Below are 72,089 nucleotides of genomic sequence, written 5' to 3' on the forward strand. Positions count from 1 at the left end.
CCATTATTATTGTATGAGGTATTATTGGTTGGGTTACCCCTGTGCTGTGACGTGTTTAATATGGCATCTTATCCTTTCTCTCCACTGGCTACCTAGCAAACAGGCTACCCTCTCTTCTGCTGATGTTTTTCCTGGTGTGGTACTCTCTCATACTCTTTTCCTTTCGGCAGGTATAATACCTGCCTGGCACCAAATGAACATCTTTACCTCTAACCAATACGTTTATCGGCGAACAACAATGAAAGGAAAGGTAAAAAGTAATTTAAAAAGAGCTTCCTGGTGCAAAAATTATACAGAAAATATTTGTTAAAGTGCCAGCGTCTATAAAATGAGGAAGTCAATGAGCTAATGGTCTTCCAATCTTGTCAACCACTAATCACATTTAATGACTGCACAATAATCCAAATGACAAAAGCAATGCACCCCCCAACAACAAAAAAATGACACATTTTATTTATGGGGTAGAAAAATAGTCATCTACTGCAGTGCATTTATCATGACATTGATCACCATTTAAACCAATGCAAATAGTCCCAACGTATAGTTCCAGAAATGTTGAATTTATACAAATACTTCTTTACCAATTAAATTATGTCTACAAAAGGAAAGCATTGGGGTCATCAACTGTTCACGTTAGGGTTGCGTTGGGGTCAGCATCAACTGTCCACGTTGGGGTTGCGTTGGGGTCAGCATCAACTGTCCATGTTAGGGTTGTGTTGGGGTCAGCATCAACTGTCCACGTTAGGGTTGCGTTGGGGTCAGCAGCGACTGTCTACTGGGTCCAGAGAGAAGATGGTGCCCTCCAGGGTTAGTCCCATATTGAACCCCTCCTTCAGAGAGAGACACACACAGGTCAGTGATCCAACCAGAGACTACAGAAGTCTAGAGCAGTGTGTCCTATATAACAATGAGCAATGCTGTAATTACAGGGCAGTATCCTAGACATAATCTCAATTGAGATTCTCAGGAAACCTTGCTTTCTAATTCAGGTCTACACTTAATCTGTTTTGACAAAAGCAAAATGATGGCTAATTGATAGGAAATGAGCAGGACTAGCACCAGCAGCCTGGGAGCAAACATGGTATGCTACAATCATAATGTACTTTGACAGTTGGCCTCTATGTACATAATTGATTTATGAGTGATGCAAACATTCAAATAGAGGCAGACCTCAGTGAAAATGTGAAAGCATGTTTAATGGAAAAAAAAGATGTGATGGATATTGTGAAGCATACACATAGGTGAGAGTAAACTAACCGTCGCTGACGCTGCACAGTGAAGAGAGAGAATACGATTATATACTGTAGGTTACAATCTATAGTTAGATGAACTAACTGTAGGTCATAATCTTGTTAGATTATAAACTCAGCAAAAAAATAAACGTCCTCACGGTCAACTGCATTTATTTTCAGCAAACTTAACGTGTAAAATATTTGTTTGAACATAAGATTCAACAACAGACAAACTGAACGAGTTCCACAGACATATGACTAACAGAAATGGAATAATGTGTCCCTGAACGGGTCAAAATCAAGTCAGTCAGTATCTGGTGTGGCCACCAGCTGCATTAAGTACTGCAGTGCATCTCCTCCTCTTGGACTGCACCAGATTTGCCAGTTCTTGCTGTGAGATGTTACCCCACTCTTCCACCAAGGCACCTGCAAGTTTCCGGACATTTCTGTGGGGGGGGGGGGCTCACCCTCCAATCCAACAGGTCCCAGACGTGCTCAATGGGATTGAGATCTGGGCTCTTCGCTGGCCATGGCAGAACACTGACATTACTGTCTTGCAGGAAATCAGCCATACTGCTCGTTCTGTGCGTGGTGGCATTGTCATGCTGGAGGGTCATGTCAGGATGAGCCTGCAGGAAGGGTACCACATGAGGGAGGAGGATGTCTTCTCTAACGCACAGCGTTGAGATTGCCTGCAATGACAGGCTCAGTCCGATGATGCTGTGACACACAGCCCCAGACCATGACAGACCCTCCACCTCCAAATTGATCCCGTGCCAGAGTACAGGCCTCGGTGTAATGCTCATTCCTTCGACGATAAACGCAAATCCGACCATCACCCCTGGTGAGACAAAACCGCGACTCGTCAGTGAAGAGCACTTTTTTCCAGTACTGTCATGTCCAGTGACGGTGGGTTTGTGCCGGTGATGTCTGGTGAGGACCTGCCTTACAACAGGCCTACAAGCCCTGTCCAGCCTCTCTCAGCCTATTGCGGACAGTCTGAGCACTGATGGAGGGATTGTGCATTCCTGGTGTAACTCGGGCAGTTGTTGCCATCCTGTAGCTGTCCCGCAGGTGTGATGTTCGGATGTACCGCTCCTGTGCAGGTGTTGTAACATGTGGTCTGCCAATGCGAGGACGATCAGCTGTCTGTACTGTCTCCCTGTAGCGCTGTCTTAAGCGTCTCACAGTAATGACATTGCAATTTATTGCCCTGGCCACATCTGCAGTCCTCATGCCTCCTTGCAGCATTCCTAAGGCACGTTCACACAGATGAGCAGGGACCCTGGGCATCTTTATTTTGGTGTTTTCAGAGTCAGTAGAAAGGTCTCTTTAGTGTCCTAAGTTTTCATAACTGACCTTAATTGCCTACCGCCTGTAAGCAGTTAGTGTCTTAACGACCGTCCCACAGGTGCATGTTCATTAATTGTTTATGATTCATTGAACAAGCATGGGAAACACTTTACAATGAAGATCTGTGAAGTTATTTGTATTTTTACAAATGATCTTTGAAAGACAAGGTCTTGAAAAAAGGACGTTTCTTTTTTTGCTGAGTTTATACTTAATATATGTAAAATATTTACTCAGACCATGTAAACAATATACGGCATTACAATAATGACAAGATTAACATTCAACTCTTATAAGACGGGTCCAGTATAAACTCCTGAAAGGCTGTGTCCCATTCTAAAAGGCAGAATCCATGTCGATTGGAACGCAGCCAAAGCATACAGTATTTTACCCTTGATAAACATCTAATCAGCATAATGGTAGAGCGTTGCTATATTTGTGTAGAGGCAATGCTATTACTTACACCAATGACTGAGCACATAATGCCTGTGTAATATGCCCCGTATTAACGTAAATATATGAGCATTACAAAGACTCGCTCTAGAAACACTGCTGTTCCTACAGTTGAATGTACACACCTGCATTTCATCCAGTTTAGATTGGACGTCAGGAGGAAAGGATGTGTTGCAGAGGAACGGGTCAAAAGGCTCCGCCCCCAAAATATCTGTTCCTGTTGGAGGGGTGAGATGGAAGGATGAGGGACCGAGGGAAAATACACAGCAGAGAGAGGGAAGACAGGAGTTGAATCAGCATACTGTATGTGTGCAATTGTTAATTTAACAACTTGTATTAGTCTTTATGCAATTGCATACAACAGTTTATCAATCAATTTCATTACGACAATGTAAAAAGGAGCATAGTGCGGCAGAGTAGTCACCTCTCTCTTTCAGGAAAACATGTGGAGGAGGTGGAGGAGGGGAAAAGGAGGGAGGAGGAGGGGAGGACCCATTGATGGCAGGTTTCCTTGCCATAGAAGACCCTGAGGAGAAAGGAACCATGTCGAAAACGTCCGTCGGGGTACGCCTGGATATGGTGCTCCATGCCTGAGGGGGGAAAACAACCAAATACAAAGCTGTTGAATGGCAGCTGGATGTCATACTAAGGCTACAGTCATAAAACCAAACACACACACCCTCATAATACACTATCTAAAATAAGGGCGCTTCTGTGATTCTATATGAAGTGAACCATAGAACCCTTTTGCTTCTCTTCTAGCAGTGTATTAAGGAAAAGCGAGAGAGAGGTAGCTATTTACTCGCGGTCGAGGTAAGCAGCACCCATAATGCTGCGGTAGCCTGGGCTGGGCAGGTTTACTGGGTGGAGGGGTTAGTAGACCAGCGGAGATACTGGAGTCTGGAGAGCTGGCTGGGGTTAGAGCCACAGAGGACATCTCTAGAAAGGAAAGGGCGTTCAGGCTGACACTGTCATCCCAGAACATAGACGAGGGACTCGGCAGCATGTGGGCCTCGTTAGAAGAGTTCAAGTGTAGAAGCTGAGGAGAAATCAGCCAGAGAAAGAAGAAACAGGTAGCGATTTGTTATCACTGATGTCAGGAAGTAAGATAAGGTGTTGTTACGGCAGACATTTCTAGGGATTAGTGTGAGACAAACTGTTAGATTAGTAGCTAGTTTACCGGTGAGCCTTGACAATCTGCCATGTGATCCTCTAGATCTTGAAGTCGTTCTTTCAACTTGGAATTTTCAGTTTCCAGTTCCAGAATCTAAAGTCAACAAACACAAGCCAAGATCATAATCTAAGAGGTCCCATTTTGTTAGGCCTTTTTCATGCTCTAGTCATGTCAGGATGTGGCACTACATTCCCCATGATTAAATAGTGCACCAGAGAGTTCTGATCAACATTAGTCCACTGTAGAAGGAACGCAGACTTACTCTTTTCTGCAGACTGCCGATCTGTTTCCTCATCTCCACGTCTTTTCCGCCAGACTCCAGAAACTTCCTGTACGCCAGGTCAAATGCTCGACCAATGCTGACGGTGATCTCCTCTGCCTGCAATCCAGGGCATCATGGGTATCCTCAAACATCTAGTGAAAGTACCCTTTGACATGTTGCACATATATGATGTTGTACACATTTTTCAGGGACCTTTTCTGCTCTTGACCGCTATTTTCAGAACTACTTGCTTAAAAATAAAACCTCTAACACCTCTTTAAACCTGAAACAACTAGTTAGGATGAATTCCATAATGCTACTAAACCACCGTGACCTCATACTATGGACTAACGTCTGGTAAATTGACATCTAAGATTCATATAAGGTTATTATAACCTCTAAAGAATCCATATAAAAACACATGAAATACACAAACACTAAATTAAACTTTTTTCCCCTTACACATTTTTCACTGTCGAACACATAACAGATGTGTTTTTTGGTCTCTGGCTCTGTGCAGATGAAGGTGAATATCCTCTTGTCCGTTTTGTCGTCCGCGCAGAAGGATATCCTATGAAGCTGACAGTTGTGCTGTACATCCTATAATGAATGAAGATAAATGAGCTTCATCTAATTCTACTCATAAAAAAGAATATTAAGACAGACCGCTTTAGTAAGGACTGACTGCTTGGTGAGTTTATTCTTCACAAAAGACCCAATGAATCTGGTCTATTATGAGGCCCTCACAGTGAACTTACTCTGGTCTTGGGGTCTAATAATTTCACTCCGTAGATGGATACCTGCAGCTCCACCTTCGGTGTTTTGTGTCCCTCTGATTTCTTGATATGCCTTTGGAACTGCAGGATTGAAACGTCAAATCCAAATCTAATTTTATTGGTCACATACACGTGTTTAGCAGATGTTATTGGTCACATACACGTGTTTAGCAGATGTTATTGGTCACATACACGTGTTTAGCAGATGTTATTGGTCACATACACGTGTTTAGCAGATGTTATTGCGAGTGTAGCGCTGTAGTGCCTCTAGTTCCGACATTTACTGCACTATCTAACAATTTCACAACATATACCCAATACACACAAATCTAAGTAAAGGAATGGAATCAAGAATATTTAAATATATGGACGAGCAATGTCAGAGCGGCATCGGCTAAGATACAGTAGAATAGTATAGAATGCAGTACATACATATAGGATGAGTAATGCAAGATATGTAAACCATTATTAAAGTGACTAGTGTTCCATTTATTAAAGTGGCCAATGATTTCAAGTCTGGATGTAGGCAGCAGCCTCTGTGCTAGTGATGGCTATTTAACAGTCTGATGGCCTTGAGATACAGTAGAAGCTGTTTTTTAATCTCTCGGTGCCCGCTTTGATGCACCTGTACTGACTTCGCCTTCTGGATGATAGCGGGGTGAACAGGTAGTGGCTCGGATGGTACGTTATGAAATTGACAAATCTAAGGTCCTATAAAATCAATTGTTTGAGTACTGGGGGAAATTCTTAAGAGCATACCTTCAGCTTTCTCACTGCTACCCTTATGACATCTGTGCCTTTAGGTTGGTCAACCTCTGTTACGCCAAGGAACTGCAACAGGATAAAACAGCACATCATTTTCAGTCCAGTAGATGGTGCTATTCACCTCTGTGAGCTCAACGCAGGCGGAAGTGGAATTAGAAGATCCTACCTTGACATTGTACGCCATGTGATTCTTGGCCAAAGCCTCAGGGGATGTCATTCCTCCAGATTTATCTGAAACAAACAAATGAATGAAGGTTAACACCGTACATACATGTATTGAAATTTGATACAGAAAAAAAATCTATTTGTGTTTTAAAACATGTATACAATTCTTTGCCATCCAAGCCTTAAACAGATACAGGATTAGAACTGGTCTGACCCGGGTTCTTCTTCCCCAGGAAGTGTATATAAGCATCTATAAGCTAAGCTACATAATTAGATAAAGTGATGGTACAAAAAAACAAATTATATAAAAAAAGGTAACATTGACAATTAAACGTTTGCTGTGATTCTGTTCATCTTGATTAATGCGACAACAAGAACTAGTGTCTTGTATCAGGAGTCATCTACATTCCATCAACAATTCGGCCTGTGTCCATGTTAAACTTCACATAACAGGTAAGCATAACCACAGCCATTTTTAGCATTGGCATTAGACCAGTGGCCCCACTGAGTTGAGTTCCCACATCAAAGGCTACTGCTCCACATGTGCTCAAGCCTTCCTTCCACATCCCATACAGAACCATGGGGATTACTGAAAGGTCAAAGAGAGAGAATACAGATTTTACCTCTATAGACGGATACATCAGGTAGTATTAGTGTAACCTCCATAGACGGATACATCAGGTAGTATTAGTGTAACCTCCATATAGAGGGATACATCAGGTAGTATTAGTGTAACCTCCATAGACGGATACATCAGGTAGTATTAGTGTAACCTCCATGTAGAGGGATACATCAGGTAGTATTAGTGTAACCTCCATATAGACGGATACATCAGGTAGTATTAGTGTAACCTCCATGTAGAGGGATACATCAGGTAGTATTAGTGTAACCTCCATGTAGAGGGATACATCAGGTAGTATTAGTGTAACCTCCATATAGACGGATACATCAGGTAGTATTAGTGTAACCTCCATGTAGAGGGATACATCAGGTAGTATTAGTGTAACCTCCATGTAGAGGGATACATCAGGTAGTATTAGTGTAACCTCCATAGACAGATACATCAGGTAGTATTAGTGTAACCTCCATAGACGGATACATCAGGTAGTATTAGTGTACCCTCCATAGACGGATACATCAGGTAGTATTAGTGTAACCTCCATAGACGGATACATCAGGTAGTATTAGTGTACCGTCCACAGACGGATACATCAGGTAGTATTAGTGTAACCGCCATATAGAGGTCAGGTAATATTAGTGTAACCTCCATATAGACGGATACATCAGGTAGTATTAGTGTAACCTCCATATAGACGGATACATCAGGTAGTATTGGTGTGACCTCCATATAGATGTCAGGTAGTATTGGTGTGACCTCCATATAGACGGATACATCAGGTAGTATTAGTGTAACCTCCATAGACGGATACATCAGGTAGTATTAGTGTAACCTCCATATAGACAGATACATCAGGTAGTATTAGTGTAACCTCCATAGACGGACACATCAGGTAATATTAGGGTAACCTCAATATAGAGGTCAGGTAGTATTACTGTACCCCCCATAGACGGATACATCAGGTAGTATTAGTGTAACCTCCATATAGAGGGATACATCAGGTAGTATTAGTGTAACCTCCATATAGAGGGATACATCAGGTAGTATTAGTGTAACCTCCATATAGACGGACACATCAGGTAGTATTAGTGTAACCTCCATATAGAGGTCAGGTAGTATTAGTGTAACCTCCATATAGAGGTCAGGTAGTATTAGTGTAACCTCCATATAGAGGTCAGGTAGTATTAGTGTAACCTCCATATAGAGGTCAGGTAGTATTAGTGTAACCTCCATATAGAGGTCAGGTAGTATTAGTGTAACCTCCATATAGAGGTCAGGTAGTATTTGTGTAACCTCCATATAGAGGTCAGGTAGTATTAGTGTAACCTCCATATAGAGGTCAGGTAGTATTAGTGTAACCTCCATATAGAGGTCAGGTAGTATTAGTGTAACCTCCATATAGAGGTCAGGTAGTATTAGTGTAACCTCCATATAGAGGTCAGGTAGTATTCGTGTAACCTCCATATAGAGGTCAGGTAGTATTAGTGTAACCTCCATATAGAGGTCAGGTAGTATTAGTGTACCCTCCATAGACGGATACATCAGGTAGTATTAGTGTACCCTCCATAGACGGATACATCAGGTAGTATTAGTGTAACCTCCATATAGACGGATACATCAGGTAGTATTAGTGTAACCTCCATAGACGGACACATCAGGTAATATTAGGGTAACCTCAATATAGAGGTCAGGTAGTATTACTGTACCCCCCATAGACGGATACATCAGGTAGTATTAGTGTAACCTCCATATAGAGGTCAGGTAGTAATTACTGTACCCCCCATAGACGGACACATCAGGTAGTATTAGTGTAACCTCCATATAGATGTCAGGTAGTATTGGTGTGACCTCCATATAGACGGATACATCAGGTAGTATTAGTGTAACCTCCATAGACGGATACATCAGGTAGTATTAGTGTACCGTCCACAGACGGATACATCAGGTAGTATTAGTGTAACCGCCCTATAGAGGTCAGGTAATATTAGGGTAACCTCCATATAGACGGATACATCAGGTAGTATTAGTGTAACCTCCATATAGACGGATACATCAGGTAGTATTGGTGTGACCTCCATATAGATGTCAGGTAGTATTGGTGTGACCTCCATATAGACGGATACATCAGGTAGTATTAGTGTAACCTCCATATAGACGGATACATCAGGTAGTATTAGTGTAACCTCCATATAGACAGATACATCAGGTAGTATTAGTGTAACCTCCATAGACGGACACATCAGGTAATATTAGGGTAACCTCAATATAGAGGTCAGGTAGTATTACTGTACCCCCCATAGACGGATACATCAGGTAGTATTAGTGTAACCTCCATATAGACGGATACATCAGGTAGTATTAGTGTAACCTCCATATAGAGGTCAGGTAGTATTAGTGTAACCTCCATATAGACGGATACATCAGGTAGTATTAGTGTAACCTCCATATAGAGGTCAGGTAGTATTAGTGTAACCTCCATATAGAGGTCAGGTAGTATTAGTGTAACCTCCATATAGAGGTCAGGTAGTATTAGTGTAACCTCCATATAGAGGTCAGGTAGTATTAGTGTAACCTCCATATAGAGGTCAGGTAGTATTAGTGTAACCTCCATATAGAGGTCAGGTAGTATTTGTGTAACCTCCATATAGAGGTCAGGTAGTATTAGTGTAACCTCCATATAGAGGTCAGGTAGTATTAGTGTAACCTCCATATAGAGGTCAGGTAGTATTAGTGTAACCTCCATATAGAGGTCAGGTAGTATTAGTGTAACCTCCATATAGAGGTCAGGTAGTATTCGTGTAACCTCCATATAGAGGTCAGGTAGTATTAGTGTAACCTCCATATAGAGGTCAGGTAGTATTAGTGTACCCTCCATAGACGGATACATCAGGTAGTATTAGTGTACCCTCCATAGACGGATACATCAGGTAGTATTAGTGTAACCTCCATATAGACGGATACATCAGGTAGTATTAGTGTAACCTCCATAGACGGACACATCAGGTAATATTAGGGTAACCTCAATATAGAGGTCAGGTAGTATTACTGTACCCCCCATAGACGGATACATCAGGTAGTATTAGTGTAACCTCCATATAGAGGTCAGGTAGTAATTACTGTACCCCCCATAGACGGACACATCAGGTAGTATTAGTGTAACCTCCATATAGATGTCAGGTAGTATTGGTGTGACCTCCATATAGACGGATACATCAGGTAGTAGTGTACCCTCCATAGACGGATACATCAGGTAGTATTAGTGTAACCTCCATAGACGGATACATCAGGTAGTATTAGTGTAACCTCCATATAGAGGTCAGGTAGTAATTACTGTACCCCCCATAGACGGATACATCAGGTAGTATTAGTGTAACCTCCATATAGAGGGATACATCAGGTAGTATTAGTGTAACCTCCATATAGAGGGATACATCAGGTAGTATTAGTGTACCCTCCATAGACGGATACATCAGGTAGTATTAGTGTAACCTCCATAGACGGATACATCAGGTAGTATTAGTGTAACCTCCATATAGAGGGATACATCAGGTAGTAATTACTGTACCCCCCATAGACGGATACATCAGGTAATATTAGTGTAACCTCCATATAGACAGATACATCAGGTAGTATTAGTGTAACCTCCATATAGACGGATACATCAGGTAGTATTAGTGTAACCTCCATATAGAGGTCAGGTAATATTAGTGTAACCTCCATATAGAGGTCAGGTAGTATTAGTGTTACCTCCATATAGAGGTCAGGTAGTATTAGTGTAACCTCCATATAGAGTTCAGGTAGTATGAGTGTAACCTCCATATAGAGGTCAGGTAGTATTAGTGTAACCTCCATATAGAGGTCAGGTAGTATTAGTGTAACCTCCATATAGAGGTCAGGTAGTATTAGTGTAACCTCCATATAGAGGTCAGGTAGTATTCGTGTAACCTCCATATAGAGGTCAGGTAGTATTCGTGTAACCTCCATATAGAGGTCAGGTAGTATTCGTGTAACCTCCATATAGAGGTCAGGTAGTATTCGTGTAACCTCCATATAGAGGTCAGGTAGTATTAGTGTAACCTCCATATAGAGGTCAGGTAGTATTAGTGTTACCTCCATATAGATGGATACATCAGGTAGTAGTGTAACCTCCATATAGAGGGATACATCAGGTAGTATTAGTGTAACCTCCATAGACGGATACATCAGGTAGTATTAGTGTAACCTCCATAGACGGACACATCAGGTAATATTAGGGTAACCTCAATATAGAGGTCAGGTAGTATTACTGTACCCCCCATAGACGGACACATCAGGTAGTATTAGTGTAACCTCCATATAGATGTCAGGTAGTATTGGTGTGACCTCCATGTAGAGGGATACATCAGGTAGTATTAGTGTACCCTCCATAGACGGATACATCAGGTAGTATTAGTGTAACCTCCATATAGAGGTCAGGTAGTAATTACTGTACCCCCCATAGACGGATACATCAGGTAGTATTAGTGTAACCTCCATATAGACGGATACATCAGGTAGTATTAGTGTAACCTCCATAGACGGACACATCAGGTAATATTAGGGTAACCTCCATATAGAGGTCAGGTAGTATTAGTGTTACCTCCATATAGAGGTCAGGTAGTATTAGTGTAACCTCCATATAGAGGTCAGGTAGTATTCGTGTAACCTCCATATAGAGGTCAGGTAGTATGAGTGTAACCTCCATATAGAGGTCAGGTAGTATGAGTGTAACCTCCATATAGAGTTCAGGTAGTATGAGTGTAACCTCCATATAGAGGTCAGGTAGTATTCGTGTAACCTCCATATAGAGGTCAGGTAGTATTCGTGTAACCTCCATATAGAGGTCAGGTAGTATTAGTGTAACCTCCATATAGAGGTCCGGTAGTATTCGTGTAACCTCCATATAGAGGTCAGGTAGTATTAGTGTAACCTCCATATAGAGGTCCGGTAGTATTCGTGTAACCTCCATATAGAGGTCAGGTAGTATTAGTGTAACCTCCATATAGAGGTCAGGTAGTATTAGTGTAACCTCCATATAGAGGTCAGGTAGTATTAGTGTAACCTCCATATAGAGGTCAGGTAGTATTAGTGTAACCTCCATATAGATGTCAGGTAGTATTAGTGTAACCTCCATATAGAGGTCAGGTAGTATTAGTGTAACCTCCATATAGAGGTCAGGTAGTATTAGTGTAAATTCCAAACCCATGCAGTCAGGTGGAAATGTGCTTGTTTTGCCTACTGTAGACACACTGGCACTGAATGTGCTGGAAGTTGATCTGTAATATTAATGTAAATGAATATAACAGGGAAGCAAGAGAGTGGTGTTTGTGGTCCAGATATAAAGAAAATGCATTTTGGTTTTATTCTGGTAGGAAAGCACACAGCCTCATTTTATTCCAACTCTTTCTCACTTTGATGGTGATAATATACACTAACTGCAAGGTATGGATTGAACAGCCACACCTAATGAATAGTTCTCATGAAAATACTATATATTGTTCATTCACCTTGATTAATCACATTCAGTGCCAATGTGTCTCCACAGTTTACAACCAACAGGAAAGGCTGTAAAGACGCAGTGTCTCAAATGCGACCGTATGCCCTATACAGTGCACTCTCTTTGACCAGGGCTTATACAGTGCACTCTCTTTGACCAGGGCTTATACAGTGCACTCTCTTTGACCAGGGCTTATACAGTGCACTCTCTTTGACCAGGGCTTATACAGTGCACTCTCTTTGACCAGGGCTTATACAGTGCACTCTCTTTGACCAGGGCTTATACAGTGCACTCTCTTTGACCAGGGCTTATACAGTGCACTCTCTTTGACCAGGGCTTATACAGTGCACTCTCTTTGACCAGGGCTTATACAGTGCACTCTCTTTGACCAGGGCTTATACAGTGCACTCTCTTTGACCAGGGCTTATACAGTGCACTCTCTTTGACCAGGGCTTATACAGTGCACTCTCTTTGACCAGGGCTTATACAGTGCACTCTCTTTGACCAGGGCTTATACAGTGCACTCTCTTTGACCAGGGCTTATACAGTGCACTCTCTTTGACCAGGGCTTATACAGTGCACTCTCTTTGACCAGGGCTTATACAGTGCACTCTCTTTGACCAGGGCTTATACAGTGCACTCTCTTTGACCAGGGCTTATACAGTGCACTCTCTTTGACCAGGGCTTATACAGTGCACTCTCTTTGACCAGGGCTTATACAGTGCACTCTCTTTGACCAGGGCTTATACAGTGCACTCTCTTTGACCAGGGCTTATACAGTGCACTCTCTTTGACCAGGGCTTATACAGTGCACTCTCTTTGACCAGGGCTTATACAGTGCACTCTCTTTGACCAGGGCTTATACAGTGCACTCTCTTTGACCAGGGCTTATACAGTGCACTATCTTTGACCAGGGCCCATAGGGGCCCATTTGGAGACCCTCTCTGCATCAGATGGTCTCCATGTAAATATGTCTCTGAGATAGGAGACATCACAAATGACAAAATTAACAATAAAATAAATAAAAAGTGTGTACTTGAAACAGGACTTGGGAGAGTAACAATGTGTCTCCTAACTAATCCTGGAAATACTGTCAACACAACAGGGGTGAGTTCTAGGTGGATGAACGGGTAGAGGCTGCTTTAAGATCCAGTACACACACACTATTATGGATGTTTAACAGTAGTAGCAGGAAAGTGCGTGGGTATTTGTAGAGTGGGGTTGACGCAACAGAATAGAATGTGCCTCACAGCATCCTAATGAAATATTCAGACCACCAAACCCAGCTACTGCTGCGACTGCTAAGTGAGAAACTCTGGGCAGACGTTGGTGGTGAGGTAAAGACTGTGGAGCATCGGAGGCCAGAGGCGGCGTATATGCACGCATATTAGGAAAGGAGGAAAGTCACTAGCCTAGTAAAACATCAGGTCAGAGACACCTGTATCAGCCCACTGACAGATGTAACCAGCCATGTCTAGAGTTTTTGCAGCTTAGAGAGCTCAAGCGAGAGATTGTGTCTAGACTCGACAGTTCATTCAGATTCTGTATTCTGAAAATGGAGTTCTGATTATGGAATTCCAAACACGTCATGCGTCTGTCTACATTTAAAATGTGTTCACATTGTGTCCGTTCCCGCACTATATTCAAAATCAAGTATGCATTCTACAAACGGTGAAATAAGCAAAATATGACAACGCCACAACAGCTGTTGGCAGCAGCTAACTACTGTAGCTAGCCAGCAAGCTAACAAGAAACGCTAAAGGGACTGCAAACGAGTTCGCATAACTCTAGCCAAATATTTTTCTAAATATTTGCTAGTTGGATACCATTTGAGGCCAGCAAACAGGTTCCCTACATGCTAGGAACATATTTCCTCCAACGTTATAATGAAACGGTGCCTCAGTCCCAAAACACAAGTTTTCTGGAGACTTGTGGTAGGAGTGCTGATGATGTCGCCCACGCCATGTGTTTCAGTAGCCTGATTGCGTCCAGACTGAGGAGAAATCTGCACACAATGCATTCCTGACCACCTCCTGAAGTGGTCAGACAGATCTGAACACAATGCATTCCTGACCACCTCCTGAAGTGGTCAGACAGATCTGAACACAATCTGACCACAAAGCCACTTTTGTGCGTCTTAGATCCGTCTTCGTATTATGATAGCAGAAGTCGCATGTAAGTGTAAAGTGTAGACACGACTAGAGAGACAGAAAGAGACACTAATGAAGATGAGAATTGAGACATTTGTTCATCAGGAATTAAATTGAGTAGGTACAAATTGCCTTTACATGATGTTCTGTAAGTAACACATATATTCCATAAAGAACTACAACATGAAATGTCTCTACCCACTGGACACAGACCTCATTTCAATGTCAAAGTTTGATTTACTTTTACAGTTTACAGTTGGTTCAGTTGTCAACTAACATGAAATAAAAAAAATAATCCCTTACATTGATTTATTTTTATCAATCCAGTTTTCCACTGATTCAACGTCCTCACATGAAATGTGATTAAACACGACGTGGAAACAACGTTGATTCAACCAGGTCTGGCCCAGTGGGTAAGTACTTGAGGTCAACATGCTTTCAAAAGACTGTGCCGTTTGTGTACAAGAAACATGGTGTTATTTCAAATGCACTCAATGAATACAGTGAGCTGTTACCGTTTCTCCTGTTGAAAGCCCGGTTCATACTGCGGTAGCTTCTATGGTGGTACTGAGACCGGGGCTCTGCAGTGGATCAGGAGCCTGGAGGGAGAAAACACAACAAAGTCAAGGTCAAGGACATTGAACGACTGACTGAGGGGCTGTGGGTTAGGGGATGGCTGGGAAAAGAGAAAGATCAGCGCCCCAAATGGCACCCTATTCAGTGCACTACTGTTGACCAGAGCCTTATGGCACGTGGTCAAAAGCAGTACACCACATCGGGAATAGGGAGCTACTTGAGACACACTCAGAGAGAGACATCCATCTGTATTGGCTTGTCTTGGCTAACTGGTGCAGTGAGAGATCAATGTGAAGCTAAATGACTGGAGACCTGAGCTAGAACGACATTTGGTCTGGTGTTGGGTAAAGGAGACAGGAGCTAGATTGAGGTTTGGTATGGTGTTGGGATATAAAGGAGACAGGAGCTAGATTGAGGTTTGGTATGGTGTTGGGATATAAAGGAGACAGGAGCTAGATTGAGGTTTGGTATGGTGTTGGGCAGTAAAGGAAACAGGAGCTGGATTGAGGTTTGGTATGGTGTTGGGATATAAAGGAGACAGGAGCTAGATTGAGGTTTGGTATGGTGTTGGGCAGTAAAGGAAACAGGAGCTGGATTGAGGTTTGGTATGGTGTTGGGATATAAAGGAGACAGGAGCTGGATTGAGGTTTGGTATGGTGTTGGGATATAAAGGAGACAGGAGCTAGATTGAGGTTTGGTATGGTGTTGGGCGGTAAAGGAAACAGGAGCTGGATTGAGGTTTGGTATGGTGTTGGGAGGTAAAGGAAATATGGGTTGGAGACAGAGGACAGGACTATTGTGAACTTCATTCACATGGATGCACCTAGTGGCAAACCACACACACACAGAATAATACATGCAATACATTTTTCAATACATTTCTGCTTCTACCAATGTTCAGCCTTTAGAATGCATTCCTCTATACGATTATCCCTGATCCAATCATCCAAGCCATGCTAAGCTTTAGCCAGCGCTCGACTTAAACAGTCATGCCTTAAACCCAGTCATCCCACAGAAAAACAACAATATCCCTTTGTTAACACAATTGCAAAAATAAACATGTTGCCTTGAGTAACACTAGTGAACAGTCTGCTTGTGAATGTAGCATATTCCATATCGCCAGACCAGTTCATTTCAGTTCAAACGATTAGGTCAGAGGTTTCTATCATTGTTCATGATTTCACTTCCCTATATGACAAGTGCATGAGATGTCAACTAGTGAGGTTTGGTGGTGACTCAGCTGAACGGTCTCTAACACCATGGACGTTACCATCAAAGTTACCAAAGGTATAACCAAGGCCACTATCATGTTCAGTATAACTTGTAAGTGGAAAATCCCTATATCAGCCATAAACTCTTTTGTAACTGGAATGTCTTCCTATATTCCTCACCAACTACAGCTTCGTAGCCTGATGGAGCTAGAAGGCTAGAAGGCTGACATGCTGCAAGTAGCTTGAGTTCTCAACGTACTGCCACGTTCCTCACCTCTTTACTAAGATCTTAGGACGGAGACTTCTGAGAGCTGTGGGTGCAGGTACAAATGTAGGATCTTTATTTGAGCCAATTTGCTACAGCTGGAAAATAATGCCGCAGCAACATGAAATGTGAATTATAATTAATGCACAATTTTCTAGGGGTTGATACATTTTGTGTAAGGGAAAGATCATGTCTGAAATGTCCAAGTGGAAATGACAAACTCCAGAATAGTCTTTTAACCTCAAATACACTACAAGTTGAAAATATCCTACAATGCAGGAAAGTTGTCCTGCAACAGGGTGATCAAATGAACATCCTACATCTGTATGCAGTGGAGACTTTCATAGTTCATATGGTTTCTCCTCCATCTTCTTAGACAGAGAAAAGTCTTTCCTCCCTGAAACTAAAACTGTCGCCAACCTCTGAAATGACCTCAATCTTTTATTTAAATTACACTTAAAAAAATGTCATGGCACAGATAGACGGGTTTAACTACGTCTAATATATGTGTTATATTAGCTTTGTATAAGCAGCTTTGTTTTGGTCTTGTTGGGACATAATCTAACAGGGTCTGAGATGAAGAATTAAGGGCAACACAGTCGGACTCAGAATCACAACATGGACTTAAGCTCCGCAGGCTAGAATCAATGCATGGTCTAACAGACACAAAGGAGACAAAATATTGATTTTGAAAAAGAATCGTGATGGCTAAAGAACATACTTTGTCATAGGGTCAAGGGTCAGTTATTGTAATTTCATTCAATGGGTGACATCGTCACAGTTCATTGTTCTTGGTGAGACTACACCTCATGTAAAAAATGAATACACTGGCTGTAGCCAAAACATGTCATATTGTAGATATTCTTGTCATGAAAAACATGTACAGAAGTTTCAAAAATACACTTATTGCAGATTGAGTGTATTGTACACTGTAAGCAATTCAGTTAAGGGCCACGGGAAGAAATTAATGCATCATCATTACACGCATACAAAGAGGCAACCTCAGAAATCATTGTCATCAATTCAATAACATGTCAGTCATACACTGACAATCCAACACCATATAAACCCATAAAGGATCCATTAAAATGGACTTCCATCATGCACTTCCATTGACAAGTGTCTCAAAGTAATATTATACATCCTCTCAAAGCCTTAGAGAGTGAACGACTTTCAATTTACATGCTGGTTTTATCAAGAAATAATACTTTAATGTGGCACATGGACTATAATGGAAGTGTAATTAGATTTCCATGGATGCATGGTAACACCAGATACTTCTAAATTGAAAATACTACAGACAGGAAGCCATTTTAAAAAGTTACGAGGGGGGAAAAAAGGATGGGGGGGAAAAAAAGTGTGACTTCTTCCTTCAGGAACCAATCTTATTAAAAGTGTCTTCCATTATATGGATCAGATCTCCACGCTGCACAGGGAATTTACATTTGGGGGAACGTGTTTTGGTGGGAGCTGAGTTAGGTCTGTCCTCACTCAGAATAAAACAGGGCCAGGATGATTGAGGCCATCACTGCTTATGGCTGTCACATAGCAACCATTACAGTTAAAAAGAATTGGCCGTACACGGCACCGATGACTGCTAGAAATGTCAAAAGACAATCCTACAAACTCAGGAAGTGTAAAACGTGCTATGACATGCATAGTTAGAAAACCCATTAACAGAATCAATTGACATAAATGAAGAGAATTCAAAGACATCGGTTGGTTCTCTCAAATACTTTTCACCTATTTGTTAGTCATGAAGAAAATGTTCTCACATAGGCAAGTATCCTAAATTCCACTGGGGTCAAATGTATATTTAGTCTCCCATTGACATCAATGCATGACTAAGTGAAAATTCAGCTTAAGTGGAAGTTAAGATTTAGCTTCTACTGTCTACTCAAATGATGATCCAGACACTTCCTGGAAACTAATGTGTGACCTAGGAAGACAACAACAGTGTGTGTCCATCAGGAACCCATTCCAACTAATGAAGGCTATTAGATTCATAGCTACTCCCAGAGAGGAGGTACTCAGATCCCCCTTAAAGGGGCAAACTGCAATTGAAACAATAACAAAGCAGTTACCCCACCACTGTTTCGGTAAAAATGCTGAGGGATAAGGCTGGAAACTGCAGACTGCCCCTTTTAACTAACCTATTTTACTGTGTTCATTTATTAGCCAGATTAGAATATCATTCATACTAATGACTGCGTGTCAAACGGCATCCTATTCCTTATATAGTGCACTACTATTGACCAGAGCCCTATGGGACACAATCTTACTTTAGTCATGCGGAAATTACAAATCCGATTGGCAGTTTCAAGTGCCGGGTGCGAAGCGGCGAGGAAGGCGTTTCAAACACTATGGCCTGTTTTCTTTTCTCTTCTCCTTTCTGATAGGTTATGTGGCAATGGTTGTCATGGGTTGGAGGGGGAAGTGTAGTTCTTTGTTTTGGGGTGGCCTGTGCCTTTATGCTATGTGAAGTTGAGCAATGTGAAGTTGATTTGAGGCCATGACTGATGTCTGCCGCTCTCAAAGTTCCTGAGCTAGTCGTTCCGTTGCTTTTTTTAGAGAAGTGTGTGTGTGTGTGTGTGTGTGTGTGTGTGAGACGACAAGACAAAGCACTCTAGTATAATGAGGCAGGTCTATAAATCTCACTGAGTGATTCCCGGTGAACCGTTTAAGGCTTAAACCCTTTTTAATAATTTCACTCTAATCTTCATGGCTGTTTTTGCATGATAAGGACTTTTGCCCACGGAATGCCAGACCGAGACATTCATAATGTGACCATATTTTCCTGTCAAGCATTGATTTCCTAGGGGAGGTGGTTCTCTCAGAGGCTGAGAAAATACAAGCCCTCGAGGGCAAGGACAGACTAAACTAAGTTTAAAACTGTGGTCCTGCTTTTTACTTCCAGTAGATAAGAAAAAGAGAGAAAGAAAGAAAGAAAGAGAAGGAGAGAAGGAGAGAAAAAAAGAAAGAGAACTTTGCAAGTTCAGTGAGAAACATTTGTCAAAGCCGAAGATGGCACTGTTAAGAATGAGTACTTATTTTTCTAACCAAGGGAGAACATATCCCAGCTATACCATTACTATAAGACATACTCAGCTCCTTGACCTTGCTATTAATGTAGCACATACTGTACCGGATTGCAATTAAATAAAGACCTGTATGTCGAATCTGAAATTTTAGCCTGTTTGCTGAAGCAGGAAAAAAATTCCTGCAGCAAGAGGAAATGTGAATAATTACGTGGATTATAATTAATGGACATTTTTGTAGGGGTTGATACATTTAAAGTCTGAAATTTAAAAGTGGAAATTACAAACTTTAGAAGCCTTTTTAAACCTCAAATAAACTGCTAGTTTTAAATGTCATGCATTGGAGCAAAGTTCTCCTTGAAAAGGGTGATCAAATTACGATCCTACATCTGTAGCACATACTGCGCTGTGACCAATCAGGGAACATGACAGGACTAAAAAATTCTCACTAACTGACACACTCAACAGAGCTCCATTTGGAACAACAATATTGTGTTACCTGTCCTTTACACATGCAAGACATGTTCATGTAGAAGAACAGGAGTGGTCCTGTACCTTTATGAAATGTTCAGGGAACATGTTGTGACGAGAGGAAGAGGAATGTACCTTCTTGATTTGGATTTGTGTGTCTGGAACCCACTAGTAGTGTCCGTCACTCATCTATCCTCCCCTCTGACTCATCAGGTCCCTCTCTCCTGTTGAGAGAAAAACAGAGGAAGTATTGATCATCATCCCCATCATGATTACAAAGGATCTTCTCATGGTAACCATACATTATTATAATATGACATCTCTTTATAGCATAAAATATTGGAAGATTATGACTACAAATTGGAAGAACATTTTTATATTGGACATGCTAGGATCTAATCATTTGCATCTATATTGCTCCACGGATTGAAACATGAAGCATAATAGGTTATGCAATATTGGTATATACAGTAGTGTATCATAGTATACTATGGAGTATAAAGCCCCCTGACAGCCATTGTCATGTTGTTTCTATAACCAATACTAATGGAGTAATAGTATTTTCTCCATTTTTCTCTCAGGGCAAATAACAACCATGAAATCCCAGCTGAGATTTGGCTCCTGGAACATTTTCCTTCCATTAGAATATAATGTGCATCACCACAGCAACCTGACAGCCCACAATACAACAATAAATGGCTTAACTCTTTCCCCTTATAGATAGATATTCAACCAATGAACATACAGAACTTGAAACTGGAGGGAGAAAGAGAGAAAATTAGGGAAATATGAGAGAGCGGGGGAGAGAGAGGAGAGAGAGAGAGCGAGAGACAGAGGGTCGGGGGAGAGGACGAGGTTGAGGGAAGCAGCTATAGGGACATATAATATGGCGCGTCTCCCATTTCAAAGAAAACTCTCAGAAACATTTAACTGTGCTTATCCATACAGTATAAATGATACGTTCACAATGTCCCTTAGGAGACGTCTCAGTAATGTGAAAACAGGGCTGGTGTTCATATCAGCTTCTGACAGGAGACTTGACAGTTATTTGCATGACAAGCTTAAAAGACGAAAACAGGGAGTAGGCTTCTCCTGACATACCCATCATTTAGCTTGTGTGTGATGGAAGATACATTAGACATTTCTCATAGCTGTATACATTCTAATACTCTTAATGGAGTGTATGGTTTTTAAGGCAGTGAGAAATGATTTGTGTGTCCATTCGATCAATCAGGCAGCAATGCAAGTTAACAGGGTTGCACTGTGGAGAGAGAAATGACTGGCTCCATCTTCGCTTCTTCTTTATGTGTATTCTGGAGCACATTCTACATGGGAGGAATCTGATCCAGAAACCTGTTGTCCTGGAGCACATTCTACATGGGAGGAATCTGATCCAGAAACCTGTTGTCCTGGAGCGCATTCTACATGGGAGGAATCTGATCCAGAAACCTGTTGTCCTGGAGCACATTCTACATGGGAGGAATCAGATCCAGAAACCTGTTGTCCTGGAGCGCATTCTACATGGGAGGAATCTGATCCAGAAACCTGTTGTCCTGGAGCGCATTCTACATGGGAGGAATCTGATCCAGAAACCTGTTGTCCTGGAGCACATTCTACATGGGAGGAATCTGATCCAGAAACCTGTTGTCCTGGAGCACATTCTACATGGGAGGAATCTGATCCAGAAACCTGTTGTTCTGGTTAAGCAATATGTCTCTGTTGATGTTGTTTAAAAGTATGAATCACTCAGTCGAATGAATATGATTTAATAGAACAGCAGTGTGTGTAAGTGTGTCTGCGTAAGTGTGTCTGCGTAAGTGTGTCTGCGTGTATGGGTTGGATGTGTAGTGAGAGTGGAAATAGTCTATAAGGTGCAGGTCTGTGCAGGCAGGCAGCTAGTGTTATCTGTTCAGCAGTCTGATGGCCTGGTGGTAGAAGCTGTCGTATCGGAGCCTGTTGGTTCATCCACTCTACCCTCACACTCCAACATGGACCAGAACACTCCAGGCCCTGTGAATACCTGTATTGGTTTACCTGTGCTGCATCTCTGAAAACAACAGCTCAGCACAGAGGACATTGGAGATCTAATTTTTCCAATTGAGACATCCCCTATCCCTGTTAAGACTCTGATCTGCAGTCCTCTGTCTGGAGTAGATAAGTCTGTGCCATCCCCCAAAGCCCTCGCTGTGGCCAGTACCATGTAACCTACCCAGCCAGGCCCGCTCCTTGTACCCAGTCAACCCCCTCAGGGGACCCCTGGAAACAAACCCAGCCAGGCCCTCTCACTGTAGCCAGTCAACCCCCTCAGGGGACCCCTGGAAACACACCCAGCCAGGCCCTCTCCCTGTACCCAGTCAACCCCCTCAGGGGACCCCTGGAAACACACCCAGCCAGGCCCTCTCCCTGTACCCAGTCAACCCCCTCAGGGGACCCCTGGAAACACACCCAGCCAGGCCCTCTCCCTGTACCCAGTCAACCCCCTCAGGGGACCCCTGGAAACACACCCAGCCAGGCCCTCTCCCTGTACCCAGTCAACCCCCTCAGGGGACCCCTGGAAACACACCCAGCCAGGCCCTCTCCTTGTACCCAGTCAACCCCCTCAGGGGACCCCTGGAAATACACCCAGCCAGACCCTCTCTTTGCACCTTCTAATACACAAGTCTCTAATTTAAAATGACAAAACTGTCTACTTCTTGACAGATTAATGGTTCTGGACAAAAAAATCCCTTTTAATAAATGTAATTGGATGGTGCAAGTCAGAGAAAATCTTTAGGTACACTTCTGTATGAAAAATAGTTTTTTGCCTGAGCCATTCTAGACATAACTGATCGATTACCCATGTCACCTGATGACAGTCAAGATAAGTTGAAGCAGAGACTTTAAGGGAACAAATACCGCTTTAAAATACCTAACATTGAACCAGCAGGCAGAGTATTTACAGACTGACAGGAAAAGAGACTAGTTGTTTATTTTACAGAGTGGGTGAGGAATATGGGTTTACCCCCTGGTACAGTCTTAACTTCATGTCCACACCCCAGCTCAACCCTAAACCTAGCTTCATGTCCACACCCCAGCTCAACCCTAAACCTAGCTTCATGTCCACACCCCAGCTCATCCCTAAACCTAGCGATAACCCTAAACCTCAACTTTCCTCAATTATCCCTTTCTCTTACAGTGATGATTCATAAGCCACCTTAAACATTGACAAGTAAGCTATTCAAAACAGGATTTATGATCATGTCTAGAGTGTTGGAAAGAGTGTCTGGTTTTGTAGAGATTGACCTATATATCCACTGTTAAGCACTGTTAATAACACTAATATAAAACCCTCTCTAAGCAGTCGGGGGGGGGGGGGGGGGGGGGGGCGACACCAAACAATGAAAATAATCTTTCTCGCCTTTGTTTACAAATGTAGGTCAATTATCTTGATGGATGGGGTTCGGCCAGGTATACTGGAATATAAAGTATTTGTATTGTATGTAGACTATTTAGGGGGATTCTATTACAGGTGTATTATGCAAACTAATATTTCCTCATTAATATTCAATTCGGATATAAGCATTGAGACCAATCAATATGCCAGACGTATCATACCTGTCTTGTCTAGATGAACAATAAAAAGGACTCTACAGTAAGGTAGCACTGTGAGGGGGAAACTAGGGCTATATATAGCTCTGTATTTCCCCACACAATAGATGTATATTTTCCTTATAAGTGAACTGTAAGAAACTGTAGCTTCACCAGGTAATTTATCTCTGTGCCTACATAACACAGCGTTGGTTGCTTCCTTGGTCTTCTCCAGCCACAATACATTTCCATAACACATTTACCACAGAGATGACAGCTTTATTACGCTATCATATCTCGGCAATGCAGTACCTTCCCGCTCCAGCCGAATATCCATCACGCATAAACTCACCACTCTGGTCAGAGAGAGGACAGGGAAATACAAAACAATTCAAAAGTAGGAGCGAGAGAGAATCCCTTATTGGCCTGTACGTATGCCACAAGGACTCATGTTTCAGTTATACTGTAGTGTATAACTGCAGTAGGAACACGACAGAAACCCATTGAGTGGGAAGGAGGACTAACATTGAGCTCCTAATGGATGCCAAGGCTCCAACCATAGCCCTATTCCAGCCCCTACTATCTAGCTCCTGCAAACACCAAGCTCAACTAAGCCTGTTACCACGACAATCACACAGCAGATTCCATACACAAGGCTTCCACTGGCCTGAACAGTCACACATTCCAAATCCAACAATGCCTTAGAACCCTGCGGATTCCACGCTGGAATACATTGACAGACTGACGGACAACAGCCAACGAGATCAAAGGAGAGGGGCTCTGTTTGAGCAGTGTTCTGTGTTCTCTGTTGGACATACTGTACCTCATGTAGTCGACATGCACTGAAAACACACACACTATTTCCATCAACCCATCTGAATATAGGTTTGATGGTAAAGTTAGTAGTGGGACAGTGGATGTCATGTTCATTTAGTGAAAAACAGCAGCAAATAGTTAGTCATCACTTCTTGTAGGCTATGTGTTCACGTTTTTCTGCCAATCGATGTGATTTTGTTTCACGCAATCTGTCTGTACATGTGGTTAATTCTCTGGCTGGGCAAATAAGTGGAGGTGGTATAGCTATCTGTATGTTCATTTATCACTGATCAGAAACATTTAGCATGCAATAATGTAGCCTGAATCAAGCGTAGGCCTATTATTTTGCTCGATAGCGTAAAGGCAACTCCAAAAGCCTGCAGAGGTTGTGAAATATGAACCTGAGATTCACATACTTTTGAAAATATAGATTGCTATTATTTACTAATCGGATCACAAAAGAATGGGCTTGCCTCGGGCTCTGTTTCGAAATATCCCTTTTTTATATGACAGCGGTTACACACGTTGCTGTGACGGAAGTTGTGGGGGAAAAATATTAGTATTTTATTCTGTTATATTTCATTATATTCTTACTATAAAATATATGCGTGTTGACTGTGATCCGGTCGGTGTGTCTTGTCTATTTAATGAACAAAATAATAACTATTGATTTCTTTCATTTGGATGTAACAAACTCAAAATATGCCATTCTACTGTTATGAAAATAAATGTTATTAGTCTTATGTTTCTTAGGACCTGCCTAAACTAAATCCATCATGAATTTGTTTTCATGGTGTATACAGTATTCAATGGATTTATTAAAATAGATGCCCGCCCACCCACATCTGCACACCACTACCACCACCAGTACCACACCAGAGGTATAAAAAGGTATACACGCAGGCAAGAATGTGGTGATTTTACAGACAAAATACCATAAATCCTATGTGAAAGCAGTATATGAGACTACTAAATCATTGTGAAACATTACCAAGCCACAGATATCCATTAACTGGATCAAAGCACACAGACAGACCATGATAAGATGGATTTTATACCCTGCTGTAGACAGGCATATGGGATTTTGGTGAAAATCAGACCCAAGTCCCATTTCTGTCAGCCCCCAGAAATCCCTTCCTGTTTCTCCAACGAGAAAGGAAATTGAGCAACACGCACACCGCCCAGTCTAAGCATTGTAATTGCTGAGATACTGATCTGGTGTATCACGTAATGTCCTATTTTATTAACAGATCTAATCATTCATTAATACAAATACAGCACTGTGAAGTCATTTGATCTATTTTAGACCTGTCCATACCTCAACATTACCCTGGTCTGTGTCCACACACTGCCAAGCTATGGCTATTGAAGTACACCCTCAGTGTTTTTCTGTGAAGCAGTGGTCCCCACCCAGTGTTGCAAACAGAGGTCTGGGTGAGGTGGGTGCTGGGAGATACACTATATACTCAAAAGTATGTGGACACCCCTTCAAATGAGTGGATTTGGCTATTTCAGATTATTGTGAAGTGGAAACGTCTCGGAGTAACAACGGCTCAGACGCAAAGTGGTAGGCCACAGAAGCTCACAGAACAGGACCGGCGAGTGCTGAAGCGCTTAGTGTGTAAAAATTGTCTGTCCTCAGTTGCAACACTCACTACCGAGTTCTAAACTGCCTCTGGAAGCAACGTCAGCACACAAACTGTTCGTCGGGAGCTTCATGAAATGGGTTTCCATGGCGGAGCAGCCGCACACAAGCCTAAGATCACCATGCACAATGCCAAGCATCAGCTGGAGTGGTGTAACGCTCGCCGCCATTGGACTATGGAGCAGTGGAAATGTGTTCTCTGGAGTGATGAATCACGCTTCATCATCTGGCAGTTCTGGGTTTGGACAAATCTGGGTTTGGCCGATGCCAGAAGAACACTACCTGCCCCAATGCATAGTGCCAACTGTAAAGTTTGGTGGAGGAGGAAGAACAATGGTCTGGGGCTGTTTTTCATGGTTCGGGCTAGGCTCCTTAGTTCCAGTGAAGGGAAATCTTAACGCTACAACATACAATGACATTCCAGATGATTCTGTGCTTTGTTCCAACAGTTTGGTGAAGGCCCTTTCCTGTTTCAGCATGACAATGCCCCCGTGCACAAAGTGAGGTCCATTCAGAAATGGTTTGTCGAGATCGGTGTGGAAGAATTTCACTGGCCTGTACAGAGCCCTGACCTCTACTTAATTGGAACGCCGACTGCGAGCCAGGCCTAATTGCCCAACACCAGTGTCCGACCTCACTAATGCTGTTGTGGCTAAATGGAAGCAATTCCCCGCAGCAATGTTCCAACATCAAGTGGAAAACCGTCCCATAAGAGTGGCGGCTGTTATAGCAGCAAAGGGGGGAACCATCTCCATATTAATGCCCACGATTTTAGAATGAGATGTTCGACGAGCAGGTGTCCACATACTTCTGGTCATGTAGCGTCATAAGGGGAATGTGACCCTAAAGTCATAAGACTGAGAACACTCCTGGCCCATCTCATTCTTCAGTGAGAAGAACACATTGAACTGACCCTAGATCAGTTTTCTCTACCCAGATCCCAACCTTAAGCCCTCCTCGCTCCTCAGGCAGAGGGCAATCCAATCAGAGCACTCTGGTCTAAGGTCAGCTTTTTCCCAATCATTAAAGTTCAACATTCCTAGGTCATCATATGTGCTTCAAAGAGAAGTTGCACTCTAATGAATGGGTCTTGGATCAGAGCCCCCTCTGCCAAGATCCTACATTAAACCACTGGGGGCTAAACTTAAATATAGCCTGTACCTGGAGAACTACTGCAACACTGGATGAAACACATTGTACTTCAGACTCCCAAGTACTATGTCTGGCCCCTTAGAGTTCCATTTTACAACACTAGTACATCATATTCACATGACTCAGCTCAAGGGTGAACTTATTTTGTTCCTCTTCCCTGAGTGTCCTAGAGAAGTGATCCATAGTGCTCTGCCATCCATCTTGCTGGCCATATCTCCATTTGAAGTACCTCATTACTTTTCTTCAGCATTTGATGCAGGGGTAGAGTGTGTATCAAAGAAAGAGTAGGTATTCATCATGATACGGTAGAAACTAGAGCAATATTAGTCTGGTTAGGATCATCTTGATACGGTAGAAACTAGAGTAATATTAGTCTGGTTAGGATCATCTTGATACGGTAGAAACTAGAGCAATATTAGTCTGGTTAGGATAATCTTGATACGGTAGAAGCTAGAAGAAAAACAGTCTGGTTAGAATGATATGAGTCAAAGGAGGGCAGGATTTGGGGTTTCAGGCTTTTCCACTCAAACAATATGGCTGACCTGTTTAGAAGAAAAGCCAATTGGATTACAGCAAAGTGGAACCACAGACTCAATACGCTCACTAACAAAACAATTACAACTGTTCTTCACAACAATATAAAACAAGACTGAAGTAGCCAGTTTAATGTTCTAACATAGATTTATCTCTCTTTTACCGTTTCCATTTCATTTGTTTTCTCTGCTTACTTTGGGACACGGTATTTTTAGCCAACTCTACGCAAATAAATGGTTATTTAAATCATTAATCTGTGTGTGTCATAGGAAGGACACCTGCCAAACCAAAGCAATGAGGTGATTCATGTGCTTCGGTCTCAGGAGAGAATTATGACTGAGCAGTGTACAGGGACTCACTATACCATGAGGATGAATTAGATCATTACACTGGTGACTGGAAACAACCCATATTAAAGACCTAATTTCTCCTTCATTTGGTTGTTTTAATGTGAAGTGTGTTGCAATTTAAAATGCACTTCAAATAAAGATTTGATTCGACTCATTCTCTTGATTTGATTGATTAAGGATAGAGTAGTAGAACAATAGTATTGTGCTCATACCTCATTGACAACTATGGTCGAGACTGAGAGAAAGCAACATTAGTCACCATTATAAACTGGGTGGTTCGAGCCCTGAATGCTGATTGGCTGACAGTTTTTACTGCTCTAATTACATTGGTAATCAGTTTATAATAGCAATAAGGCACCTCGGGGGTTTATGGTATATGGCCAATTTACCACGGCTAAGGGCTGTATCCAGGCACTCCGCGTTGCATCATGAAAAGAGCAGCCCTTGGTCATGGTATATTATCCATATACCACATCCTCTCGTGCATTATTGCTTAATTACTGCATGTTAGTTCCTCCGATATTAAACACCGATATATAGCTCATCTTTTATGATCAATACAATGTTTATGTATCAAAAGTATGCGTAAGAAAACACAGACAGGCTGAACACACTATACACACGCTACATACACAGTTCCTCATTATGTATTGCATAAATGTTACACTTCTGACTTCTGGAGCACAGCAGTCTATATACTGTCTCCCAGACAGTGAAATATGTGCATGACAGGGAAGTTAGCCCACTGTGGAATTAAAATCTAATTCAAAGCACTCACTGGGAAACCCAACATAGTCACATAAGCTAATTGGAAAACGACATCCAGTTCCATTCATGCATGGATGGTGAACAAGTCTAAACAGTCCTTGTATTTCCCTAAAGGAGGGTCAATGTGGAGCCACAGTGTTCTGGGGAGTCATTCAATCAAATCGCTGCAGAGTTTGTCTTTATTTACGGAATTAGTTTTAAAGGCAATGAACTTTGAGCCTGGAGGAACTTTTTTGTGTACTTTAAAAAAAGTTTATTAGATTTGTTTTGAACTTTGATTTCATTTGATTCCTTTAACTTTAAGTAACTGTTTAAACTGACCATTTTCAAAAAAAAACTTGCAGCAGTCTCCATAATGAATGAGTGAAGGCAGTTGAGGCGTTTTTAATGAGATGCTGCCGCCATTAAAACAAGTCAATTTCAAATGAGAAATGTCCCATTTTGAGCTCCTCGTTTTTTTAATCAATAAAGCTTTCCAATCAAGTGGAAAATGGAGATGAATAAATGTATATAATTTATATGCAGAAGCATAATTCTCTCCAGACTCTAGAAAGAGAGCCAATCACATAGAAATAGAATCTATAGATCCTATTTCTATGGCCAGTCACAAATCGTTCTATATGAGCATAGAACTAAATATTAGAACTTGAGTATGGAGTCTGAATTAACAGCGCTGTGTGATGTCAATCTTTTTTTTACTTCAAAATGTTCAAACAAATCCCTCAGAGATATAGGTACTGCTGACTAACACGAGCCACATCTTTCCAATCAGGAAAAAACTGATTCAAGCACACAGAAATAGGCCTTCTAGGCCTTCATGACCAAACAGTCTCAATACAAACTGATCTGATTCCATTTTCTCTGGGCTGAGTGACAAAATACGTTTCAGTGAGAAAGTCATTTAATACGGGTGCTCATATTGGCTGCCGGCCAGACACCATCACTCTTTTACTATCATTCATTTCAGGACGAGTCTCTCACCAGTCCATATGACCAATTAATTAGCCTAAGCATCTTCATTATAGAGCATTGATCGCCAAACTGTACCCACGGCCGGTAATTAATATCAGTTTATGAAATAACACTTAATCAAGCTCAGCAAATTAAACCGCTATCCTTCTAATGAGAATGCCAAAACTACAGTATAGTAAAACCCTCAACAGCCTGCAAGTCCAGACAATATAATGGAGCTATGTGGTGTATTGCACCGTCAAAAACAGCATTTACTGTTCTATGAAGTCCACCTTAATATGGAAGAAATGAATGCTGTTACATAAAAGTATAGAACCATAACTAGCCAGTAGGTATTACTATGGATTCTAGTTGCAACTTCTTCACAGGGTGTTAAAGCTTCCTCCTGCTTTGAGAATCAATGTGTTCTGACAGCTGAGTAGGGTGCTGCTGTCAGACAGACAGAATTGTGTGATGCTTCTTCTCCTAGAGAGCAGCAGGTAGATCCAGCAGCATCAGAAACCCCACAGGAAGTAGGAAGGGGCCTCAGGAAAAAGGTCACTACAACTACAACGATGCCTGTAAATGTCTGTTTGTAGAGGGGAGGTGGATTGACGTCTCCGTGGTCAGGACAGACCACGAAGCAAACGAGTGGTTTCATTTGACAGTGAGGCGCTAACCAAGCAGCATGGGATTGCCCTGGCCACCGCTTCAGGTTCACTTGAGCCTTAGAGTACTGCTAATGATTATAAAGAGAGGAGAAACAGGGATCCAGCAGCAGGTGCCATCCTCAGCACAAGACAAAGCAGAGCACTGATTCCATGTGACAGTGAGGTACTAACAGTAGCAGCATACAATATCTGTAAATAAATGTAGTGTTCGACTCCAGTGCTTGTCTGAGTTCTGCTGGTATCAATAACTCCTTGTAGCCTAATTGTCTGATCAATTGGCCATAGAGCCAGCCCACTCAACTAAGTTTATTCTGAGCCCGTCGCTGATTAAAAAGGTCAAAACTAGACTTAGCCACTGTAACGGATGTGAAATGGCTATCTAGTTAGCGGTGTTGCGCGCTAATAGCCTTTCAATCGGTGACGTCACTTGCTCTGAGACCTTGAAGTAGTGGTTCCCCTTGCCCTGCAAGGGCCGCGGCTTTTGTGGAGCGATGGGTAACGATGCTTCGTGGGTGTCAGTTGTGTATGTGTGCAGAGGGTCCCTGGTTCGCGCCTGGGGCGAGGGGACAGACTAAAGTTATACTGTTACACCACCATGCCTCTACATCTGCATTACTTGCTGTTTAGGGTTTTAGGCTGGGTTTCTGTATAAGCACTGCTGATGTAAAAAGGGCTTTATAAATACATTTGATTGATTGATTGATAAACAAGTGTGGTCCATGTGGACTCTAGCAAAGCAGTCCTGGCATCAACAAAGTGAAATTCGGCAGCTTCTGAGAGGGGAGCATTTAATGTGGTTGGGTTTGAAATGGGAGAAGCAGCACTCTGTCTATTAGTGTGTATAGAGTGCAGGACTGTTACAGATATCAGCTATCACAGCATGGTGCTGCAAAGCTCCATGTCTAAAGCAGTGGAACTCTTCATTATCATTTCCTCTTTCTGCATTTTTCCTGCTGGCTGTTTTAACTTCTGCTATAACGCCTTGTCCTTGGGGTTACAGAGAACATTCTCATTGGGTGAATACAGTTAAAGGAACATCTTCTAATTCAAGTTCTTGCCTCAAGCAGAACTTTTATAATCACGGGCCAGCTCTGCTTCAGTCAAACAATGGGGAAGAGAGACATACTTCAAATACAACGTTTTGCTCTATTAAAATGTCGTGCAATACAATAACCCACAGTGACCTAGAATGGCCAGTGTGCTGCACATTACAAACCTTGCTAAAAGGAAGATGCTCCCTTAGAAATACATTAAGGTCTGTAAAAAACAACCTGTATTCAACATAGCCTATAGCTATTAAAACATGACATAGTAGTTTACATTAATTGCTGCCCGTTCTACAAATTAACCCCCCTTTCCACTACAACGTTGTTTCTTTTAACTCTGTCTGTTAACTAATTTGTAAATACTGAGTTTTAAAAATAAAAAATAAAATAATAAGGACGTGTGTAGCTCTTCTAAAAATGTGTGTCAAATCAGTCATGAAAAATCGCTTTAACGACACCTGCCATAGTTGGACAAAGGAAAACAAAAACGCAATGTAGCCTATTCCAGCAGAATCCATTCAGCAATAAATCCCGGCATAACAAAAACAGTGAGTATATTAACGCAGCGCTGTCAAAAACAGCAGACATTGTGTTCAGTCTAATCGAACCAACAATTCAATGAAACAAAATTGCCATCGCCTATAACTAACGATGTTAACTCATAGGAAAACCTAAAAGTCTGCACAAAAAGTAGCATATGCATTCCCCCTTTTCCAAATAGGCTACAGAGAAAAAGAAAGAGAAAACATTAACCCACCGAATGAAGTGAAAGATTCCTTATTTTGTACGGTCTCCTTGTCGCCCAGCGCTCTCTCGTTCATGCACGGCTCTGTTCTGTCTCTCTTCACAAACCCGGGCAGCGCGCACCGCTTCTTGAAAAGTTTAGTGACGTCAACCCAAGTATTTAAAAAGCCGCTATTCCGCTGCAATTTAACAGTCTGCCATTTAAACTGACCACGTACATAACATTATATCATGAAAAAATCGTGTGGGATTAAAACTGAAACTGATCATATCCTTTGATATTAGAAGATGATCTATTGTAGTCAAATATCTCTTTCTCTGGCAAAAAATAACTTTTGTGATCTCAAAAACATGGGAAGACTTCTAGCCTTTCGAAATAACTTGAGACAGAATAGTAGATTACAGCATTGCACAGCCCCAGCAGAGAAACAGTTGATATTATTGTTTATCATGGGCAGTGGCGACCCGTCATTCAGGGCAGGTGCAGCCCCATCTGTTTTATGCCCCACCTCTTTAGCTAAAACAATATTTATATATTTTTTTGTTGTCGCCTGTTTTACATGTTATTTTGGCATTAATACTAGTCACATATCAGTTTACAAACAATGTAATTTTTTTTATAATAATCGAGTTAATAAAGCCGCATACAAACATGGTCTCTTTTTTGCTTTCTTGAGTAAAGCAGCTCCAAAATGCAGGTGTTTCAGTCTAGCTCAGTGCTTTCTGTGGTGGTGGGAGGGGCAGCCAGCAGAACATACAGAGCATAGGGGTTGGTAATGTTCTCTAGCTGCGCCGTGATTGGATCAGTGTTCTGTCACTCATGGGGACACCACGTCACCGAAAAATCTACAGGGTGAGCTCTAAAACTTCAAGCCCGTTTGGTGATGCCATAGATTTATATTAGAAATGCCCATCCAAGAAGGCTCAAGGTCACAAATAAAATGACGTCAAATCATGTTATATCTACCGTAGCTTTGATTTTAATTATCAAATAGCAAGCTAGACAATCAGTCATCATCAGGAATCAAGCAACTGGCAAATCCTTTTCAATCATTGTCATATGAAGAGAAATGATAGATAAAACATATCGGTGCTCATTGGTCATTGGACATAAACATTACACAACACTAGCCTGCTATTCAGTGGAAAGGGTGTGTGGTTCAAGTCTGGGTTTAAGGGTCTCTTTTCCAAGCTTAAAATGATTGACATTCACATGCAACACCATGGTCCAGAAAAGGTTGAATACATTGGCCATGACTTCTGCCGCTTTCAAAATAACTGGAACTGGGCAATCTCAGACTTCAGTGAGTTCAAGACAACTGGAAACATGGAAAATGACGAGCTCCGACTGGGAAAATACGTTTTGAACGTTCATCCAACTCGGAATTCCAAGTCGGGAACTCGGGCTCTTTCTAGAGCTCCGACCTCAAGATCACTGACGTCATGATTCAACCTTGTTTTTTTCAGAGTTCCCAGTTGTCTCGAAAGCACCATAAATCCAGAGATGACATAAATCCAGTTTGATTTGCCCACAGGAAGGACCACCACGCCACTTTGCTGTTCAAGTGAGCATAGCAGAACAAACATTTATTGTATGCTGCTGCATAAATTATGTAATTTGTCAGGGAGATATGTATACTGTAATGAAGAAAGTAATACTAAGTGTATGTTGTGTAGTAAGCTGTTAGTAGCCCATGTGCCTCACTCTAATAATTTGTTCCTTTCCCCCTCATAATTCAGCCTACTGTTCTGACTTGGTGGTAGCCTGTTTTAGAGAATTGTCCTCATCGAATATTGTACGAGCTTTCAATGTCTGCTTATATGCCTTTTTATTTATCCTACGGTTCTGACTTGGTGTACAGGGAGAATACTGTAAGAACGGCCCATGTTCTGAATTCCTTCGCTGTACATTTCAAAAGTGCTAAACAGATATTCACTACGTCCATCCTAGCTAGCTCATTTATGTCTTAATCTAAATTACGGATTGCCTCTTATCCGCTCATCGTTCCCTTATGCCATAGTTTGTATATCTCAATTGTCAGTAGAAACCACATTTGTTTAAGCAAGTCAGCCATATCCGCTATGTTTTTTTAAAGGCAATAAATGAGGCTGAATGAACTGTTTCACTGCCAGACACGGTTCCGCTGATAGCCAGGTGTAGCGGTGGTAAGGTGTTGGGACTGCTGTTGGGACAGCTTCATGTAGGTCCTAATAGTTTGTGGGCACCGTTTGTCACTATTATTGTGCAATTAATTGTTTAGTGTTGTGTTGTGTAGTGGCTTTGCTGGCATGCATCCCCCCACCAAAAAATGTGTTTTGCACCACCAAGATTGACATGCTAACATTGCCACTGATGATGGAGAGTGCATATTAGCATAATAGGATATTACAAATATGCATAAGCATAGTGCTTAAGTTTTTCCTTCGCTGTAGTTAGACTAGCCTATATCAATGAATGTCTGAACTATTTTGGGAATAGGAGTGTAACTATCTAAATATACACACTTTTCAAAGTAGTCACATTCTAACTGAAAACTGGGACAGAAGAGAGAGGAGGGGTGATGACAGGTGAGGTGACGTGGTGGAATTGAAAAGCTCCTCTATGTTTTCATGTTGTCTGTTTCCCTCTAGTGATTCACTTAATCATAACAGAGTACCTCAGCTTGAGAGAGCATTGTGCTATAACTCCCCTTGGGAAAGATCATGTATCAGGCTGCTTGCTGAGAAAGTCCACTGTCACGGTCATAGGCTGGTTTATTTTGAACATCTTGGGATTTATATTTTACCTCGGCCAATCATTCCACTCAGTAGAGAGAGAGGTTTTGAATACTGTGCCTCTTTGAGAACATGAATCTGTTCTGCTTCAATGTGGCTAAAACAACTGAACATCTTTGAATGTAATTCACTGAAAAAGACATGCATTGTCCTATCCTATCGTCCTATGTCTGACTATGTCTGGAAACTGCCCATAGCAGATCAAACCCAGAACCAGCTCATGTAGTTGTACGGAAACAACTGATGACAGCAATTTTCATGGCAATTTTGCCTGTCTGAAAGAGCTCCCCATTCAGATCGATGGCTGATTGTGTGACAATGCATCATCATTAGAATCTCCATCAGACAAAGAATAGGAAATGTGCTGCACAAAGAACACATCACCAAACAAGGAACAGATGGACCTTACATTGACCCGCATAGCATAACGCAACATGGCACGAACTGAAGTGAAAGTGGTGCTTGTATTATTACATACAATGGTGTATTCTGTAACGCCTTGAGCAATATTTCAAAAAGGATATAATTATGCTAACACTACAATAAAGTGGATTGAAATGAACTGCATCATTGGTGTTGAGCAAAACCTGCAACAGAAAGTTGAGGAGTGTCGAGGTAAGTAAGATAAATTAATTATATTTTAATGGAACATAGATATAGGACTTTGAAAGTGTAACGTCTGTCGTTAAATGAAGACCAAGGTGCAGCGTGGTAGGCGTACATTTTCTTTCATATTAAATGTTCCACCAAAAACAATAAACAACTCAACGAACGTTGACAGCTGCCTCTGATTGGGAACCATACTCGGCCAACAAAGAAATATAAACATAGATTTCCCACCCTAGTCACACCCTGACCTACCAAATAGAGAATTTAAAGGATCTCTAAGGTCAGGGCGTGACAGAAAGGTTAAAATCACAGGAGGTTGGTGGCACCTTAATTGGGGAGGTTACCATGTGGTTTGATTCCATTCCATTCGCTCTGTTATTATGTGCCATCCTCCCCTCAGCAGCCCCCACTGGTTAAAATGTTGAAAAGAGGTCAGGAGTTGGCTGGAGTACCTGTTGGAATTGTATTAAGGAAGAAATCAAATGTATGCATAGTCAATATTCACTACTTCATCATAAAAGCTGATTTATTGTCAATGCCTTTCAAAGTACACTTAAATCATATTAGAGCTAAGAATTTTTATGGCATGACCTATAGAGCATGGAAAATGCAGCAATGAGAGGACAATTTAACTAATGCACACAGATATATGATTCAGTATGTACCAGAATTCTTATGACTGCGTGCAAAACCAATCAGTGTCCAACTGTTCTGATACACATTACCAGTCAAACGTTTGAACACACCTACTTATTTCATGGTTTTTCTTTAATTTTACTATTTTTTACAGAAATAATAGTGTAGAATAATAGTGAAGACATCAAAAAAAGGAAATAACCCATGTGGAATCATTTAGTAACCCAAAAAAGTGTTAAACAAATACACATATATTTTATATTTGAGATTCTTCAAAGTAGCTACCCTTTGCCTTGATGACAGCTTTGCACACTCTTAGGATTCTCTCAACCAGATTAATGAGGTAGTCACCTGGAATGCATTTCAATTAACATGTGTGCCTTGTAAAAATAAAATTGGGGAATTTCTGTCCTTCTTAATGTGTTTGAGCCAATCAGTTGTGTTGTGACAGGTAGGGTTGGCAAACAGAAAATAGCCCTATTTGGTAAAAGACCAATTCCATATTATGGCAAGAACAGCTGAAATAAACAAAGAGAAACGACAGTCCATCATTACTTTAAGACATGAGGGTCAGTCAATCTGGAAAATGTCAAGAACTTTTAAAGTTTCTTCAAGTGCAGTCACAAAATCCATCAAGTGCTATGATGAAACTGGATCTCATGAGGACCGCCAAAGGAAAGGTAGACACAGAGTTACCTCTGCTGCAAAGGATAAGTTCATTAGAATTACAGTACCAGCCTCGGAAATCCGCAATTAACTGCACCTCTGATTGCAGCCCAAATAAATGCTTCACAGAGTTCAAGTAACAGACACATCTCAACATCAATTGTTCAAAGGAGACTGCGTGAATCAGGCCTTCATGGTTGAATTGCTGCAAAGAAACCAATACTAAAGGACACAATAAGAAGAAGAGACTTGCTTGGGCCAAGAAACACGAGCAATGGATATTAGACCGGTGGAAATCTGTCCTTTGGTCTGATGAGTCCAAATGTGAGATTTTTGGTTCCAATCGCCGTGTTTTTGTGAGACGCAGAGTAGTTGAACGGATGATCTCCACATGTGGTGGTTCCCACCGTGAAGCATGGAGGAGGTGTGGGGGTGTGGTGGTTCCCACCGTGAAGCATGGAGGAGGTGTGATGGTGTGGGGGTGCTTTGCTGGTGACACTGTCAGTGATTTATTTAGAATTCAAGGCACACTCAACCAGCAAGGCTACCACAGCACTCTGCAGCGATACACCATCCCATCTGGTTTGCGCTTAGTGGGACTATCATTTGATTTTCAACAGGACAATGACCCAAAACACACCTCCAGGCTGTGTAAGGGCTATTTGACCAAGAAGGAGAGTGATGGAATGCTGCATCAGATAACCTGGTCTCCACAATCACCCAATTGTGGAGCATTCCAGGTGACTGCCTTATGAAGCTGGATGAGAGAATGCCAAGAGTGTGCAAAGCTGTCATCAAAGCAAAGGGTGGGTACTTTGAAGAATCTCAAATCTAAAATATATATCCATTTGTTTAACACTTTTTTGGTTACTACATGACTCCATATGTGTTATTTCATAGTTTAGATGTCTTCACTATTATTCTACAATGTAGACAATAATAAAACATAAAGACTAACCCTTGAATGAGTAGGTGTGTCCAAACTTTTAACTGGTACTGTATATAACTCATATCCGCTACTATGGAACAATTTGATTTGTCACATGCTTTGTAAACAAGAGGTGGAGGTAGACTAACAGTGAGATGCTTATTTACGGTCCCTTCCCAACAATGCAGAGAGAAAACAAGAGAAATAATAGAAAAATAATAACACAAAGAATAAATACACAATAAGTAAACGATAACTTGGCTATACACATGGGGTGCCAGTACTGAGTCGATGTGCAGGGGTACGAGGTAATTGAGGTGGATATGTACATATAGGAAGGTATAGAGGTTACCAGGCAACAGAGTAGATAATGAACAGTAACAGCAGCGTATGTGATGAGTCACAGTAGTTCACTGTGAAAAAAAGATTCTGTGTTCTTGATCCTCAATTAAATGAAACAATTGGAAGGGTTGAACATCCTTATTGAGCAGTGTCTTTCTCTATAGGTTCCTATACATTCCTGTAACACTTCAATGAAATAGGCCTCTGGGGACATCAAAGTGCTCCTCACAATCAATATGGTGATCACGGAACACTTTAATCACCTGTCTACGCTGAGATTGGCCGTTCTGTGTTCTCATACCACGCTGATTAGGGTTTCTAATTGGCCAAACCAAACTCATTATGCGTATTGTGCTAAATCAGTGTTGCATGGTCCCATCCAGATGCAAAGTCGAGAAATACGGAGAAGACATACACGCACACGTACAGACACACACACACACACACACACACACACACACACACACACACACACACACACACACACACACACACACACACACACACACACACACACACACAGAGTCCACTAATTACCCTCCAATATTCTTGAGTTTGTTTACCCAGACGTCACAACAAACATGCTCATTCATTCTGACAGTATAGCAAGTCACAAGCACACTGATGTTATTTTATTTCAGATAAAGCAGTGATATTGTAAATCAAGATGTTCAAAGTTGCAACTTGCAAATGTTCAAAGCTCTATGTTTTCTAAAGGTCGGTCTATAATTACCATTCATGGGGTAAAGCTCTTCCTACAGTATTTCATAATTATGTCAACATTGTTCAGACTGCACACTGTGCACAGCACGTTGCTTGTATTTCTTAGACTTGCTATACAGTGCCTTTCATGAATGTACATGAGGCAGCAAGAGAGCTACAGTTCCTGTATTCAATGTCTGTATTCAGTGGATGACGTTATATGAAAGGTCATTAAAGTTATAATTGTAAAAGGCTCTAAATGCCTAGAACAGACATATTCCCAATTGTTGGTCAGCTCCATGAATGTATTTATTGTGATGATCCGTACACATTGACCAGGCTTCTATCAGTCACTCAGCAACCTCATTTGATACATTAATCAGAACCCAATCTGATCTGTTTTACTGACATTTGCATATCATAGACCTCTCATCTATATTTAATGGCTGATATTAGACTCTCACATTGATCAAATATTCTGCTAGCACTGCTCATGATTACATATCCATTAGTCAACCTGTGGTCCTGATTACATATCCATTAGTCAACCTGTGGTCCTGATTACATATCCATTAGTCAACCTGTGGTCATGATTACATATCCATTAGTCAACCTGTGGTCATGATTACATATCCATTAGTCAACCTGTGGTCCTGATTACATATCCATTAGTCAACCTGTGGTCATGATTACATATCCATTAGTCAACCTGTGGTCCTGATTACATATCCATTAGTCAACCTGTGGTCATTATTACATATCCATTGGTCAACCTGTGGTCATGATTACATATCCATTAGTCAACCTGTGGTCGTGATTACATATCCATTAGTCAACCTATGGTCATGGTTACATATCCATTAGTCAACCTGTGGTCATGATTACATATCCATTAGTCAACCTGTGGTCATGATTACATATCCATTAGTCAACCTGTGGTCATGATTACATATCCATTAGTCAACCTGTGGTCATGATTACATATCCATTAGTCAACCTGTGGTCATGATTACATATCCATTAGTCAACCTGTGGTCCTGATTAATATCCATTAGTCAACCTGTGGTCATGATTACATATCCATTAGTCAACCTGTGGTCATGATTACATATCCATTAGTCAACCTGTGGTCCTGATTAATATCCATTAGTCAACCTGTGGTCGTGATTACATATCCATTAGTCAACCTGTGGTCGTGATTACATATCCATTAGTCAACCTGTGGTCATGGTTACATATCCATTAGTCAACCTGTGGTCGTGATTACATATCCATTAGTCAACCTGTGGTCGTGATTACATATCCATTAGTCAACCTGTGGTCGTGATTACATATCCATTAGTCAACCTGTGGTCATGATTACATATCCATTAGTCAACCTGTGGTCCTGATTACATATCCATTAGTCAACCTGTGGTCATTATTACATATCCATTGGTCAACCTGTGGTCATGATTACATATCCATTAGTCAACCTGTGGTCGTGATTACATATCCATTAGTCAACCTGTGGTCATGGTTACATATCCATTAGTCAACCTGTGGTCATGATTACATATCCATTAGTCAACCTGTGGTCATGATTACATATCCATTAGTCAACCTGTGGTCATGATTACATATCCATTAGTCAACCTGTGGTCCTGATTACATATCCATTAGTCAACCTGTGGTCCTGATTACATATCCATTAGTCAACCTGTGGTCATGATTACATATCCATTAGTCAACCTGTGGTCCTGATTACATATCCATTAGTCAACCTGTGGTCATTATTACATATCCATTGGTCAACCTGTGGTCATGATTACATATCCATTAGTCAACCTGTGGTCATGATTACATATCCATTAGTCAACCTGTGGTCATGATTACATATCCATTAGTCAACCTGTGGTCGTGATTACATATCCATTAGTCAACCTGTGGTCGTGATTACATATCCATTAGTCAACCTGTGGTCGTGATTACATATCCATTAGTCAAACTGTGGTCATGATTACATATCCATTAGTCAAACTGTGGTCGTGATTAGATATCCATTAGTCAACCTGTGGTCATTATTACATATCCATTAGTCAACCTGTGGTCCTGATTAATATCCATTAGTCAACCTGTGGTCATGATTACATATCCATTAGTCAACCTGTGGTCGGGATTACATATCCATTAGTCAACCTGTGGTCATGATTACATATCCATTAGTCAACCTGTGGTCGTGATTACATATCCATTAGTCAACCTGTGGTCGTGATTACATATCCATTAGTCAACCTGTGGTCATGATTACATACCCATTAGTCAACCTGTGGTCATGATTACATATCCATTAGTCAACCTGTGGTCATGATTACATATCCATTAGTCAACCTGTGGTCATGATTACATACCCATTAGTCAACCTGTGGTCATGATTACATATCCATTAGTCAACCTGTGGTCGTGATTACATATCCATTAGTCAACCTGTGGTCGTGATTACATATCCATTAGTCAACCTGTGGTCGTGATTACATATCCATTAGTCAACCTGTGGTCGTGATTACATACCCATTAGTCAACCTGTGGTCATGATTACATATCCATTAGTCAACCTGTGGTCCTGATTAATATCCATTAGTCAACCTGTGGTCATGATTACATATCCATTAGTCAACCTGTGGTCATGATTACATATCCATTAGTCAACCTGTGGTCCTGATTAATATCCATTAGTCAACCTGTGGTCGTGATTACATATCCATTAGTCAACCTGTGGTCATGATTACATATCCATTAGTCAACCTGTGGTCATGGTTACATATCCATTAGTCAACCTGTGGTCGTGATTACATATCCATTAGTCAACCTGTGGTCGTGATTACATATCCATTAGTCAACCTGTGGTCGTGATTACATATCCATTAGTCAACCTGTGGTCGTGATTACATATCCATTAGTCAACCTGTGGTCATTATTACATATCCATTAGTCAACCTGTGGTCATTATTACATATCCATTAGTCAACCTGTGGTCATTATTACATATCCATTAGTCAACCTGTGGTCAGTGGAAGTATGATGACCTTAAAGGAACATTACACTCCAAAACAAGATTTGTCAAATGTTTTCAGACCTCAAAAGGTGGTCTTATTTTGAAATGAAGTTCACGTCCCTGGCCATCTGTTGTGTAGATCCAGCTATATACCATGATTCCAAATTAATGGGAAAAGATCACCAGGAAATTATACGGTGCTTATATTTTCTATTCGTTGGGGGTTATGGGGCTTTAAGGGGCTTGGGGAGTTATATATCCCTTTAAATCCACCTGTAGAAAGACTTAGGGAAAATATCTGAAAGCATCAAACTTGCAGTACAGATTCCCTAGTGGAGACAAAGCATTCATTTACTTTTCAGACTTGTAATGGTAACCAGAGAGTTGAGGCGAAAGGCCATATGAAAGAGAGATGTGTACAGTATTTAAATACATCTAACAGCATTTCCACAGTACATTGTGTTGCATCTACCTCCACTGTCTACCTACAGTAATTGATTCATTCTTGACTAAGGATGCTCCCCGACAGGATGTCTACAAATCACATGGCATTACAATGCTAATGATCCCATTAGGATACAGTAGCGAGGAGGAGCGATAGTGAAAAACTATTCATTATACTGCTGCACTTTTTCTCAGGGAAGCCTGTGGCTACTGTGCTAAGGAGGGTGGTAAACTAGATAGCATGGGATTGGTACACAGTCAAGAAGATGGTAAGCTAGATAACATGGGATTGTTATACAGTCAGGAGTGTGGTAAACTAGATAACATGGGATTGGTATACAGTCAGGAAGATGGTAAACTAGAAAACATGGGATTGGTACACAGTCAGGAAGATGGTAAACTAGATAACATGGGATTGGTACACAGTCAGGAAGATGGTAAACTAGATAACATGGGATTGGTACACAGTCAGGAAGATGGTAAACTATAAAACATGGGATTGGTACACAGTCAGGAAGATGGTAAACTAGATAACATGGGATTGTTACACAGTCAGGACTTGATAGGTGAGCATACAGCCAGTGGCTCTCAATCAGATAGCGTAGCCAGCTCTATGCATGTACACACAGAGTGGCAAGAAAAGTATGTGAACCCTTTGGAAATACCTGGATTTCTGCATAAATTGGTCATAAAATTTGATCTGATCTTCATCTAGTTCACAACAATAGACAAACACAGTGTGCTTAAACTCTTTATTGAACACACTGTGTAAACATTCACAGTGCAGGGTGGGAAAGTATGTGAACCCTTGGATTTAATAACTGGTTGACCCTCCTTTGGCAGGAATAACCTCACCAAACTTTTTCTGTAGTTGTGGATCAGACCTGCACAGCGGTCAGGAGGAATTTTGGACCATTCCTCTTTACAAAATGGTTTCAGTTCAGCAATATTCTTGGGATGTCTGGTGTGAAGCGCTCTCGAGGTCATGCCACAGCATCTCAATCGGGTTGAGGTCGGGACTCCGACTGGGCCACTCCAGAAGGCGTATTTTCTTCTGTTGAAGCCATTCTGTTGTTGATTTACTTCTGTGTTTTGGGTCGTTGTCCTGTTGCATCACCCAACTTCTGTTGAGCTTCAAGTGGCGGACAGATAGCCTAACATTCTCCTGCAAAATGTCTTGATAAACTTGGGAATTCATTTTTCTGTCGATGATAGCAAGCTGTGCAGGCCCTGAGGCAGCAAAGCAGCCCCAAACCATGATGCTCCCTCCACCATACTTTACAGTTGGGATGAGGTTTTGATGTTGGTGTGCTGTCGTTTTTTCTCCACACATAGTGTTGTGTGTTCCTTCCAAACAACACAACTTTAGTTTAATCTGTCCACAGAAAATTTTGGAACATCCAGGTGCACTTTTGCAAACTTCCGACATGTAGCAATGTCTTTTTTGACAGCAGTGGCTTCTTGCGTGGTGTCCTCCCATGAACACCATTCTTGTTTAGTGTTTTACGTATCGTAGACTCGTCAACAGAGATGTTAGCGTGTTCCAGAGATTTCAGTAAGTCTTTAGCTGACACTCTAGGATTCTTCTTAACCTCATTGAACATTCTGCGCTGTACTCTTGCAGTCATCTTCGCAGGACGGCCACTCCTAGGGAGAGAGACCACAGTGCTGAACTTTCTCCATTTATAGACAATCTGTCTTACCGTGGACTGATGAACATCAAGGCTTTTAGAGATACTTATGTAACCCTTTCCAGCTTTATGCAAGTCAACAATTCTTAATCTTAGATCTCTTTTGTTCGAGGCATCGTTCACATCAAGCAATGCTTCGTGTGAATAGCAAACTCAAATGTTGTGAGTGTTTTTTATGGGGCAGGGCAGCTCTAACCAACATCTCCAATCTCGTCTCATTGATTGGACTCCAGGTTAGCTGACTCCTGACTCCAATTAGCTTTTGGAGAAGTCATTAGCCTAGGGTTTGACATACTTTTTCCAAACTACACTGTGAATGTTTAAATTATGTATTCAATATAGACAAGAAAAATACAATCATTTATGTGTTATTAGTTTAAGCACACTATGCTTGTCTAAATTTGATGACCAATTTATTCCAAAGGGTTCATATACTTTTTCTTGCCACTGTATATTGTAGACACACACACACACACACACACACACACACACACACACACACACACACACACACACACACACACACACACACACACACACACACACACACACACACACACACACACACACACACACACACACAGTCAAATATACAGTAACTACTGACATTTCATGACATGTTCGCTTTTAAACCAAGGCCTACTATTACTTGCTCTGATGAGTGCACTGCAGTAAAATCCTACAGGCTGTATCGTTAAAACGCTTTCTGCCTCAGATTCAAAAGAAAACGATTCCACTCGTCTGTTTTTCTTGGCAAATTTCAGGTTTTTAATTTCAGGTTTTTAATCGAAAGGTTTATTCCATTCAATTCATTACGGCTGCGGAGTCAGTCATGCATGAAAGTGATCATTTTTCTCTATCTCCTCCACCTCTAATTTCATGCACCTCACTCTCTCACCCCACTTTCTATACTGTCTGGAATGTCATTAAAATGTCAGAAGTCTTTTGCCCTATCTCCAAAGGAGCTCTTTACCTGTCAGTGAAAATTTCACTAGATAGATAGCCAAAAACACAGAGTGTGGGGATTTTAAAACCGTGAAATAATTTAGGCACGTGTATTCACTCCGTCAATTTGTGCACCGCAGTCCAGTACTTACAGGAGATCATTCAGAAAGGAGATCTTCTTTCTCCTCGAGAGCCACAGATGTTCCGTTCAGAGTTCATTTCCCAGGGAGCTATGCAATGAACTGTCTCGCTCCCATCTTTCATTTATCTGAAGGAGTTTTGCTTCGGCAAAGTGTGAACAGGAGCCAATTTTACAGCCTGTTTTGTCCTAGCACCTCTCTATCACTCTCTGACAGACAGACAGACCTCTTCACTAGCTGTTCACTCCGACAGGAGGTGAAGATTACTATGAAGAAGTGGAGCATCTCACAGCAACGGGCCCTCTCCTCTTCTCTGCTCTCCTTTTCCAACATCTCCTCGTCTCTTCTACAAGAGCAAAACAATAAGCCTTAGTATCAGTGGTTGAAATTAGAAAGTTTTACTTCCTTGAAGTGCAAAGGTTTTCTTGCAGTCTTTTTGTTATCTGCCAAAACGTCTGCAGGAAACTTCCAGAAATAGTATGGGGTTGTATACTCTAAAGACCAAAACTGGTGAGAGAGTCTAGAGTAGAGCTTCCAATCCCTCACAATGCGGAGGTGGGTTATGGCCCAGTCTTTCCTCCATCATTCTGAACTCCTCAACTTCAGTGGAGAGTAGGAGATGACAGAGTGCGGGAGAGATTGCGGCCAAAAATAAAACTTCTCATCCCGACTGTGTTGAAATAGACTTAATCCACTTCCCCCATGCAATAAACGATAGCTGTTATTATGGCAAGTGTATAATAGTGCTTTCATGTATGTGGACTGCATTCAAAGCAGCATAGCTGCATATAATAGGGCTATGAATAAGTGTGTATCATTATTTGTGCAGAGCTACATTTTTAAATATGCATTTTTACCTTTATTTAACTAGGCAAGTCAGTTAAGAACAAATTGTTATTTTCAATGACAGCCTAGGAACAGTGGGTTAACTGCCTTGTTCAGGGGCAGAACAACAGATTTTTACCTTGTCAGCTCGGGAATTCGATATTGCAACCTTCCGGTTACTAGTCCATCGCTCTAACCACTAGGCTACCTGCCTAGGCCTATGTATCCCCTTAGTATATCATCTTAGTAGGCCTATGTATCCCCTTAGTATATCATCTTAGTAGACCTATGTATCCCCTTAGTAGGCCTATGTATCCCCTTAGTATATCCCCTTAGTAGGCCTATGTATCCCCTTAGTATATCCCCTTAGTAGGCCTATGTATCCCCTTAGTATATCCCCTTAGTAGGCCTATGTATCCCCTTAGTATATCCCCTTAGTAGGCCTATGTATCCCCTTAGTAGGCCTATGTATCCCATTAGTATATCCACTTAGTAGGCCTATGTATCCCCTTAGTATATCCCCTTAGTAGGCCTATGTATCCCCTTAGTAGGCCTATGTATCCCCTTAGTAGACCTATGTATCCCCTTAGTATATCCCCTTAGTAGGCCTATGTATCCCCTTAGTATATCCCCTTAGTAGACCTATGTATCCCGTAGTATATCCCCTTAGTAGGCCTATGTATCCCCTTAGTAGGCCTATGTATCCCCTTAGTATATCCCCTTAGTAGGCCTATGTATCCCCTTAGTAGGCCTATGTATCCCCTTAGTATATCCCCTTAGTAGGCCTATGTATCCCCTTAGTAGGCCTATGTATCACATTAGTATATCCCCTTAGTAGGCCTATGTATCCCCTTAGTAGGCCTATGTATCTCCTTAGTTTATCCCCTTAGTAGGCCTATGTATCCCCTTAGTAGGCCTATGTATCCCCTTAGTATATCCCCTTAGTAGGCCTATGTATCCCCTTAGTATATCCCCTTAGTAGGCCTATGTATCCCCTTAGTATATCCCCTTAGTAGGCCTATGTATCCCCTTAGTATATCCCCTTAGTAGGCCTATGTATCCTCTTCGTATTGCGAGGGCAACTATATGCATTAAAAGGGTATGACAGTTCAAACATGAGCTAATATCAATGACAAAATGCTAACTTGGGCACATTTCTAAAAAGTGTATTTCCTTTAGTTGGTTAATTCAATGCAATCCAACAGCAGCAAACTACACTGCTCAAAAAAATAAAGGGAACACTTAAACAACACAATGTAACTCCAAGTCAATCACACTTCTGTGAAATCAAACTGTCCACTTAGGAAGCAACACTGATTGACAATACATTTCACATGCTGTTGTGCAAATGGAATAGACAAAAGGTGGAAATTATAGGCAATTAGCAAGACACCCCCAATAAAGGAGTGGTTCTGCAGGTGGTGACCACAGACCACTTCTCAGTTCCTATGCTTCCTGGCTGATGTTTTGGTCACTTTTGAATGCTGGCGGTGCTTTCACTCTAGTGGTAGCATGAGACGGAGTCTACAACCCACACAAGTGGCTCAGGTAGTGCAGCTCATCCAGGATGGCACATCAATGCGAGCTGTGGCAAGAAGGTTTGCTGTGTCTGTCAGCGTAGTGTCCAGAGCATGGAGGCGCTACCAGGAGACAGGCCAGTACATCAGGAGACGTGGAGGAGGCCGTAGGAGGGCAACAACCCAGCAGCAGGACCGCTACCTCCGCCTTTGTGCAAGGATGAGCAGGTGGAGCACTGCCAGAGCCCTGCAAAATGACCTCCAGCAGGCCACAAATGTGCATGTGTCTGCTCAAACGGTCAGAAACAGACTCCATGAGGGTGGTATGAGGGCCCGACGTCCACAGGTGGGGGTTGTGCTTACAGCCCAACACCGTGCAGGACTTTTGGCATTTGCCAGAGAACACCAAGATTGGCAAATTCGCCACTGGCGCCCTGTGCTCTTCACAGATGAAAGCAGGTTCACACTGAGCACATGAGCACATGTGACAGACGTGACAGAGTCTGGAGACGCCGTGGAGAACATTCTGCTGCCTGCAACATCCTCCAGCATGACCGGTTTGGCGGTGGGTCAGTCATGGTGTGGGGTGGCATTTCTTTGGGGGGCCGCACAGCCCTCCATGTGCTCGCCAGAGGTAGCCTGACTGCCATTAGGTACCGAGATGAGATCCTCAGACCCCTTGTGAGACCATATGCTGGTGCGGTTGGCCCTGGGTTCCTCCTAATGCAAGACAATGCTAGACCTCATGTGGCTGGAGTGTGTCAGCAGTTCCTGCAAGAGGAAGGCATTGATGCTATGGACTGGCCCGCCCGTTCCCCAGACCTGAATCCAATTGAGCACATCTGGGACATCATGTCTCGCTCCATCCACCAACGCCACGTTGCACCACACTGTCCAGGAGTTGGCGGATGCTTTAGTCCAGGTCTGGGAGGAGATCCCTCAGGAGACCATCCGCCACCTCACCAGGAGCATGCCCAGGCGTTGTAGGGAGGTCATACAGGCACGTGGAGGCCACAAACACTACTGACCCTCATTTTGACTTGTTTTAAGGACATTACATCAAAGTTGGATCCGCCTGTAGTGTGGTTTTCCACTTTAATTTTGAGTGTGACTCCAAATCCAGACCTCCATGGGTTGATAAATTTGATTTCCATTGATCATTTTTGTGTGATTTTGTTGTCAGCACATTCAACTATGTAAAGAAAAAAGTATTTAATAAGAATATTTCATTCATTCAGATCTAGGATGTGTTATTTTAGTGTTCCCTTTATTTTTTTGAGCAGTGTAAATTCCTGAAGTAAACATTCCTCCCAATCCAAAATGATGTATTCTGCAGCCTGTATCTCTTTGACTTGGGTTCAGGGAGAGAGTGGACTAATAATACATTGGTCATATGGTACATAGACACATGGTGCATAATACCCTCACAGGAAAGTCAGTCAATGTGGCAGAAATGCCCACTGTGTATACCTAGTCAGCACATTATTGAAATGAAGAAGTGTAACATCAGATATCCCATATGTACACACCCACATACACACACACACACACACACACACACGCAAACACACACACACTCCCCCAGGAAGACCCATCACAGCAGTACAATAAAGTGATGGATTCAGTGCTGTGGCTCAGAGACTGTTTTCTAAAGGCTGGGACAAGCTGCATTACTCTCTGCCTCATGTAACAACCAGACTGCTACAAGCAGAACTTGGTGTAGATTAGAGTCTGTTGGAGTCGTTTGGAGAGTCTAAACACCATCCAATGCTGAATAAATACACTTCTGAAGACAGAAAGAAAGTAAGAAAGTTGCCAGTTCTAAAGAAAAATGTGAAAGAGAGAGAAAAGGGAAGAAACAAAGAAAGAAAGCAAGAGAGAGAAAAATAAAGGACTATAAAGAAACAAGCAACCAACGTTTCCCGTTTCCTCCACTATCCCTGAAACAAAGACATGCACAACGGCTTTGCTGTGACCCTATTTTCAGGAACAGTCTTGTTTCCAGCACCTCCACAGTATTTTTTTATTATTTGACCTTTATTTAACTAGGCAAGTCAGTTAAGAACAAATTCTTATATTCAATGACGGCCTAGGAACAGTGGGTTAACTGCCTTGTTCAGGGGCAGAAAGACAGATTTTTACCTTGTCAGCTCAGGGTTTCGATCTTGCAACCTTTCGGTTACTAGTCCAACACCCTAACCACTTGGTTACTTGCCGCCACCTTGACAATTCAATGCATTCGGAAAGTATTCAGACCCCTTGACTTTTTCCACATTTTGTTACGTTACAGACTTATTCTGAAATAGATGAAATAGTTTTTCCCCCCTCATCAATCTACAAACCATACCCCAAAGGAACAAAGCAAAAATTGTTTTTTAGAAATGTTTGCAAATGTATAATTTAAAAAAAACTAAAATATCACATTTACATAAATATTCAGACCCTTTACTCAGGACTTTGTTGAAGCACTTTGGCAGTGATTAATTACAGTCTTGAGTCTTCTTGAGTATGACGCTACAAGCTTGGCACACCTGTATTTGGGGAGTTTCTCCCATTCTTCTCTGCAGATCCTCTCAGGCTCTGTCAGGTTGGATGGGGAGTGTCGCTGTACAGCTGATTTCAGGTCTCTCCAGAGATGTTCGCTTGGGTTGAAGTCCAGGCTCTGGCTGGGCCACTCAAGGACATTCAGAGAATTGTCCCGAAGCCACTCCTGTGCTGTCTTGGCTGTGTGCTTAGGGTCGTTGTCCTGTTGGAAGGTGAACCTTCGGCCCAGTCTGAGGTCCTGAGCGCTCTGGAGCAGGTTTTCATTAAGGATCTCTCTGTACTTTGCTCCATTCATCTTTCCCTTGATCCTGACTAGTCTCAAATCAAATCAAAATCAAATCAAATGTATTTGTCACATGCGCCAAATACAACAGGTGTAGACCTTACGGTGAAATGCTTACTTACAAGCCCTTAACCAACAATGGTTTAAGAAAAACAAGTGTTGAAGTATTTACTAAAATAAACTGAAGTAAAAAAGAAAGAAAGAAAAAATAACATAATTAAAGAGCAACAATAAAATAACATTAACAAGGCTATATACAGGGGGTACCGGTACAGAGTCAATGTGTGGGGGCACAGGTTAGTCCAGGTAATTAAAGTAATATGTACATGTAGGTAAAGTGACTGGTCCCTGCCTCTGGAAAAACATCCCCACAGCATGATGCTGCCACCACCATGCTTCACTGTAAGGATGGTGGTGGCCAGGTGATGAGCGGTGCCTGGTTTCCTTCAGACGAGACACTTGGTATTCAGGCCAATAAGTTCAATCTTGTTTCTCAAGGTTCTGAGTCCTTTAGGTGCCTTTTGGCAAACTCCAAGCGGGCTGTCATATCCCTTTTACTGAGGAGTGGCATCTGTCTGGCCATTCTATGATAAAGGCCTGATTGGTGAAATTCTGCAGAGATGGTTGTCCTTCTGGAAGGTTCTCCCATCTCCACAGAGCAACTCTGTCAGAGTGACCATCGGGTTCTTGGTCACCTCCATCGGGTTCTTGGTCACAATAAAGTGATGTATTCAGTTTGGCCAGGCGTCCAGCTCTAGGAAGAGTCTTGGTGGTTCCAAACTTCTACCATTTAAGAATGATGGAGGCCACTGTGTTCTTGGGGACCTTCAACGCTGCAGGACTTTTTTGGTACCCTTCCCCAGATCTGTGCCTCAACATAATCCTGTCTCGGAGCTCTACGGACAATTCCTTCGACCTCATGGCTTGGTTTTTGCTCTGACATGCACTGTCAACTGTGGGATCTTACATAGACAGGTGTGTGTCTTTCCAAATCATTTCCAATCAAGTTGTAGAAACATCTCAAGGATGATCAATGGAAATAGGATGCATCTGAGGTCAATTCTGGGTCTCATAACAAAGGGTCTGAATACTTATGTAAATAAGGTATTTATTTATTTTTTATTATAAATTTGCAAACATTTCTAAAAACCTGTTTTTGCTTTGTCGTTATGGGGTATTGTGTGTAGATTGATGAGGGGAAAAACATATTTAATCAATTTTAGAAGGTTGTAACGTAACAAAATGTGGGAAAAATTGCAGGGGTCTGAATACTTTCTGAATGCACTGTATATAGCCAGTAGCCAATAAGCTCTCAGAAAGCCCCTCCGCTGCCACTCAGATGAAAGAGAATGAGAGGTACTTTCTAAGAGTCACTTACCCTTCCTCTCTGTTTTGATGTGGGGTTTCAGTGAGTGCTGTCTGATGAGGTCAAATAATATTCTCTGTCTATTTAACCCCATTGGCACAGAGGAATGCATGGCAGCCCAGCTAGCACATAACATTCTGAGAACCATACTTTTCTTGGAGCTTGGTGAGAGCGTGGTTGTCCTATGGTTATTTTGCATACAACCTTCCCACAACTTTCTGGGAATGTTATAGAATAGTTGCTTGGCTTTGGAACATTCTCAGCACATTTAAGGAACTTGACAAAATAACATTATTTTCTTGGTATTTCATTACATTAACAGAACGTTTCCCAAAAGTTCAAACATGGTTACGTTTAATAAACAATTTGGTAATGTTCTGGGAACATTCTGGAAATGGTTTAACATTGGGAATGTTCTCAAATAGTTAATTGACTTTAATTCTGAGGAATGTACTTTTCTGGTTTTGAACGATTACAGTAATTTGGCATGGAGGGAAATAGCCAGAGGCACCTACTACCTTGGTGTTTGACCATTTCCATATTAAAACAGTTTACATAATTTTGTTCAGAACCGGTTACATACTCTTTCGTAACCTTTCAACATCAATCATGTTTCCCTTCAAATCACCTTCACAAATTCATTAATAAGTAATCAATGTATTTTAATTTCGGCCTGCAAACCTTCAACACCATATCTATGAGTAATAATACTGGGGTGGAATGAGAGAACATAGGGCATTTTGTTACTGTCAAACCTGTGTCCCTCTCACCTTTAAAAAACAATAAAAACAATTGCAATAATAATAAAGCTGTGTGTCCCTCAAAGCTGCAAGGATGGAATGTGGACAAGCAACACGCAAAGCAGTCTGGGAAATGTTAATAAATAACAAAGGGAATTGAATAATTAGAACACTATTGTTAGAATGATCATAGGCTCTCCTTAGAAGTTCCATTGACGGGACATATTCACGTTATTGTGGTAATGAGCTGAAATGGTCATTTCCCCTGAAAGCTTGAGTGATCACAGAGCGTTCAAACAACAGCTGCTGGTGTCTGAGAGACATGTAAGGGGACAGAACATTCGATGGGTGAGCTAACAGTCTTCAACATGAGGAGCACATCAGTTTGGATTCCAGGCTAATGTGACCATGTTAATGACGTGTGAGCAATGGTACCCTGGTGACCTAGTCTGGTCTGGAGCATAAAGATTGGTGTTCCTCTAAGCTAATTCTTAGGCTCTAACTCAGTGGGAAACAGGGTCTTGACTTTTGAGTCATGTCGATGATCTGGGTTCTGAACCTTGTAGGTTTTATGTTACAATATTTCCATTCCGTGTAGGTTTAGATTAGTTCTGTTACTTGGATCATCAGTTAGATGGGTTTTCGATGAATAAAGCACACTATGCTAAATGTATTACATATTACACATGCCTTCTATTTATGCAAAAGAGCCCTCGCACTAACAGACGCCACAGGCTCGTGATTGTACTGTGGTTTGATGGATGGAGGGTGTGTCTCCTGTGTCATTCCTGATGTATCCCGATATGACTGATGCTTGTCGTTACTGACTCTCCATACAGAGCTCTGTTGATTGGAGTGTCTCACGCACACACACACACCCACACACACACATGCACACTTTCTGCAATTTCTTAAAGTGCCTCCTGCATGTTTTCATTATGCATGTTAGAGACGCTGGCTAAATATAGATGAGAGTTTCTCACCCGTCATTAGTTCTGCAGGCTCTCCTCAGATTTTGTTGTGATGGTCTTTCGTGTCGAACCCATCATTGATTTATGCCCATCAACACACACCCTGTGTAACTAATGGAGTGGCTGAGATGTTCTAGGAATGAGACTCAGTTAGTCAGTGAAAGCATAGGGATGTGTGTTAGTTATAATATTGAAGGCAATTTATTCGCATTCCATGTTTATATTGACTGATTGATTTTTGCCCTTAGCTGTTGTATAATCATACCAATTAGGCAAATATGTATCTCTCTGTCACGGCCGTCGTAAGGAGGAGACCAAGGCGCAGCGTGGTAAGCGTACATTCTTCTTTATTAAAAGAACGAACACTGAACAAAACAAACAAAATAACAGCTCTGAACTGGGTACTGTCGCCTGAAGCTCTGAACTGGGTACTGTCGCCTGAAGCTCTGGACTGGGTACTGTCACAATGAAGCTCTGAACTGGGTACTGTCGCCAGAAGCTCTGGACTGGGTACTGTCGCCGGAAGCTCTGGACTGTGGAAGCGCACTGGAAGCCTGATGCGTTGTGCCGGAACTGGTGGTACCGGGCTGAGAACACGCACCTCAGGGCGAGTGCGGGGAAGAGGCACAGGCCATACTGGACTGTGGAAGCGCACTGGAGGCCTGATGCGTGGTGCCGGAACTGGTGGTACCGGGCTGAGAACACACACCTCAGGGCGAGTGCGGGGAAGAGGCACAGGCCATACTGGACTGTGGAAGCGCACTGGAGGCCTGATGCGTGGTGCCGGAACTGGTGGTACCGGGCTGAGAACACGCACCTCAGGGCGAGTGCGGGGAAGAGGCACAGGCCATACTGGACTGTGGAAGCGCACTGGAGGCCTGATGCGTGGTGCCGGAACTGGTGGTACCAGGCTGAGGACACGCACCTCAGGGCGAGTGCGAGAAGCAGGAACAGGACGTACTGGACTCTGGAGGCGCACTGGAGGCCTGGTGCGTGGTGCCGGCACTGGTGGTACCGGGCTGGGGACACGTACCTCAGGGCGAGTGCGGGGAGGAGGCACAGGATACACTGGGCCGTGGAGATTGGAGATCTGGAACATAGAGCTGGCTCAATGCGTCCTGGCTGGATGCCCATTCTAGCCCGGCAAATGCGAGGAGTTGGAATAGAGCGCACCGGGCTATGAATGGGAACTGGAGACACCGTGCGCATTTCTGCAAAATACGGTGCCTGACCAGTCACACGCTCCCCACGGTAAGCATGAGGAGTTGGCTCATGTCTCCAACCTGACTCAGCCAATCTCCTCTTGTGCCCCCCAAATTATTTTTATTGGGGCTGCCTCTCGTGCTTGCCTTGGTTGTATTTCTCCTCATAATATCGCCGTTCCGCTTTTGCTGCCTCTATTGCCTCCTTCGGAAGGCGATACTCCCCAGCCTGCGTCCAGGGTCCTGCTCCATCCAGTATCTCCTCCCAGGTCCATTTTTACATAAAACGCTGCTCCTCCTTTTCACGCTGCTTGGTCCTTTTGTGGTGGGTTCTTCTGTCACGGCCGTCGTAAGGAGGAGACCAAGGCGCAGCGTGATTTAGTCAGCAGCATACCACCTTGCATACCACTGCTGGCTTGCTTCTGAAGCTAAGCAGGGTTGGTCCTGGTCAGTCCCTGGATGGGAGACCAGATGCTGCTGGAAGTGGTGTTGGAGGGCCAGTAGGAGGCACTCTTTCCTCTGGTCTAAAAAAATAATAATATCCCAATGCCCCAGGGCAGTGATTGGGACACTGCCCTGTGTAGGGTGCCGTCTTTCGGATGGGACGTTAAACGGGTGTCCTGACTCTCTGAGGTCATTAAAGATCCCATGGCACTTATCGTAAGAGTAGGGGTGTTAACCCCGGTGTCCTGGCTAAATTCCCAATCTGGCCCTCAAACCATCACGGTCACCTAATAATCCCCAGTTTACAATTGGCTCATTCATCCCCCTCCTCTCCCCTGTAACTATTCCCCAGGTCGTTGCTGCAAATGAGAACGTGTTCTCAGTCAACTTACCTGGTAAAATAACGGATAAATAAAAATTAAAAATAAATAAGCGTACATTCTTCTTTATTTAAAGAACGAACACTGAACAAAACAAACAAAATAACAAAACGAACCGTGAAGCTAATATGGATAGTGCAGACAGGCAACTAAACATAGATCAAGAACCCACAAAACCAAAAGGAAAAATGGCAACCTAAATATGATCACCAATCAGAGACAACGATAAACAGCTGCCTCTGATTGGGAACCAATTCAGGCCACCATAGACATACATATACCTAGACTACCAAAACCCCTAGACATACAAAAAAAACTAGACAATACAACACTAGCATACCCACCCTCGTCACACCCTGACCTAACCAAAATAATAAAGAAAACAGAGATAACTAAGGTCAGAGCGTGTCTATATTTTTTACATTTTGTCAGGAAATGCAGCTCCGTCTCAGGTTCTGCTGTTGTGCAGTGGTTGCACAGCCTTTCCTCTACAGGGAGCCAGGTTTTCCTGTGTCTACCCTTCTCAATGGCAAGGCTGTGCTCACTGAGCCTGTACTTTGTCAAGGTTTTTCTAAGGTTTTGATCAGTAACCATGGTCAAATATTTAGCCACAGTGTACTGTCGATTTAGGGCCAGATAGCACTGCATTTTGCTTTGTGCTTGTGCTTGTGTTTCCCAATAAGCAATATAGTTTTGTTTTGACTGTGTTGTAATTTGGTTTATCCTGATTGATTGGATGTTCTGGTCCTGAGGCTTCAGTGTGTTAGTAGAACAGGTGTGTGAACTCAGCCCCAGGACCAGCTGGATGAGGGGACTCTTTTCTTTGCTCAGCTCTTGGCATTGCAGGGCTTGGTAGTGATATGAGAGGGGGTCACTGTATTTTAGATGTTTCCAAAACTTAATTGCTCTTTTTTGAGTTTTTATTATTAGTGGATATTGGCCTAATTCTGCCCTGCATGCATTGTTTGTAGTTTTCCTCTGGACATGTAGGATAATCTTACAGAACTCTGCATGCAGGGTTTCAATGGGGTGTTGCTGTGTAGATTACGCTCCCACACCCTAGAGACTGAGGTCAGACAGTTCTGTAACATTGTTTGAGCTATTTGCACCTGCATAGAAAGCATACTGTTCTCGCTCAAGGTTAACCACAGCTTCTCAGCACACTTATCTGGGGCAAAATGTTACTTCCAGCACACACACACAGACACCCAGGCCAACAGTTGCTAATATTCAATCACATGTGATATAGTATTGGGTTATAGTGCAATAAACACAGATCCTCACAGCGCCAACGCCAATGACAGGCCAGTAAGTCTAAACCACACTGAGTCTCTACTCTGACAGGCCGGCTCGGAAGCAGGAACTACTACTGTCAGAGTATTAAAGAAGATACCGTTAGGGTGTTGGCCAGTTCTCTGCTTTACCCTGCGTGGTGATACAGTGAACCTGTATATACGAAAATTGCATTTACCATTTATCACTTGTGTTTAATAAAAATACTTAAAGTATATTCGGTGACTCTAAATCACATTTTATCCTGTTACCAGATTTGATTGACGCAACCCTTTACAGGGTGTGGGTAAAGTGTTGTGTCACGATCTTTCAAGATCGAACCCAGAAGCAGACCAGGACAAGGAGCGTAGGAAGAAGGTGAGTATTTATTTACAGTGAAATGTGAAAAGGTAGATATATCCAGATGGCGTAGCGGGCAGCGGTGGTGAGTAGATGAGAGGAAATAGGTGAATCCAATGTAGTAGCAGAATCCTCTGTCAACCAGGCGGGAATGGAGTGAATGATCCAGGTGAGTAACTGAAGACAAAACAAACGGAGGTAAGTTCAAGGCAAGCAATACGTAAATGAAAACAACAAAACAAATTCTATCCAACTGGAGTCTGGTACTCAGGCACAACATACTGTTCATGGCTAACGATCCGGCAGGGAATGGAAGTCAGGTCAGAGCTTTTGAAGGGTAGAGATGATGATCAGGACAGGTGTGCAGATTACTGACGGGAAACAGGTGCGGGTGAAATCAATCTCCCAATGAGCTAATTCGCCCGGCAACCAGACAGGGTGCGTTCCAGGACACCTGAAACACACTCCAGGACAGACACACAGGCAAACCCAGACTCAGGAAGCGGGATTCGTGACAGTACCCCCCCTCCGACGAACGCCACCGGGCGGACTACCTGGAGCGCCAGGATGGAGGCGGTAGAAGTCACGAATCAGGTCGTCATCCAGAATCTGTCGCCGAGGAATCCAACTCCTCTCCTCTGGACCATATCCTTCCCAGTCCACTAGAAACTGGTACCCTCGACCCCGCCGTCTGGAGTCCATGATGCGGCGCACCGTGTAGACAGGACCACCTCCGATCATCCGAGGAGGAGGAGGACGAGGAGGCAACAGAGGACTGAGGTGAACCGGCTTGAGACAGGAGACATGAAGTGGGATGCACTCTAAGTGTTGCAGGCAACTTGAGTCGAACCACCACAGGATTTATGATTCTCTCCACTACAAACGGACCAATGAACTTAGGTGACAACTTCCTTGACTCCGTCCGTAGAGGAAGATCCCGTGTAGCCAACCAAACCTTATCTCCAACCGTATAAGCTGGGGCAGGAATACGGCGACGGTTCGCCTGTATCTGATACCGGTCAGAAACTCTAAGGAGAGCCTTCCTGGCCCGATGCCAGGTCCGGTGGCAACGACGAATATGGGTCTGGACAGAGGGAACCGAGAGATCCCTCTCCTGAGAAGGAAACAAAGGAGGTTGGTATCCGTAAAGGCATTGGAAGGGAGACATCCCAGTGGCAGATGAAGGAAGGGTATTATGGGCATACTCAACCCAGGGTAATTGAGATGACCAAGAGGTGGGATCAGAGGAGACAAGACAACGCAGCGTGGACTCCATCTTCTGGTTGGCTCTCTCCGCTTGACCATTAGATTGTGGGTGAAATCCAGAAGTGAGACTGACTGTAGCTCCAATGGCCAAACAGAAGGATTTCCAGACAGCAGAGGTAAACTGAGGACCACGGTCAGACACAATGTCACTGGGCAATCCGTGAACCCTGAAAACCTCCCTGACCAGGATCTCGGACGTCTCCGTAGCCGATGGAAGCTTGGAGAGAGGAACAAAATGAGCAAACTTGCTGAATCTGTCCACAATGGTCAGAATGACCGTGTTCCCAACAGAAGGGGGCAATCCCGTGACAAAATCCAGGGCCAGATGCGACCAAGGTCGCCGAGGAATAGGTAGGGGGTGAAGAAGCCCAGAGCTGGGCCGATTGGTACTCTTGTTCTGGGCACAAACAGGACATGCGGCAACAAACCTCCGGGTATCTTCTCCCATGGCAGGCCACCAAAAACGTCTGCGCAGTAGTGCCATAGTCCGAGCAACGCCAGGGTGACAAGCTATCTTGCTGGCGTGGGACCACTGAAGGACAGCAGAACGGACCGACTCGGGTACGAACAACCGACCGGGTGGACCGTTACCGGGGCCGGGCTGCGTCCGAAGGGCCGCCATCACATCCTCCTCTATCCTCCATGTAACGGCTCCCACGACAACATTCTGGGGAAGAAGCGTCTCAGTCTTGACCCCACTCTCCTCCGTCTTAGAGAACATCCGGGACAGGGCGTCCACCTTCCCGTTCTTAGACCCAGGTCGGAACGTCAGGGAAAAATTGAAACGTCCAAAAAACAAGGCCCACCTAGCCTGACGGGCGTTGAGACGTTTAGCCGATTGTACGTAAGCCAGATTCTTGTGGTCAGTCCAGACCACAAACGGTTGCTCCGCTCCCTCCAACCAGTGCCGCCACTCCTCCAAGGCAAGCTTCACAGCGAGAAGCTCCCGGTTACCCACATCGTAGTTTCTTTCAGCTGGAGAAAGACGACCAGAGTAGAAAGCGCAGGGATGGAGTTTACCGTCAGTGGAGCTACGCTGGGACAGGATGGCGCCCACACCCACATCAGAAGCATCCACTTCCACAACGAACTGACGGGAAGTGTCAGGTTGAGAGAGAATCGGGGCGTTGGTGAATCGGCTCTTCAAGTCCAGAAATGCTCGGTCTGCCTCAGGAGTCCAACAGAACTTTCTGGTGCAAGACGTCAGGGCAGTTAAAGGTGCAGCCACCCGGCTGTAGTCACGGATAAACCTCCGATAAAAATTCGCAAACCCCAGGAATCTCTGGAGCTGCAATCTTGTACCGGGCTGGACCCAATCCCGAACCGCCCGAACCTTCTCTTGGTCCATCTTGATCTCTCCCCTGGATATGATGTACCCGAGGAAGGACGTTGTATGGGCGTGAAAATCACACTTCTCCGCCTTCACGAACAGACGGTTCTCCAATAACCGCTGCAGGACCTGCTTGACATGCAGAACGTGGCTAGAAAGCTCCTTTGAGAAGATGAGGATATCATCCAGGTAAACGAACACAAAAATACCAATCATATCTCTCAAAACGTCATTCACCATACTTTGGAACACCGCCGGAGCGTTGGTCAGTCCAAACGGCATCACCTGGTACTCAAAATGTCCCATCGGAGTATTGAACCCAGTCAACCACTCGTCCCCCTCCTTGATCCGAACCAAATGATAAGCATTACGTAAATCAAGCTTCGTAAAAACCGTAGCACCCTGTAAGGAATCGAAAGCCGAGCTCATCAAGGGCAGGGGATACTTGTTCTTAACCGTAATCTCATTCAAACCCCGATAATCAATACACGGTCGAAGAGAACCATCCTTCTTGCTCACAAAAAAAAATCCTGCTCCCAAAGGTGATGACGATGGCCGAATGAGACCTGTAGCTAGAGACTCCTTGATGTAGGTCTCCAAGGCCTCACGTTCCGGTCGAGAGATACTGTATAACCGTCCCTTGGGAAAGGCAGATCCAGGAAACAGATTAATCGCACAATCATAAGGTCGGTGGGGAGGAAGAGACAGAGCCTTCTGTTTACTGAATACCTCACCCAACTCGTGATATGTTTCTGGAACCAGGGACAAATCAGGAGGAGCAGAGTCACTGACCTGACTGGAAACAGCAGGAGAACAGGCAGTCCTAAGGCAGTTAGCATGACACTCAATGTTCCAACTAGTTACCTTCCCTGTCACCCAATCAAACGAGGGATTGTGTTCCTTCAGCCAGGGGTAACCAAGAACCAGAGGAACATGGGGCGAGGACAAAATGAAGAAAGAGATAAACTCTGAATGATTTCCCGACACCAACATCTTAACCGGTTCAGTCCTCATAGTGATCCGTGCCAGACTACTGCCGTTCAGAGTGGTTGCTTCAATGGCTTCCGGCAATTGCTCCTTGGAAAGCCCCAGCTGTTCCACCAAGTCGGCATCCATAAAGTTGCCATCGGCACCTGAATCGATAAAAGCGTTCAGGTCAAAACTCTGATCCTTATTCATAAGGGTCGCAGGAAAACGGGGTCTGACAAGATCCTTGAGAGATTGAAACTGGCTCGCTAAAATTCCTCCCAAATTTAGCGAGCCGGGCAGTTTAACGGGCGCTGTGGACAAGCGGAGTTGTAATGTCCCGATCTACCACAGTAGAAAGAGCTATTGGTCTCACGTCTACGTTGGCGCTCCTCCTTAGTTAGCCCGTGTCGCCCCACTTGCATTGGTTCAGAATCTGGTGGCAAGACTCCTCCACTAATCCCGTGTGGAGAATAACGATCAATACGTCCTGGTTCACCTCCTGAACCGAATGGTAACCGAGTTACAGATTGATTGGATAGACCCCACTGCTTCTCCCTCCTTCTCTCTCGGACTCTATTATCAACCCGAATAGATAAAGCGACCAAGCTGTCTAAGTCACTAGGCTCTGGATAAGAAATCAGCTCATCCTTAAGTTCATCTGACAACCCCTTGTAAAAAACCGCTTGTAGTGACTCCTCATTCCAACCACTCTCCACAGCCAATGTCCTGAACTCAATCATAAAATCTGCCACACTGCGATCTCCTTGGCGAAGAGAGAACAAACGTTTAGCTGCGTCCTTACCTCGGACTGGATGATCAAAAAGCTTCCTCATCTCTCCCGTGAACTCCTGATATGAAGCCGTGCAGGTTCCCTGTCGTTCCCAAACGGCTGAAGCCCATTCCAGAGCTCTTCCACGCAACAGTTCAATAACCAAGGCTATCCTAGCCTTGTCAGTGGCGTAAGAATGGGGCTGTAGATCAAACACTAACCCACACTGCATAAGAAACGAACGGCATTTTCCCAAATCCCCTTCATATTTATCAGGCGTCGGTACCTTGGGTTCACGAAATGGAACCGCTTCAGACACGGCAGGTGAGATGGGTGAAACCGGTGGTGAATGAATCACCTGCAAACTGAGCTGATCCTGGACTTGTGTCAAGCTAGCAGATAAATTCTGGATCGAACTCGCTATCTCCTGTAGCGCCGTATTGTGTTGTCCCAATTTCTTCTCCTGCAGGGTAATGGCATGGCAAACGGAGTCCAGGTCCGCTGGGTTCATTACTGGCCGGATCGTTCTGTCACGATCTTTCAAGATCGAACCCAGAAGCAGACCAGGACAAGGAGCGTAGGAAGAAGGTGAGTATTTATTTACAGTGAAATGTGAAAAGGTAGATATATCCAGATGGCGTAGCGGGCAGCGGTGGTGAGTAGATGAGAGGAAATAGGTGAATCCAATGTAGTAGCAGAATCCTCTGTCAACCAGGCGGGAATGGAGTGAATGATCCAGGTGAGTAACTGAAGACAAAACAAACGGAGGTAAGTTCAAGGCAAGCAATACGTAAATGAAAACAACAAAACAAATTCTATCCAACTGGAGTCTGGTACTCAGGCACAACATACTGTTCATGGCTAACGATCCGGCAGGGAATGGAAGTCAGGTCAGAGCTTTTGAAGGGTAGAGATGATGATCAGGACAGGTGTGCAGATTACTGACGGGAAACAGGTACGGGTGAAATCAATCTCCCAATGAGCTAATTCGCCCGGCAACCAGACAGGGTGCGTTCCAGGACACCTGAAACACACTCCAGGACAGACACACAGGCAAACCCAGACTCAGGAAGCGGGATTCGTGACATGTTGTCGGTATGGGGGGGTTGTGGGTAAAGGTGGGTCAGTGGTGTTGTTAGGGGTGGTGAGGGGCTGCAGCTTCTCTCTGGGAGTGTCTACAGTCTGTTCTCTGTGCTGTAGCACTCTCTTGATGACAGACAACCATTTTTCCATCTCCTCCTTTACCTGCACCAGCTCTCTCCTCATGGTGGCCTTTACCTCAAGAGCTGTGGTAAGGCTCTCTCTCAGCTCCTGGACAGAGATCTTCAGCTGGGTCCTGCACTGGTTGATCTGGTCCTGTAGAAGCTCTGTGTCTGGGCTGGTGGTGGTGTAGCTGGGGGGCAGCTCCTTCAGCTCAGTAACCCATACCTCTAACAGAGCCAGCCTGTCTCTCAGCAGGCTGATGGTAGTGTGTTCTTGGCTCTGGTGGTTGTAGGCAGGCAGGGGGAGGATGGTCCTGCTGTTGGGGTGCCTGAGGTGAGGGGAGAGGTCGGGGGTGCTGTCCTTTTCTTTTTGCTTTCCGCTATCTTCGTTAGGGTGGGGAAGTCCTGCACAACAGAGCTGAGTGCAGCCTCACTGCCCTGGACCATGGCAGTGCCGTTCTGATACATGTTTACCGTCAGAAACCTGTTTTCCTGATCCTTATCGCTGTCCTCAAAAATGTGGATTTGCCTTCCCTTGCAGATGCCTTTTTTTGTGGTATAGCTGAAATGCTGGTTACAGGCAGTAGTGTGGTCTGTGTAAAATAACAGGTTTGTAACAGTCCTGTTTTGTGAGCAGTCGGCAAACAAAGTTTCTGGGTTCTCCCTCAGAATTCTGTGTTTAAAATTGATTCTTCCCTTCTCTGATTTGATTTCTGCTGGATATTCCAAAAAAAGGGGGGAAAGTCTCTCAGTCTCTGCTGGTGCTGGCGCTGCTAGCGCTGCCTCAGTGGCCATGTTGCTATGGTTACACCAGTAAACAGTTGGCGTTAGACGGTAAACTAGCTGACAGATTTGAATTTGGCTAGCTAGCACGATTAAGATTGGTCTTTTAACTCAATCTTTGTTAATCTTTTCCTCCTGTGTCGATCTTCAGTTGTACAATTTGATTACCTATACATTTTTTGCTAATTTAATCGTGTCAATCTCGCTCTTAACAACCAAAAAGTTATAACAAGTCAGGAGCCGTTCTTCTGCATGACTTCTCTCTCGCTCTCTCTCTCTCTCTCTCAATTTCAATTCAATGGCTGTATTGGCATGGGAAACATATGTTAACATTGCCAAAGCAAGTGAAGTAGATAATAAACACTCACTGTCAACTGCGTTTATTTTCAGCAAACTTAACGTGTGTAAATATTTGTATGAACATAACAAGATTCAACAACTGAGACATAAACTGAACAAGTTCCACAGACATGTAACTTACAGAAATTGAATAATGTGTCCGTGAACAAAGGGGGGGGATTCAAAATCAAAAGTAACAGTCAGTATCTGGTGTGGCACACCAGCTGCATTAACTACTGCAATGCAACTCCTCCTCATGGACTGCACCAGATTTGCCAGTTCTTGCTGTGAGATGTTACCCCACTCTTCCACCAAGGCACCTGCAAGTTCCCAGACATTTTTGGGGGGAATGGCCCTAGCCCTCACCCTCCGACCCAACAGGTCCCGGACGTGCTCAATGGGATTGAGATCCAGGCTTTTAACTGGCCATGGCAGAACACTGACATTCCTGTCTTGCAGGAAATCACGCACAGAACAAGCAGTATGGCTGGTGGCATTGTCATGCTGGAGGGTCATGTCAGAATGAGCCTGCAGGAAGGGTACCACATGAGGGAGGAGGATGTCTTCCCTGTAACGCACAGCATTGAGATTGCCTGCAATGACAACAAGCTCAGTCCGATGATGCTGTGACACACCGTCCCAGACCATGATGGACCCTCCACCTCCAAATCGATCCCGCTCCAGAGTACAGGCCTCGGTGTAACGCTCATTCCGTCGACGATAAACGCGAATCTGACCATCCCCCCTGGTGAGTCAAAACCGCGACTCGTCAGTGAAGAGCACTTTTTGCCAGTCCTGTCTGGTCCAGCGACGGTGGGTTTGTGCCCATAGGCGACGTTGTTGTCGGTGATGTCTGGTGAGGACCTGCCTTACAACAGGCCTACAAGCCCTCAGTCCAGCCTCTCTCAGCCTATTGCGGAAAGTCTGAGCACTGATGGAGGGATTGTGCGTTCCTGGTGTAACTCAGACAGTTGTTGTTGTTGCCATCCTGTACATGTCCTGCAGGTGTGATGTTCGGATGTACCGATCCTGTGCAGGTGTTGTTACATGTGGTCTGCCACTGTGAGGACAATCAGCTGACCTGACCTGTCCTGTCTCCCTATAGTGCTGTCTTAGGCATCTCACAGTACGGACATTGCAATTTATTGCCCTCACAGTACTGACATTGCAATTTATTGCCCTGGCCACATCTGCAGTCCTCATGCCTCCTTGCAGCAGAAAAACTCCTTGCAGTGTTTTTCAGAGTCAGTAGAAAGGCCTCTTTAGTGTCCTAAGTTTTCATAACTGTGACCTTAATTGCGTACCGTCTGTAAGCTGTTAGTGTCTTAACGACCATTCCACAGGTGCATGTTCATTAATTGTTTATGGTTCATTGAACAAACATGGGAAACAGTGTTTAAACCATTTACAATGAAGATCTGTGAAGTTATTTGGATTTTTACGAATTATCTTTGAAAGACAGGTTCCTGAAAAAGGCACATTTCTTTTTTTGCTGAGTTTATTTACTACGGCGTTTGTTCTTCACTTGTTGCCCTTTTCTTGTGGCAACAGGTCAGAAATGTTGCTGCTGTGATGGCACACTGTGGTATTTCACCCAGTAGATATGGGAGTTTATCCAAATTGGGTTTGACTTCAAATTCTTTGTGGATCTGTGTAATCTGAGGGAAATATGTGTCTCTAATATGGTCATACATTTAGCAGGAGGTTAGGAAGTGCAGCTCAGTTTCCACCTCATTTTGTGGGCAGTGTGCACATATCCTGTCTTCTCTTGAGAGCCAGGTCTGCCACGGTGGCATTTCTCAATAGCAAGGCTATGCTCACTGAGTCTGTACATAGTCAAAGCTTTCCTTAAGTTTGGGTCAGTCACAGTGGTCAGGTATTCTGCCACGGTGTACTCTCTGTTTAGTGCCAAATAGAATTCTAGTTTGCTCTGTTTTTTTATGAATTCTTTCCAATGTGTCAAGTAATTATCTTCTTGTTTTCTCATGATTTGGTTGGGTCTAATTGTGGTGCTGTCCTGGGGCTCTGTGAGGTGTGTTTGTGTTTGTGAACAGAGCCCCAGGACCAGCTTGCCTAGGGGACTCTTCTCCAGGTTCATCTCTCTTTAGTTGATGGCTTTGTTACGGAAGGTTTGGGAATAGCTTTCTTTTAGGTGGTTATCCATAGACAGGATAACAGTCTAATAGTCTTTTTCCCTTCTCTTCCTCCCTCAATCCCTCCATAGACAAGATTCTAATAACAGTCTAGGTGACAGGTACAGTTGAAGCACCAGTGATTCTGAGAACACTGTCCTGCGGCGACACAGCACTGCTTTGTCACATATAGGAGACACTTCTAGTAAGTGATTCACTTGGCTGTCTGACTGTGCCAACTGTCAGTGTGTCTACTCTACCATGAATAAATAACATGCTCATTTTCCTTCAGCTTGAGTCAGTGGATGGGGGTGGCATGTGCCACACTCTGTGGCTTATGTCCCTGGCAGGCAGATGTCTCAGCCAGCTTATGTTTAACCAGGGCCCAGATGTCGTGCACTGCTTGTCAAAATGATGCTTCATGGTTGCCAGACTTGGTATAGCTCCCGAGTGGCGCAGCGGTCTAAGGCACTGCATCTCAGTGGAAGAGGTGTCACTACAGTCCCTGGTTTGAATCCAGGCTGTATCACATCTGGCCATGATTGGGTGTCCCATAGGGCGGTGCACAATTGACCCAGCGTTGCCTGGGGTAGGTTGTCATTGTAAATAAGAATTTGTTCTTAACTGACTTGCCTAGTTTAATAAAAAATATAGAAGGCACCTTTAGCTCCCAGGAGATTGACTGGGGATGTGGGGTTAGAGTTTCAGAAGTAACGGTTCCAATCTGTGAGTCTATAAAAGTTTAAATTCATATCAGAATACAAGAAGAGCTTTGTTTTGTGTTACTCCCTGACACCTGACATTTCTGGATTCTGGTTTTGATTGATAGTGCCCTCAGGCTGTATGCAGGTTGGACAGCCTAGTTTAAATGCACTCTACTCTTCTTGACCATGTTGATTGACAGGTGTGAGAAGAAGCAGAATAGTTTGAGCCACATTATGGCTTCCAGAATGTATTCTCAACATTCCAGGGGAAAATCGCTCAAATGTTCTTTACTCCTGAAGTCCTGGAAGGCCTAATCTCAGAACCCAGAACCAAATCTCCTGTGCGCTGGCCAGCTACTCCATTTATGTTAACATTTATGTTAACAATCAGTCACGAGACACCTACCTTCCCTGTATGGCTTCGTAAAGGGTCTCTCAGCCCCTCCACATTTAACTTTACATGAAAAAAACACTGTTTGAAAACATCTCACCACTTCTCCAGCCTGCGTTATTTTCTAGAACATGGCCCTGTTGATGTGTTAGCAATGAAGTTGGTACAGAGAACACGCGTGTGAGCGGAGATTTGCACCACTAATTACATGGATGAATGTAGTGAATCAAAGAAGTACATTATGCAGCAGAATAATTGGGTGTTTTAATGTCATGGAGCAACAGCTGAAAACAAGACATTTGTTATGGCTGACTTAATGACCAGTGGTTGTGTTCTAAGAGATTTTATAGATGCTTAGCAATGACTGAGCGCCCTTTATAAGGAGAATTTAAGGGTTTTGAAATAGCTATTGTGTCAAACCCAGTGAGCAATGTCATTAAAATAAATATGAAACGTTCATTTCTTGCTTTAATCTGAGTTATCCCATAAGAGAGCTAATGAGTTTGTCTCTTATCCTTAGAAACATCCGAAACAGCATCAGAGCTACAGTAATCATTTTCTCAGTTCCTTTGCATTACAATCCCTTTGCTTAAGTAGGCTTCACACAAGTTAAGGATTTTTTAGTTGCCTTTAGACTCAAAGACCCCTGGAGTGACATGTAATGCCACTTGTTAATTTGTACATTTTCATCCCGAGAATTAAATGGGTCAAAATTGATCAAAGCTGTGTCTGGGTTCAGGAAATGACTCTCTCCAATGACTGGCAGACCATGAAATAGGTTACCTTTCTGCAGTGGATTTTGATTCAGTGTCATGGTAATTCAAATGCTGTGTAGGCTACAGATGGTTCAGTGTGTGAAATTGATTAGGCTCCTTGAAGTAGTGCCAAATGAAAGCAAGTATACTGTACAAACAAATATTCACATCAGCTTTCAGTGATTTCAAGTTGTCTTTTTTCCTTGCCAGTTCCAATATCTGTATCTAACAAAGATCCCGTCTCTTATGGATACCCTCTATAACTACATTATAATTAAGCAATAAGGCACGGAGGTTGGCCGATCTACCACGGCCAATCTACCACAAACCCCTGAGGTGCCTTAATCGCTATTAGAAACTGGTTACCAACGTAATTAGAGCAGTAAAAATAAATGTTTTGTCATACTCGTGGTATACGGTCTGATATACCATGGCTGTCAGCCAATCAGCATTCAGGGCTCGAACAACCCAGTTTATAATTAGGATTCTAAACCTGGGGTTTGTTCAGGAGGATGCAACATTATTGAACGTTCAGAGAGAAACATGGAAGTCAAATAATGTGGCTCAACTTGTTTGTTTGTTTATTTGGATCCCCATTAGTTTTTGCAGAAGCAGCAGCTACTCCTCCAGGGGTAAAAAATTCAATATGTTTAAAAAAACAGTCACACAAAAATACAACGATATATAAATACGAAATAAAATAAAATTCAAACAATACAACAATAAAATAATGTGTGTGTTAAGAGTGTCTGTACCGTATGTGCGTGTTTGTATCCCTTGCCGTTCCATGTTTACCCCACAGAGAGGCAGTATTGGACTTTAAGCAAGGTGAAAAAGTGTGGCTTATTTTTGGTCAAAGAAATGGGAAGATGGATCACGTAAGTAAAGTATATGCTTTAGGTTACATTAAACTATTATATTTTAGAAGTTTTGAGCTTATTTGATCATTTAAAAAATGTGTATAGGCCTATCAAATTTGGAAAATGTCGGTCAGCCTAATTCAATTGTAGTCGAAATGTGACACTCCCAACGAATATAGAGATGTAAAATAGTCTAAATCAGAGCCAGACTGAGGGCATTCTGACATCAGCAGTCCAAAAGGGGATGAGACCCTCGGAAGGAAGAGGCGGTTTGTGATGATGTCACAGGATGCCACTGTAGTGGATCAATTTCAATTTGAAGCTCGAGCTCCTCTCCTCGCTTTTACCGTAGAGCACACTGGATTGAACCATCAGTGAAAGGACAACCGGACTATTAGCGCTCTGGAAAAATAATTTGCTATTTTCTTTTCATTAGAAGGCTACATTTCTCAGTAAGGTAAGACACATTTTAATTAATTCCAGTCCAGCAGAATGACAGATTTGAATAATTTCTGGTCTCTTTCTGAAATTGGTTCTGATTGGGTTTGGGTTGGTTATCAAGGTGGATCAGAATAAAAATGTCTGCACAAATAGGCCGAATGATAATAAAATGATAGTATATTGTTGATTGTTAAGATTGGGTCAAGAGCTAATAAAGCTTGATCAACCATGCAGAGTTCCTTCTGAAGAACAGTTGTTTAAACATCCCGGTTTACGTCCACTCCTACCCTGTCGCTGTTGTTGTTGTTGTTGTTGTCTGCATTTTTATGTAAGAGGGAGTTTGAAGATGATGAAATGCTAAGGGATAATATGGTTTAGATAGATGGGGCTGGCCATGGTGTGATGCAGCACGACAGGATTATATGCACTTCTAGAAAGAAAACTTCACGAAAGGCAGGGAGACAAGCGTACACGACAATATGAACAAAGGAAATAACACATATCAACGGCTATATCCTTCACACACAAGGGGATAGTATAGAAGTTTCATCGCTTTTCTACCAACTTGTCATCTTGTTATTTTAATGTTCTTTCTTTTGAGCATTACAATGCCACATATTGGCTGGTTGCGATGCTTCACTGAGTTCTATGATGACATTGGTCCTTCTCAGGATAATAGAACCTTCACTAGCTGTTGTCAGGGAGATTCAGACAGTTTGGAGTATGTCTGGAAGCCACTTCTTGATGCCTGCTGAATGGCTCACACTGCCTGTTACGAAATAGTCTGGACTGCAGATGTCTGCTGGCAAACGTCTCATTACCATGGTTACGTGGTTACAAAAGCACCATGGTCAGTCTAAACAGATTGATAGAAGGCTTTGGTTCTGACTTCAGAAGCAGCACCATGTCAAATGTACACACATTGGTGATTGGTTTTGCTGCAATTCATTGATGTGAAAAGATTCCATTCCAAAGAGATGAGATGTGAGAGTACACACACACTGACAAAAGGTTTATCTTATTTCAATACACTATACAGATGCAGGCGGTGCTTGACTTCGGCAGGAGCTCACCGGAGCAGAGTACCGGCACCTCAACGTTTCTACTGCTTGAGCTCCTATTCTTCATATAGAATATTAGCTCAAAAGTATTGTGGAGCTCCTGCACCTAAATATAAACAGTACAGGCACCTATTTCAGTCCAAGTCAAGCACTGGTTGCAGGGCATGCTGTAACAAAACATGTGCAGCAACACTTTCATCTTCAGGTGTCCTAGCTACACAGTGGAATGGGCTTGGTGCCCCTGAATGTGCCCCTTTAAGAGAGAAAGCACTGTGTGTTGACTAGGGTTTTGGACAGTGGAAAGATTTGGGTACATTTCCAGGGGTGTGTTGGAGAAGGACATAAGTTAAACAAACTGTCAGAGGGTTGACAAGTGCTTCCTGATTTAGGAGGGCTGGGATGGGGCTACTGCAGGAAAGTGAGAAAGAGAGGGGGGGAGAAATAGAGAGAGGGATAGAGAGAGACAGGGATAGGAGAAGGAGAGAGAGAGGATGGTAGGGGGGGAGGGGGGAGTAAATACCTCCATGTTTCCTTGGTTCTGCCAAGCTCTCTCACAAACTCTCTCTCCTCACCCCCTCATGAATTCCATTAATTTGGTACTGTGGAACCTTTGGGGGTGTTGGCCGACTCAACCCTTCATGTTATGACCCAGGAAAGCTTGGAGAGGAAACCCTGACATGTCTCTCAGGCCCCTCCCTGCTGTTCCTCCCTGGTGCTTCAGGAAGGGCACAAGGTTATCATGGTTGGGCCTGCTGTTATTCTGCTTGGCTTCAGAGAAGAGAAGTGCTTTTGTCTTATTGCCAAGCTGATGGTTTAAACCTGACGCTGCATGTTTGGGGAACGACCGTCGCTAGCTCTGTTTTTGTTTTAGAAAAAGATAGCTAATGCATTAATATCCAGCGGTGGGAGTTTGAGTAGCCGAGATCCCTGTGGATTTACAGTCAGGTCCATAAATATTTGGACATTGACCAAGTTATTATCATTTTGGCTCCGTACGCCACCACAATGGATTTGGAAGGAAACACAGCATATTGGAGTTGAAAATAAATTAAATTGAAATTAAATAATGAATGTGAGCTGAAAGTGCAGACTTTCAGCTTTAATTTAAGGGTATTTACCTCCAAATCGGGTGAACGGTGTAGGAATTACAGCACTTTTTATATGTGGCCCCCCAATTTTAGGGGCTCAAAAGTCATTGGACAAACTAACATAATCATAAATTATATTGTGAGTTTTAATACTTGGTTGCAAATCCTTTGCAGTCAATAACTGCCTGAAGTCTGTAACCCATAGACATCACCAGATGCTGGGTTTCTTCTCTGGTGATGCTCCGTCAGGCCTTTACTGCAGCTGTCTTCAGTTCCTGCTTGTTCTTGGGGCATTTTGCCTTCAGTTTTGCCTCCTGCAAGGGAAGTGCATGCGCAATTGGATTCAGGTCAGGTGATTGACATTCCACTTCTTTGCCTTAAAAAAGCATTGGGTTGCTTTCGCAGTATGCTTCGGGTCATTGTCCATCTGCACTGTGAAGCGACGTCCAATGAGTTTTGAAGCATTTGGCTGAATCTGTATACAAGGGAACCAATTCCATTGGCAGCCATATATGGCCATAACACTACCTCCACCATGCTTCACAGATGAGGTGGTATGCTTCGGATCATGAGCAGTTCCTTCCCTTCTGTATACTCTTCTCTTCCCATCTGTCTGGTACAAGTTGATATTTGTCTCATCTGTCCATAGGATGTTGTTCCAGAACTGTACAGGTTTTCTTAGATGTTATTTGGCAAACTCTGATCTGGTCTTCCTGTTTTTGAGGCTTGCCAGTGGTTTACATCTTGTGCTAAACCGTCTGTATTTACTCTGGTGAAGTTTTCTCTTGAATGTTGACTTTGACACAGATATGCCTACCTCCTGCTGGGTGTTCTTGATCTGGACAACTGTTGTGAAGGGGTTTCTTTTCACCAGGGAAATAATTATTCTGTCATCCATCACAGTTGTTTTCCGTGGT

At 43.0% G+C, this 72,089-nt stretch overlaps 2 protein-coding genes across 2 annotated transcripts in view; one reads left to right on the forward strand and one right to left on the reverse strand.

Moving 5' to 3' along the window:
• Positions 1–360: 360 nt before the first annotated feature.
• On the reverse strand, positions 361–32,374 carry gulp1b (GULP PTB domain containing engulfment adaptor 1b). Its single transcript, XM_038980129.1, has 13 exons — positions 32,280–32,374; positions 20,158–20,246; positions 14,977–15,060; positions 6,179–6,243; positions 6,007–6,078; positions 5,230–5,328; positions 4,934–5,071; positions 4,472–4,588; positions 4,216–4,302; positions 3,838–4,074; positions 3,460–3,625; positions 3,161–3,252; positions 361–830 (listed from the first exon to the last, which is right to left on the reverse strand). The coding sequence occupies exons 3-13, from the start codon at positions 15,002–15,004 to the stop codon at positions 759–761; spliced, it is 1,173 nt and encodes a 390-aa protein (XP_038836057.1). The 5' UTR covers positions 15,005–15,060; positions 20,158–20,246; positions 32,280–32,374; the 3' UTR covers positions 361–758.
• A 36,540-nt stretch (positions 32,375–68,914) lies between these two features.
• LOC120033448 (calcitonin gene-related peptide type 1 receptor-like) overlaps positions 68,915–72,089 on the forward strand; it is an 11,516-nt gene continuing 8,341 nt past the window's right edge. The window contains exon 1 of the mRNA XM_038979808.1: positions 68,915–69,039. The gene's annotated coding sequence lies outside the window, so the exon portion shown is untranslated. The remainder of the gene's footprint in view (positions 69,040–72,089) is intronic.

Source organism: Salvelinus namaycush, chromosome 40 (genome assembly GCF_016432855.1).
Source record: "Salvelinus namaycush isolate Seneca chromosome 40, SaNama_1.0, whole genome shotgun sequence".
Taxonomy (NCBI): domain Eukaryota; kingdom Metazoa; phylum Chordata; class Actinopteri; order Salmoniformes; family Salmonidae; genus Salvelinus; species Salvelinus namaycush.

Excerpts from the sequence above, each read along its gene's own strand:
- gulp1b (XM_038980129.1), bottom strand. The coding sequence starts at position 15,004 with ATGAACCGGGCTTTCAACAGGAGAAACG. Across the intron at positions 6,244-14,976 it reads GGCTTTCAACAGGAGAAACG|ATAAATCTGGAGGAATGACA; the intron begins GTAACAGCTCAC and ends TGTTTGTTTCAG. Across the intron at positions 831-3,160 it reads CTAAACTGGATGAAATGCAG|GAGGGGTTCAATATGGGACT; the intron begins GTGTGTACATTC and ends CTCTCTCTGAAG.